This window comes from Galleria mellonella, unplaced genomic scaffold, assembly GCF_026898425.1.
Source record: "Galleria mellonella isolate WM207_F2 unplaced genomic scaffold, CSIRO_AGI_GalMel_v1 utg788, whole genome shotgun sequence".
Taxonomy (NCBI): domain Eukaryota; kingdom Metazoa; phylum Arthropoda; class Insecta; order Lepidoptera; family Pyralidae; genus Galleria; species Galleria mellonella.
Window position 1 is genome coordinate 82,384 of NW_026442154.1, and position 60,948 is coordinate 143,331.

At 30.9% G+C, this 60,948-nt stretch overlaps 5 protein-coding genes across 7 annotated transcripts in view; 3 read left to right on the top strand and 2 right to left on the bottom strand.

Annotated features, from left to right (window-relative positions):
• Positions 1-1,915, top strand: part of LOC113517889 (uncharacterized) — a 4,503-nt gene extending 2,588 nt beyond the window's left edge. The window contains exon 3 of one of the 3 annotated variants that reach the window (XR_008253651.1): positions 201-321. Coding sequence is in view for 1 of the 3 variants with exons in the window: in XM_026902631.3 (XP_026758432.2) it covers positions 201-361 (161 nt within the window). In the remaining 2 variants the exon portion in view is untranslated. Of the gene's footprint in view, positions 1-200 lie in introns of all 3 variants that reach the window. The other 2 variants (XM_026902631.3, XM_026902632.3) reach the window with 2 other exon arrangements.
• Positions 1,916-4,145: 2,230 nt separating this feature from the next.
• LOC113513905 (uncharacterized) lies at positions 4,146-12,147 on the top strand. Its single transcript, XM_052901680.1, has 4 exons — positions 4,146-4,850; positions 8,964-9,114; positions 9,551-10,108; positions 11,978-12,147. The coding sequence occupies exons 1-4, from the start codon at positions 4,451-4,453 to the stop codon at positions 12,108-12,110; spliced, it is 1,242 nt and encodes a 413-aa protein (XP_052757640.1). The 5' UTR covers positions 4,146-4,450; the 3' UTR covers positions 12,111-12,147.
• A 9,138-nt stretch (positions 12,148-21,285) lies between these two features.
• On the bottom strand, positions 21,286-37,221 carry LOC113519211 (PAN2-PAN3 deadenylation complex catalytic subunit PAN2). Its single transcript, XM_052901679.1, has 22 exons — positions 36,997-37,221; positions 35,793-35,953; positions 35,395-35,564; positions 34,907-35,027; positions 34,492-34,691; positions 33,650-33,878; positions 32,598-32,737; positions 31,889-32,041; positions 30,836-30,932; positions 30,669-30,767; positions 30,058-30,174; positions 29,584-29,665; positions 28,935-29,092; positions 28,344-28,602; positions 27,365-27,507; positions 25,945-26,147; positions 25,329-25,413; positions 24,999-25,090; positions 24,211-24,325; positions 23,604-23,806; positions 22,482-22,628; positions 21,286-21,708 (listed from the first exon to the last, which is right to left on the bottom strand). The coding sequence occupies exons 1-21, from the start codon at positions 37,046-37,048 to the stop codon at positions 22,511-22,513; spliced, it is 2,997 nt and encodes a 998-aa protein (XP_052757639.1). The 5' UTR covers positions 37,049-37,221; the 3' UTR covers positions 21,286-21,708; positions 22,482-22,510.
• A 1,722-nt stretch (positions 37,222-38,943) lies between these two features.
• On the bottom strand, positions 38,944-41,076 carry LOC113522362 (dynactin subunit 5). The gene is made up of 4 exons (XM_026908037.3): positions 40,912-41,076; positions 40,649-40,836; positions 39,930-40,041; positions 38,944-39,701 (listed from the first exon to the last, which is right to left on the bottom strand). The coding sequence occupies exons 1-4, from the start codon at positions 40,957-40,959 to the stop codon at positions 39,501-39,503; spliced, it is 549 nt and encodes a 182-aa protein (XP_026763838.2). The 5' UTR covers positions 40,960-41,076; the 3' UTR covers positions 38,944-39,500.
• A 1,314-nt stretch (positions 41,077-42,390) lies between these two features.
• On the top strand, positions 42,391-60,422 carry LOC113522060 (uncharacterized). The gene is made up of 11 exons (XM_052901677.1): positions 42,391-42,646; positions 43,020-43,194; positions 43,832-43,892; positions 44,704-44,830; positions 47,078-47,174; positions 48,033-48,158; positions 49,096-49,209; positions 52,167-52,246; positions 57,323-57,431; positions 58,404-58,542; positions 60,190-60,422. The coding sequence occupies exons 2-11, from the start codon at positions 43,155-43,157 to the stop codon at positions 60,341-60,343; spliced, it is 1,047 nt and encodes a 348-aa protein (XP_052757637.1). The 5' UTR covers positions 42,391-42,646; positions 43,020-43,154; the 3' UTR covers positions 60,344-60,422.
• The last annotated feature ends 526 nt before the right edge of the window (positions 60,423-60,948 follow it).

A 60,948-nucleotide genomic window follows, 5' to 3' on the forward strand; every position in this document is an offset into this window, starting at 1 on the left:
TATTCTAATCAAAACAAAGCAACATAATAACATACAAAAACAATAATTGAAGAGTTTTTAAAAAAAATATAATATTTTGTATCCGTATAAAATAATTATTTTTTTCGGGAAAAGAGTTTTATGCTTATAAAACATAGCCCAAGAGAAACAGTTTTAGGTATAAGTACCTAACCGAGTTCCAACGCCAAACTTTTTTCTAGGTGCACGACCGGTCCCCATGGTGCGACGTTCATCGTTTCCAGCATTACCACTCAACCCAGAAATACAAGCTCTGATGCTGGGGCACCGGCAGTCTTCTTTCGACAGCGATGACGAGGGCGACGGAAAGGGACGTCGAGTCAGGATCATTCGTAGATATTAAAACCAAATTTATTGATCTCACTGAGTTAATAAGATATTAGATTACTCTAATACAAGTTATAATCGCCTCAAATAATTTTTAGGTGATTACAACATATCACACTTTGAGTAAACGGCAATTAGCTCTAAGTTTACAAGTAGTTATCTTTACTTAGTATATCATTACTTCTACGGGACTATTTACAATTAAAATAAACACTAAATAAATTATATCTAGTTGGATTTTTATATTCTATTTTCTGTATTAGTAGACTAAATAAATATTTAATGTACATTTTACCATTGGTATTCAAAACATCATGTTGAACAACAATGTAAAAATTGTTTGCATAATTACAGGTTTAACCACCAAAATATTTAATATAAACAATTTTCATTATCCTTAATTAAAAAACCACAGATTCTGTGAAAATTTGGTAGTGTTAATTTACTTAAAACTACGTCACTCATTAGTACATTAAATTAATTAGCTAATATTTGTTGTAAATTGATCTTCAAAAGCTCGCATTAATTAATTAATTTCTGGGATAGGTCGTACATCCCACATTGTGGGGCTTTGTTAATGTGTACCTAATTTATTGTGTTATACTCGTATTGTAAACCTCAATAAGTCAATTTTTAAAGAGTGTTTATTATAAGGTATGTATTAATATGAAATACATTTTCTGTATTTTAGTATAGTTTGAGGAGTGCATAATCGAATTAAAGCTTTATTCTATCAAAATTCAATTCTAATAATAATTTATGTCTTTGATATTTCTGAAGAAAAAATAGATTATTTCATATTTTAAAATTATTAACTACAACATTACTTTTTCTTTTATCTTATACTTGGATTCTATAGTGAAAGGACAAATTTATATTGTGCCAGTTACAGGTGCAAGTGTCATCGAAAACTGCCTCGCATTGTTTATTTAGAATCAGTAATGACACAACAGTATTGTAGTGATTTCAAATTATTTAATACAGGTTTGTTGTCAATAACTGACCCAGTGTGAATCTAAACTACCTATATCTTAGATTTATACACATTTAAAAAGTCACAGATTACATTCCTTATTGCTTTTGGAGTATTTTTGTGTTAAATAATTTAATATTAAATACCTACCATTAAAATAGTATTGCATACCCACCATTCTAATTTATATTCTAGTCATTCTTTATTTAGTTTTTTTTTTTTTTAAGTATCTAATAATAATATTATATTACATTTTTATGTAGGTAATTTTATACCTAATCATGGTCTAGATAAAAATTAAAAGTCTGATCCAAATCTATTCTGTACTGACAATCTGTGTGATAAATTAGATATAAAATTAAATCCTTTTTATAGCACCTTTATTAGACCTCTCTGTAATATTAAAATCTGAATGTAATTGAATGATTCTTCAATAAATTGTTAAATAACATGTTTTTTATTTTTCTATTTGAACGTACAGTGTATGTATATTTTGGTAAAGAACATGAGTAAATGATAAATTTATTCTCAAATACAATATCTCGACTGTGAACTGAATAACAAAGGAAATGTTCGAGAAATACACATATGGAGTCTGGGATTAGTGTATTTATACTATATTTATATAGAAAACAAACAAATCGAAAACATATTCGTGTTTTACCCATTTTTCCTATAATTCTGTTTTATTTTCTGGTACAAAATTAATTTAAAATTTAACATTTGCAACATACAATATATTATCTCGTTTATATTTTGTTTAGACTTAATGGCGCGAAATGCCCTCGACCTAACCAAGCCCACGTGATTTTCTTTGGATCGAAGCCAACATACGTAGCGATTTCTTTACGATATTGATTTTTCGCTTCGGCCAATGCTCGGCATTAAAAATAAACACGTCATATCATAACTTATATGTATTTTTAATTTATTTTTTTCTTTATCGCAAAAATATATTAATATACAATTAGCATAATATATAATTAGCATAATTTGAAAGTAAAAAAATGTTATTGTACTAATAAAATTCGTATTTAAATTTTAATCTTTCATAAAGACATCTTACTAATATTAAAAACATTGAAATCTATAGATGTTTTTTTTGGGATGTTTATTGTTTAATAAATTATACTAAACGACTGAATGTTTTTATATGAAATGAAAGAGGATGCATAGTCTGAATAAGTGATAATTATATTTATACATAGGATACACAGACTCGAATTCCTATCAAATTTCACAAATTATCTGCAAATCATTATATATTATTTCATGAGCATTATTATTATTGTTAAAATAAAAACATTCACCAACATGGGTATTTCCATATTGACATTATTAGATAGACAAGCATTTAATTCAAATTAAAACCTTGGAATATATAAATAGAGAGATTATTTTGCAATATTTTGAGAAACTTTACAAAAAGAAAAGAACTCTCGTTTGATTATAATGATTTATTTGTGTTAAGATTGATGACAATTTTTTAAATAAATATAATTATATCTATCATTAAATACTTATAAAAATTCTCCTTTATAATATTAATTTTAATCATGATTATTTTTAATTTAATTAAAGATTTTTTTTTATTTTGTAACTGTTATCTAATCATAAAGAAAAACGGTGCTTACAATGAGGGGAAAATAGAGGAAAATTCGGAAATATTTTAATGGTAACGGATGTTGCCTTTTCACCAGAGAAAAAAGATTTAAGATTACAAAGGAGTGTCGTTACCCTTTTTAATCTCAACTGTTTTAAATTGTAATCTTCCTCTGGTAAAATAAAAATAATGTCTTTTTACCAGATTTTCAGCCCAAAGTGAGATAAACTTATATAGCAAAACCTTATATGCATATAATCTATTAGATGTAGCAACTTGGTATATTAATGTATTTCTAGTTCCAGGCGTAACCTTAGTAGCGACTAAGAAAAGATTTTGTTTGTTTCGTTTAAAATATATAAACCAATATTATGAAAAGGGATTATTTGTTTTTTTTTTTTGTATATTTGTTTGTAATAAATAACTTCAAAATTACTTAACCGATTTAAAAAAATATATCAACGAGTGATGTAGAATATATTGTATTCAAGAAAAATGTTGCGAAGTGAGGATAGACCGCTATTTAATTATAAACAAATAAACACATTTATTTCTGCAAAAAAAACACCAACTATAATCGTGAATACACATACATACATGCAAACACACACACACACACACACACACACACACACACACACACACACACACACACACACACACACACACACACACACACACACACACACACACACACACACACACACACACGCAAATACCGATAATCAAAAATATATTTTGTGGACTCGACTGTTTAAGAGGAAAGTTATTTGTAGGTTCACCCTTTTGGAGTGTGTACAATATTAAAAATTATATTTCTGTATTTTTAATTTATTAATTAAATAAGAACCAGGTTTTGTACAAGCAAAAATAATACGAATTTTATTATTATATTTTTTATCATAGGCCTGGCTTATGATGAAAAATAAATAATAGTGTACTAATAACCCCCAGTATATATTACAGGTTTAAACATATAAAGATGGGTATTGTTATTAAATCTTTAGTAAATACGATATAATAACGATATAATGAATAGTTGATGAATGAATGAATACTTTTCACTCAAGATGTAACAATGTAGGTCATGGGCGTCACAGTGTACTCATATATATACTGTGCCACTATTTATATATAGAAGTAACAATTATCACTTTTCATAGGGTGATCTGTCAATTTATTGTATATAGTAAGTCATATAAAAGAAAGCATATTCATGAAACATTGTAAAAAATTTAATGTATTTTTTATATAGTCGAAGACCTTGTCGTTTAAAAATAATCCATGGCTCGGTGACGATTGCTAGATGCAGTGATCGGTTGACGGGAACCGGGAGAGCTCGTGGCATTTTTTTATACTGTGTTGACTTGTTATAAAAATATTGGTTTGAATGTGATTATTGATAGCACTCTATAGAATTAGAAACATGTGTATGATTTTACATTAAATATTTACTTGTGTAAACTTGTTTTTACAATTATAACATTGAGACGAAATCATTTTGTGTTCTATAATAAGGGTGATAAAGCATGGATTACGACAATGAAAAGTTAGCGGCTACTGTACTCCACTGGAATTACAGAGGTTTTACGGAATTTCCCCTCCAACAGCTGAGAGGGGAGGAATCAGACGTCACTGATATATACCTAAAAGATAATTTAATATCTCGTCTGCCCACTGAAATATATAGATTGCAGAACTTGGAAAGTTTGTACTTGAGCGGTAATGACATAACTGAGTTGCCGCGCGAGATATCGATGTTACGGTGTCTCAAATGCTTGGATTTAAGCGGTAATCGATTGAAGCACATCCCTGATGAGATTGGAGATGTGAGGAATTTGAAGTTTTTGATATTGGACGAAAATGAGCTGATTGAATTGCCTCTGAGGCTTGCAGAGTTGCGTGCGTTGCAATACTTATCAGTTTGTGGTAAATATTATAAATAGGTATTTATAAACATTAAGAAATATTTAAATACACTGTCGGAAATGCCGACGTCGGCAATAAAGAAACAGGTATGTAGGTACTATTTATCTGGAAAAAAAAATTATCGTCGCGTTAAGTCCCGATAGTTTACACATATTTATGTTAATTTAAAATTAACATTTAAAGAAATTCAATATATACTTATTTTATATTTATTGAATGAATAAATGAATTAAAATATCACGCCTATAATTCATACTAGGAAAGTTAGAAGCATTTATCAATTTTAATCATCTGATGTTTATATCTATTAGTTTCGATTTTACTACCTATGCTCTCAGCCACTTCTATTATAATATAATTTCCCATAAAGCTAGGACATTCTATTATAATAATGATGTTTAATGAAACTTAAAATAGCGAAGAAGGCAACAGCCCACCTGATGGTAAGTGCTAAGTGTATTCAATAGACATAAACACCATCCAACCACCATGGACATCATAAATACACTATAAAGCTCGTGATACCCTTCATGCGTTGCTATGCCTGAAGACTTCGGTGTTATACTTTCGTAAATTATTATATACTGACCCAGGTACGATGTTATAATTACACGAATTTCAACAAAATTCATTCCATTCAGTTAGTATTTGTATGATGCACGCACCGTATGCATATCACGATACATATAGGAATAGTATTAGAGTTATTTATTAGCTTTCACTTGTACGAGTGCCAGGTATTGCGAGATAATATGGACAAGAACAGAGCCCTAATGGTAGACAGTGCCCACGTTATTATGCTGTTAATATTGGTCCGTGTGATTAAATATAGCAATACATACACACACACACACACACACACACACACACACACACACACACACACATTGTTTACTATTGAATGATTTCTTTCTATACAACTATATGAATAAAAACAAGTTTATGTGATAGAAGACTATTATACAGAGTTTCGCCTTGATGATGTTATTGGATCATCCTTATTGTCTTGTTACGTTATATTATTGTTGTGTAAATTACGAGGAAATATAATTTTGTGTAAGGTATTAAAATATATTTGTAATATATTTACAAATATATTACTTTGTACAAAATTCGACTGCTTGGGTACCCCTGTCCCATTCGTGTTTCAACCGTGAAGTAGTTGTGTTAGCATGGCTGTATTTCGGTTTAAAGTGTGGGATATGGCGTGAATTTACTAGATACAGAGGAATAGCACCTGAGTCCTCAGGAATAGCAACGTATGGGGGGTATCATGGGCGAAATAGTATACTCTGTTATGTCCATGGTACTGCTCATGTCTATAGGCGACGGTTGCCACTTTCCATCAGGTGGGCCGTCAGCTTGTTTGCCATTCTAAGTTGTATAAAAAAAACATTATTAAAGTCTTGCATAATCAGAATCTGATGCAGCTGGAACTTTATTATGTTCTGAAATTCATACAACTATTATTAAATGTAACGACCTCCTTGTCGTAATGATGGACATTGAATAAATGAATGGAAAGCCTTTATTGTTTCCTTCAAAGAATGATACAAATTATAAAGATTAACAATATGTATACAAATAAAATGATATATTTAATTACATAAGATAAAGAGGTAGCAATGGATGGCCTTATCGCTAAATAGCGGTCTCTTTCAGGCAACCTAGAGGAATAATTTAAATTGTATCTGATCAAGGCGTAACAGAAATATATAAAACTAAAAAAAGGGGGAAAACGGACTAAAGATAAATTTAAACGTAATATAAACAATATGAATTAAAATATATGGTGGGCAATGCTTTGTGTAAATGGAGTCCTGGCCATAGTTTCGATTGTAGGTCGAGCCAATTCATGAAACTATTTTTCCTGAACTAGCTTGGACTAAACTTTTCTAGTTTGGGTAATCTAGCTAATGTATCCTCAGATGTTCGTGCCCTGCTTCTTTGTTTCTTAATCTGACAACAAAACGATTGGTTTGATATTGTAATATTTATTATTATGAGATGCATTAATTACACTGTGCAAAAGAAGCTGCTACAATCGTCACATAGTTAATGTTTGTTAATTAATAAACGATTCGACGTTTCTCGATTAGGTTACTTTAGATTAAAAATAATTGAATTTAGAATGTCTTTACGCTCGGCAAAGAATATGGTATTTATTAAAATTACAAAATTACTATGAGGCCAAACGACAACTAGATTCGAACTCACGACTTACGTATTTTAATTTATGAATAGAAAATAAAAATTAACATCAGTAATTACAATAGCGACCGCACACGAGCTATTTAAAATGGTGCTTTTTCATACATTTCCTGATCCAGTTACAATTTTATAGCTCGTAAAGTAAGGAAGACAGTAGTTACCGTTCCGATAACAAACTGCCAGATAAATCAACGGTTGCTTCCCCATTGATTTCACTGACCCATTTGCAAGTTGCCTAACAGTATTTAGGTGTAATCATTAAAGTTAATGTTGGGTAATTTTGATAATAGTATCCAAAATAGATTTATTTATTTTAGAAAAAAAATTTTTATATCATGGTATCAAGATTTGTGAATACATTATTCAGAAATATCCCTAGTTTATTGTAAAACAGTATTACCTATTCTTGCTAATCTTTACTAATATTATATAAAAGTGAGTTTGTTTGTTACCTAGAAAGACCTTAATTGCTTCACTAATGAGTACCCGTGTGAAATTTTGGTATACACATACTATAGTCGCTATATTAAGTCCGCTAAATGTATATATTTTCGCACTATACATTAAAATATATATATATTGATAGAGAAGGACATATATATTCCTTAACCCGGTCAGTAAACGTACAGTTAGGATAAAGAAGCCGAGGGTAAAAACTAGTATGTCAACAACTAAAACCTATAAAAAATAAAATTGTGAATATCTATAATAAAAAATTTATTATTCTAATAGTTACATTTCTGCTTTTGACATTTATAGAGATCCATATTTTGAAAATTCAATTAATTTACACTTAAATTTCATAAAATTTGTTTATTAATTCATTCTTGTTTCATGCATCGTAACTATGTGAAACTATTTTCGGGTTTTAATTTGTTTGTAAGTAGGCATACACAGTTAATATAAACTATTGTTCTGTTGTTTACTAGATTTGATGGATATTATTGTGATTTATATTTTTCAATAAGCGCTTTATCCAGTTTTTTTGTATCACAATACATATTTAAAAGAGAATACTGATTCACTGACTGATTCCTATATTAATATACAACCGATAGCACTGAATCTAGAATCTTGATATTTTGCAGACAGATTTTTTTTTATATATCAACAATATAACCCATAAAGGACTACTATAAAACTTCCAAGTTCCACGCATAGGAAGTCCTGAACAATAACTAATTAACTTATATTATAAATAAATACCTACTGATTTGAGGTTTAAACCACTGAATGATTTGATATTTGTTAATAATATTCATAACTAATAAAGACATTATTTTTCAATTTCTTCATCCTACAGTTACAGAATAGGTACTGAAACATTTTTTTATTTAAGGGTAGGTATTTTGCTATATATTATATATATATATATATATATATATATATATATATATAACGGTATACGCTGACTAGTGAGGAATGATAGGTGAAAATGAAAGGATAGGTCAGTTATCCATCATAATGAATACACCTGGAATTCAGCACGATGGTTTCCTGTTTTCCACGGAATGGTTGATTGCTAGTAATGGGTTTTGTAGTCCACATTACGAACAATCTCAAAAAACTATATTGTTTTAGTTACTGTTTTTACTAAAATATGAAGATCTACTAATTTATATATGTTATTTCAAAGTCGATTTGAACCTGCATCTTTTACGTCATATTTTTATTTTATGCTAACATATTAGTTCTCTGTAATACACGTACAAATATTTCATAGGTATTTTATACTCACAATTTATACTATATCGTGAAAATACCTGTGGTTTTATAATATCTCTGTGCTTCTCGATAGATGTTGAATAGTTTTCTTATTATTAATTATATGAGTGTAAAATATATATGTATTAATATTGTATGTTTGAAATGTATATATATATTCTGAACTATATTTTACAGATAATAAACTTCAATGGCTGCCACAGAAACCAGTATTCAATTACCATCACTGTGAATTTAGATTTTGGAGGAATATCTATTTAAAATCTATACCTTATGCTTTGTGGTATCATATGTTCCGAGGCCAGCAGACTAGGAGTCTTAATATTGGGTAAGTAATCAAATATCAATTCATGAAAGCTATAACATAGTAAAATCGTAATTGTGAGTATTTAATCTCAAAATTAAATACAATTTAAACATTTAGCCTTTTTTAGCAGTTCTCATTAAAATTAACTGTATTCATTACTTTAATAAATAGTGCAGTAAAGTGTAAATAAATAAATACTTTGTAAAATAACAAAACGTTTTAAGTCGTCTATACTACTATTGTATTATTGAATATTATCTCTGCCTATACTAATGCTCTGAGTCCAGTTGTCTTAAATGAGCACGATAATAGGGAAACTCTAAATATTTTATTGTTTTTAAATACAAATGTATGTGAATGCAGTTTCATTGCTAACATTCTGTTTAAAGAATAAAAACAATTTCGATTTTACTCTGTAAATTACTTGTGCGTAAAAAAAACAATTATTAATTTACAGTTGCCTCAAAATACCCACTTGTGACAGTATATCTGAAAATAGTAGATGTCAATTAAGGTTATATCAAGATTCGAGACAATGGGAACTCTACGTTGATAGTCCACAATACAACGTCGTACTCAAAAGCAAAGCCCACTCTCCACCAAGCCTTTTGGAAATATGCAAGAGATTATTGTATGAAATAATAAGTGATACTGCCAAAAAGAAAACTAAATTAGCTGAAGAAAATATTAATAACTTATCTGGTAGACTTCATTACTATTATAATCTTGATTATATTGAAAATAATTTTGAAGAATTCAATATAAAAAATGATGACGTAAATAAAGATATAAATAGTAACAATCCCTCGTACTTATTAAAGGAAAGGCATGTTTTTAATAGAAGTAAAGGAAATATGAAAGATTACTATGTTCCAAAAGATATAGTCGAAGATTTTTTAAATTTTCTGCCAAAATTTATAAAAATAGAATTGATTAATGGACCCATATCAAGATGTGAATATATATCCTGTAAGCGGCCTGTGTTTGATTACGTATATTATGAATTTTGTTTCGGGTAAGTGTCATTATCTAAATCTTTTTAAAATACATTTAGTTTTACATAATGATTACTTTTTATAAGTAACCATGTGTTACAGTATATATAAAAGAATAGACTTCCGTTTGGTGTAAATCTTATCTAAAAGTATAAAGGGAAAAAAAGTTCCCAAAATTATCATACATATTTTTATCTGGCAACCCCAGATTGTGGCTAAATGAAAACAGGCAGCTCGAATGCATTGCATTATATTTCAGCTCATCTTTCACTGAAACTAAATCTTATATTAATACGGTAGGGAAAAAAATAAATCGTTTATAAAACCATGAATAAATGATTTTTGAATTTGAATTTGAATTTGAATTATACCTGAAAATATCAGCAGCAGGATCATAAGCTATAACTTAAAATCTATATCGGTACTCTAAATAATCATTAGAGTGTCCTGGTTCAGTACTATGTTACCTCGAGTAACAAGTCACAAACTTCGTGAGTTCATTTCTGACCGAAACAAAAGTATGTTTGTATGTCAATTTATATTTCCGACTAGCTCTCCGGTGATAATACTGATAACAAAATAAATTAATAAACCAATCGCCGTCACCGAGTAACAATGCCACGATTCTAATATGCTTAACAAAATATGGACACTTCAAACGTTACATTTATATAACAGTAACAGTAAACTAATATCTCTAGCTATCCCATTAAAGTACTATTTGAGAAAATATTAATCTCTTTTTTTATTATTGTATTGTAAGAATAAAATAAGTTTACTTCTAACTATAATCTCAATTATAGTAGCATAAGATATATGCTATACTGTGACCTTTGTGGCGAGTAAAACATTCTATTTGCTCATATTTCGTTCACTATACATTAATTTATTGGAATTCTGCGTAGTAAAAGAGCGTTCGCGGTTCTTAGTGATATTTACTATTACCACTAATTTAGTTGGAAACTCAGATCGATACACAATCTTTTGATATATTTTGTCAAATTCGATATCATGGTATTTACTGAGTTCTGATATATTTTAATTTTGTTAAAATAACAATAGTTCGTCTGATATTTATATTACGATAAGATATTTACACTATCAACTTTAAGGTGGGATGTGATGGGTGGCATTTAGGGTCTCCGAGTGCCAAGAAGTGCGCAAAGAGCCACGCATCACTGAAAGGTCACATCAAATTAGATGTTGATACTTTTGACTTAACAGGAATTTTTGCGGTCAGAGAAACTATCTTTATCGGGTCGCGCAGCAACCCCAGTGACCTTATTTTTTGATGTCCTTACTTTTTTTATTTTTGTTATTATAAGTTACTATTTTGATACTAGGTTGGTACTTTTATTTATTGCCTGAATAGGAAGACTGTATATATATATAGCGCTAGCGTCCTATTTTTTGGTCCAAGGTTTGCCCAAAGTTGCCAGGTAGACCAATGCCGGCCCTGGATATTTAATATTAAATATACAATCTACTTATTACATTATTAAATTAGATAAAGCATCGTAGCAAAAATTCTTAACAAGATACAGTGAGGTATTTTTAAATATAAATATTTTACTTGGTTCATACTAAATATCCAACGCTAATGGAAGCACTACAGTTAATGAAAGTACAGTTTTTATCTTGTAGCTTCTATAATATATATACAAATATTAAATTGCAATATTTTCTTTGGTCAAAATAAAAGAGAAAACACCCATGTGTAAAAAATAAAAAAATATTTCGTGTTTATTAAAAAAATTATCGTGCTTGTATGACTGACTTTAAATTTGAATGGTTTTGCCATGGCAGCAAAAGCTTGTTTTACTTATAATGTTAGATAAAAAAAATATTTTTACTTACCACTATTATTTACTTATCTTTATTATTTACAGCAAAATCATATTGATTGATAACACAGAAGATATAATACTGAGCGCGGCCTTTTGTTCCAAGTCGTGCGCAGACACGTGGAAAATTGGAAAAGTGGGCTTGATACCTTGGTCGTTACTAAGAAAAAAAAGCTAAAACCTTTAGCCGATCTTTACGCTTTGTTATTAATTTTATTTAAATTATATGGTTTCTTTTATAATCTTTTCTTTATTTAAAACGATTCCAAGTAGACGTTAAAAAATAATTGCTGTAAATTGAAGTTATAAGTATTACAGATTTATTGACAATTAATTGTATCCTGCGGTTTTGGTTTTGAATTTAGTATGTAAAGTACTCTATATGTTAATGTAAGACATGATCCATTTGTATACAAAATTTTATTCATATTAGACGTTTATACGTATTTGAGGAACAAAATTTCCATCAGGTATATAGTCGGTGTTTGTTATTCTACATTTTTTTTTGTTTCAGACGTTAACTGTCCACTGCTGGACATAAGCCTTTTCCATAAGGGGAGTTTTGTCAGTAGTTGCCACGCTTGGCAAGTAGGTTGGCAATCGCAGTTAGGCTGTTAAAGATGTTTTAAGAAGGACGCTGCTGCCCATCCCTCGCCCAACCTTAGTCCCTTCTTGCAACACCTATGGGAAAGGAAGGGGTGGCCCATTCTATGCCGGGGCACACACGGTAGAAGTATTCTACATACCTATAAAAAATATGTGTAAAAATGTACATAAAAAATATACACAGTTTCTCATTTACAATATTGACTAGAATTAGAATGAGATAAGACTACAGTGATGATGAAGTTAAATATACAATGTGTTCGTCATTACTTCTTTTAGTCCCAAGAATCTATCAAGAGATAACTAGGTAAAAGGGGGGGAAAGGGATTGTTAGTAATGGAGACTGAGAATCCCATTGTTAGCAATATACCCAACCAGGTCGACCTCCTCGTGGTTCCCCCTGGAAACTATCATGGTTAATTCCTGATCAATTCATCATGATGGGCTAACTGGCCTGTTTTCATTCTCATCTATTATCCTTCACTGGTGCTCCGCCAGCATATCCCGTTAGCGCAGGCGGCGTTGCTATAACATTTTCATCCATAAAAAAAAAAACTAGGTAAAAGGGTCTGGGATAAGGCACCATGGTCTGGTGCAAGTAAAGAAAAGCTCTAAATACTTTGTCATCGTCGTCATCATAATCTCAGCCATTATCTGTCCACTGTTGAACATAGGCCTCTCTCATATAATGTCATAATATTTAGTATTTAGAGGTATTGTTTCAATATTGTGTTTTAAATTAATTTCTTTATAACTTACTGAGCTTTAACCCGTGATTTCGTTCACGTGACCGGAATATTTTCACTATGACTGGGGTAAAAGCAGCATATGTCCTTTTCTATTACATACAGAAGCTACGTACATACCAAACTTCATAATGATTAGTGAATCCGTTAAAGCATTAAGAAGTAACAAACATAAAACGCACTTTCACATTTAGTAAGTATTAACATAAAAGTCCTAATCTTTTTAGTGATACCTACTTTTTAATAATTATTGATTTTACTTTTTCGTATTTCGGTATTTTAGTTTTAGACAGGTATTTTTTTATTTATGATGTAATTTTTAATAATAAGAATAAGATAGTACGTCCTTTTTATTTTGATTTTTTTAGTACTGTACATTCCCAATCGATAAACTATCATAAAAATATACCCAGTCTCATAATGAATGATAAACAGTCGATTATTAATTCTCGACTTATGAAAGAAAAAGGATCTAATAAGACAAAGGATTCGCCAAATTTTCAAGGTTACTTTCAAGGCTACCAGTGCCATTTGCCAGCAGATCAGCTCTCTGTCTACCATATAAAGCTGGAAATTCCACAAATTCTTTTTCGATTTGTCTATTGTAAGGGCTGAAGATATTCGTGCGCGGAATCTGTACAGGTAAGCAAGAATAATAGTAACTGTTTATTTTCTCCCTCATAGAACTAAATCACGCCTATTGCTTGGTTTCGAAAATCTGACAAAGATAAATATTCATCATATAAATTATTTTATTTATAGTTAGTTTGTATCGGTAATTTCGTCTGTATAATGAATTTCTAGATCTCTTATAAATAATCAATACATTGCAACAGGAACCAGCTAACTGATGTAGCAGTGATTTAGACCAACATTATAATAGGCATTGCGAAATATATTTATGGAATTGTAATATGTGTATATTGTTACATATCTAAATTGTTATGAAATGAGAACTTTGTAAATAAAAGGTATTAAAATGTAGAATTTCGGACGATCGGAAATGTAGAGAAAGATCAAAAACGAAGATGGATGGATGGATTGTGTGAAAGATGACATGGCCAGAGATGAAAACTGAAATGACTTTAAATTAATAAAAGAGAGTGTTTATGTTACCTTATTGTATACTATATTATCCAAAATGTTAATTTTTGATCTTGTCTATTATTTTTATGAACGTCTATATATATATATATATATATATATATATATATATTTAAAGTAGAATGCGCGCGTTATGTGAAAAAGTACCGCCATTTCAAATATTATCCTTTTTTGTTACACCCGTGAAGTAGATTGAGATTATGATCTTTGATTCAAATACAATGCTGGCAGTTCATTACAGCGAAAATTACCATGCTGACTCGGTAATTTTATGCAATTTAAAAAATAAATTTTACAAATGCATTTTAGACACTTTTCGATGATATTTTTTTTTTTATTCTTGCACGCACACCACGCGCACTTGGCACCCCTAGTGTTGTAGGCGTCCACAGGCTACAGTAACCGTTTACCATCAGATCGGATGTATACTTATTTGCCACTTTCGTAGTAAAAAAAAAAAAAACATGAATCAGGGCAAATTAATTACTTATTGCAACACAATTAATAGTTATTTTATCATTGCCATCTCATTGAATATTTTTTCAATAGATTTTATAAAGAAATCTCTTTTTTATATTTCATTACCCCATAACTCCATCAGTTATAAACCGATTTGAAAATTCTTTTTTATCTGTAAGGATATACTTACAAATTGGTCCCATAGAAATGTTACCAAAATCGATTTAGTAGTTTTTTTTTTTAAATCAAAATACCTGTTTTGGCCACAATTGAAGTCCATTTTTTTGTGCAACACAATTTTAAATTATTTATCAAACTATTCAGTTAAGTCTTAATAGTCATTTAGCCCATTATTTCTAATGTGGTGTAGTCGAAGCTTTATTTAAGAATCTATAGACTAAGTTTCATCAATTTATAATTAAAAGGTTAAATTCTAGCATAAAAATAATATACGAAATGTGCACTCTTCCATATAGCTTTTAATATAGTTAGTTATGAATATGTTATGGACCAAGTGATTAATTAGGCATTATACATAAGGGAAGGAAATATGAAAATAAATTATCTAGATCTATACATTACAAAATAATAAAAAAAATGTTTTATTATCATAATTTATATTTTTGACATTAAATTGAAATTTAAAGCACAAGTAACATAAAATTTACTAATAATTGGTAGGTATTAGAAAGGGGTTCTACACTTAGAATTTACTAGTTCATAGCAGCTGAAATTTCATAAAATCAAATAGGTATATATTTGTTAAATCTGAGTTTTACGTATACTTAGATTGTGAAACGGAAATAAACATAAGTAGTAACATATTTACTACATATAACAATTACTGTTTTTTTAATGGGTGATAATGGAATAGTAACCCCACCTGCGCTATCGGTATACACCAGCGGGGCACAAGTAAGGGTAAAGATGAAGCAGGTCAGTTAGCCCGTCGTGACGATTTCAACAAGAATTGTTCACGATGGTTTCCATGGGGAACCACGTGGAGGTCGACCTAATAGGCCATATTGCTAGTAATAGGGCAATCAAACTCCATTGCTAACAATCCCTTTCCCCTCACAATTACTGTTTTGATGGCCTTTTTGAGTAACAATTTTTTTTCTTTTTAACAAGATGTATTAGATTTACAGTCCCTTTTACAAACCAAATCAGGTCAGCGCATGTCACGCATCGCATTAATTTTCCCGCATCCCATCCAATGTGTCTATTCTACCTATATATTATCAAATTACGCAGCGATCACGTAACAATATTCATAATGACCAAACAATGTGATATAATTATTTATCTCTTGTCCCTATGTCGCTTGTCATTATCCATAATGCCCTGACATTATAAATAATGCCCTCATTTATCACTTGTTCTATTTTTATTTTATTTTATTTTATCTTTATTTGGTCTCCTAGCAATTGTTACACTGATAAGATTTAATATTAAAATTACTGTCTATTTATACTTAGTGTACAATCATTTTAAAGGAAACACACCAATAATATATGTATAACAATCTCTTGAAGTATTTGACATTGGTATAGTTTTTTAGATTCAGTAGATGATTGCTTCACATAAGTTTTTTAGCTATTTAAATTAACTGCAATGCTTTCCTATAGAAATCCCCTTCTGTATCGAAGTGAATATCCAAGTGTTGCTTGCAATCATTCAACAGCTTGCAAAGACGTGGTATAGTGGAGTTGGCACCAAGAACAGTTCTACGGAACGGCACGGACATTAGACTGATGTAACTACGGTGATAGTGTACGGGCAATCGAAAATTAAATTTGGCAAGAAGCTGAGAACAGTTATATAATATATATCACTAATATAAAATAAAGTGCAGTTAGCATGCTACATAAAAATTCAAATCTAAATCTTATTAATATGACAACAAATATACTCGTATGCTTTGAATATTTCTTCACAATATCTTGATTTATAGCTAAGGTAAGGTATATTAAAAAGACAATTAATATACCTTACCTTAGCTATAAATCAATGCTGAGTTTTTGCCCGTTCTCAGCTGAAATTAGCCGAGAAAGAGCACTCAGCTGTTGCTTTTTTTAAATAAAAGTTGAGTATACAACAATATTGTGAATATATGTGAATGCCCTTTACTTTCTTTTGTAGTTACTGATTTACTACTGTGCCCTAAAATTCATAATTGCTATATTTGGCACCAAAGCAACCGAAGCGAAATACTTAACAATGATTAAACAAGTGGAAATATACATGAACTAAAGAAAATCCCCACCGAGGATCAAGAAGAAAATTCTTAAATTCTATGTTATTCGGTTCCACTCGAATTTCTTTGTGGTATTAATCTCGTTGATATTATGTTTTTTTAATTTAATATTTTTACCCAATACTATTATATTTAAGCTCATAAATATTGTAAAAATTCATTATTCCTAGTCCTCTAGACAAGTGGCAAGCGAAGTCATCGATGGAATCGACATCGCCAGCGAGTTCGTGAGATAGAATGAGATAGCAACGTCGGATGTCTCATTCCAACTCACGGACTAGCTAGCGATGTCGATTCCATCGACGAATTCGCTTGCCACTTGTCTAGAGGACTAGGAATAATGAATTTTTACAATATTTATGAGCTTAAATATAACAGAACGATGATAATGTAAGTTTAGAAGTCTTTGTTGTACTTGAAGAATGTTTTTTCGTTAGAATACTTTCTGTTTCTATTGTATCATAGAAAATCTAATTCTTTTTTCTATGACTACGTAAATATTCACACAGTAGTCGTAGTTCTTAATTAAAGGTAAGCATGAAACTTAGTGGATTTTAGCTGACTATAAAAAAGGACAATAATATTAAATAATCTACAAGTGTTCAGATTTAGAAAACAGTAATAACAAATTATATATTATATTAATTTTTTTATAATAAGTAAAAAATTTTGCTTTATAAAACGTAAATTCTAACATTAATGATATAAGCTGTTATTTTTCGTTAAAAAAAAAGACAATAAAATAAAACAAACTTATTTCACTTGAATTCTTTTTATTTAACCGGCCACCATTACTCGTACAAATTTGTTATTATTAAATTTATTATTTACCGTATTTACAAATGAGAATCAATTGTTGTGACAATAGAACAACTATTCGCTGTACCTGCTTAAATATTATGCAAATAAAACAAACACATGAATAAGAAATTTCAATCATGTCTGACAAACAGTAAATAAACAGAAACGTATTTGTCGGCAACTGATCTGTAATCACAGAGAGCAAAAGTGTATTTCTTCATTATTTCCCATAAATACGGAATGCTACAGCTAATACAATAAATATTAACGTTACTAAGTATTCTTCTTTATATAAAAATCAATCTCACAAAATGTATACAACGAATAATTTATAACAAAACAGATGATCCATAAAAAATTGCTTCTGACCTTAACAGATTACAGCTACATCTATATCAGTTCAGTTTGACATACACTACCGCACAAAAATATTTGGCCACCTGCATTTTATTTAAGTTACAAATACTACATTTTAAAAAGATCATTTATTAGCTTTTATTATTTATATAAATAATAAAAGCTAATACCGCAAAATACTTATCTACAGTACAATCGTGAATAGCTTATTGTCATTTGGTGACTCCTGGTCATAAAACCATAATAGTGTTATTGTCGGAATCTCTTCGAAGTTAGTCTTTGAAGTCGCAATTTTGCTTTTAATTATTTAGAATAAATACAAGTAAAATATAGAATGACTACTACAAATATTTTTACATTATTTATCTCATGTCATTTGACCAGAAAACACGCTCTCCATAGCCGAGTACTTAGTCTATCAATATTTGAAATTTTTTTTACTTTTGAGTTTCTTTGAAGAAAATTGGTAATATAAGCTAAGGAATATTCCCACGAGATCAGGGGGGATAATAATCGGGCTTCATAAATCCTGTAAAAGTATTGATGAGATTTCAATACTACAGAAGATACCAAGACAAACTGTTGACTACATCGTTAAAAAGTTTGCGGCTGAAGGAACAATTTGCAACAAACGTTCAGGCAAAGCCACAACTTCGAGTGAAGATTTGAATAGAATTATTAATAGCATACGAAATAGACGATTAACTGCACCAGAAATAGCAGCACAGTTTAATGCGGATCGTGATAAACCAGTCAGTGTATCCACAATTAAAAGACGATTGTGACGTAGGACTGAAGGTATGCATAGCGGTCTTAAAAGCATTTTTTAAACATATTAAACAAAGAGACTCAATTAGGCAAGAGAACACAAGAATTAAACAATTGTAGATTGGGAAAAGATCCTCTAGATGGATGAATCAAAATTTGAAATTTTTGGTACTAAACGTTTTCGTAAAGCGGCAGTCAAACGAAAGTGTGAATGACGCTTGTACTGTGGCTTTACTAAAACACGGCGGAAGGTCTGTGATGGTTTGGAGCTATTTTGATGGCTCCGCCATTAGGGATCTTATGCGAATACAAGGAATCTTAAAAAAAAAGATTACAAAAAGATATTGGAGAGTAGTGCAGTGCCTTTTAACCCATTTAATTAGTGCCGAATTTATATTTCTACAGGGTAATGAACCAAAACACACGTGGAGACCACGCAAGGACTTTTTAAAAGGAAAAGATGAAGAAAGAATCTTTATTTTACAGAAATATGCGACTACACCCACACAGGGTGTAATCACATATTTCAACAACAACAAGTGTTGAAATTCAGGATATGACTTCCCTGACTTAAACCCCAGAACTATTGTGGGATCAGCTGGATAGACAGTGCGAAAACATTGTCCCACATCTCAGGAAGATTTGTGGAAAAAAAAACTTAAAGAAAAACGGCAGAACCAAGACAACATTAGTAGCTAGGTTGCTGATGCTTTGTGAGAGTGTCTATTAAAAATAAAGATGGACACATAGACGAGTCCAAAATTTTAAAATTATATTCTTGTTATGTCTAAAAATAGCTAATAATAAAAATGTTAAAATTATTATGAAATAGTTTTATTCAAACAGACTTTTACAAAATGTATTTTACTAGGTGGCCAAATACTTTTGGGCGGTAGTGTATACAAATTTAATAAATAAAATAGCCAATAAGTACATTCACGTTTAAAAAATCACACGATATGGACGTATCACAACTCACACAAACATTAATTGGCCTGTTGAATCGAGCGAAGCGTATATTGCGAATTTTTGGTACACTCCATTTACAAAGTGTAATAAATACCTTGCATCCTACTCTTTTATAATATCGAAACAATAGGAAATTGATTTGCTTAGCAATAAACAACTAGTTTAATAGTGACATATAATAATATCAGAGTAAGCCTTATTAACATATATGCCGATTATTGTCCACTGCTAAACCCCACAATAGAGTGACTATTGAGGGGTTTCTCTAGTAGTTGCCACGCTTGGAAATGTTTTAAGAGGGACGATACTTACAGAAAAGGAAGAGGGGTGGCCAATTATATATCAAGACCATACAACAAAATCTATGGGAATAAACCCTATTAATTGCAAATAAAAGTAATAACCAGATAAGAATTAGCGAGTATATTGAATAACATATTCATAAAATATATACATATTGGACAAAAGATACTAGAAAGCGAATGACGTATCCAAAAATACCACTGAAGTATGGCTTTATATGGAACATACGTGGACGCTTACTCAAAAAGATGATGATCGAATACAATGCACATATTTTTTTTTTATTACTGGTTTATAACTTATATATATATATATATATATATATATATATATATATATATATATATATATATATATATATATATATATATATATATATATATATATATATATATATATATATATATAATTTATAAATGATTTTGATATGTTGAATACGAAAATCTGCTTATGTCTAATGCACGCTTTAATTATTTTTTTAATTTTATAGAAATACATTAATGTATATATATAAATATAATATATGTAGCGTAATCCCCTTCCTTGAGCAGCAGCGTCCCTTTAAAAACATCACCAAAGCCTAATTGCGGTGCCAATCCGCCTGCCAAGGGTGGCAACTACTGGCGAAATCTCCTAATAGTCCCCTATTAGGCCTATAAGCCTATATTGGACAGTTATAACAGATGCAGTACAGTATACAGATGCAGTGGATAGTTAACGGCCGATATGATAATGATAATAGTGTTATTAAATCACGTAGTTGGATGCAGAGTACTTTTTACACTTAGCATTTAATTGTAAAACAAAATGAAAGAGTAGTTTTATAATGTTTTCTTTTTAAATATAACTCTAATAATATACGAAGTCGCATTTAGTGTTAAGCGTATTTTTAATCTAGACCAGACTTATTTCAACACGACTTCAAATAATAACAAATCGTTAAAATATTAGCAAAATTCTCTTAAAATAAAATACAATAGTAATTCACTTTTATTCACTTACTATTATTTATAGTAACATTTGGAAACCATCAGTATGTTCCGTTCGTACTATGTTTCAAACTTCGTTTACCTATCTACTCGTATGTATTCTGAAAATAAAAGACCCCGTTAATTTATTGCTTAATTAGTTTTTAAGTAATTTTAAGTATAGGGGTATATGTCAGCAAAAATACATTATAACTATTATTTCACTTTGCCGTAAACTTTGCTTTACATTACACACGATTCTTACTTATTTATCACAATTAAAATATGTTTGTTCAGTACATCTCAAGTGGTGTTGAGTTCATTCAAATTTCTAGAGTTCTGAGATAGAACTATTGTATTTAATTAATATATTCGTAGTGATCCTCGGTTGAAATCGAGTAATAAATTCCTGTTAATTCGTATGGGCCCATAGTCATTCTGTAAACAAAGTATATATATGATTATTAAACAAAATAAGGTTGAAAAGGTGCTTTTAGCAGAAATTATTAATAATAGCCTCAATACTTTTAATGTTTTAAAATACATCAACAATAGTAGATAATACATATTCACATACATTGTCAGAAAAGAGAACAGCAGCTCTATTCTTGAATTTAATGTCAGTATCAAACCAATTTATTGTCAATGACAATTTTGTATTGCACTCATTAAAAAATTAAGAATTAGAATTGCATCTACACACTGTACATTAATATGCATCTAACAGAACAATAGGGGGGGAAGGGGGAAGGGAATGTTAGCAATGGAGTTTGACAGCCCCATTGCTAGCAATATGCCTTATTAGGTCGACCTCCACGTGGTTCTCTCTGGAAACCATCGTGAACAATTCTTGTTGAATTCGTCACAATGAGGTAACTAACCTACTTCATCTTCACCTATCATCCTTCACTGGTGCCTCGCCGGTGTATACCAATAGCGCGGGTGGGGCTACCATTCCATTATCATCCATTAAAAAAAAAAAAAACAGAATAATAGGAATCGCTAGTATTGCAATTCGAGAGTACGAAAAGTCTCCAATTCCAAAATCAATCTATAAAAATTTATTTCAAGAGTAATCACCTATTGGTTTGTATTAATTTTTTTTTTAAAGAAAGATAAAATGTTAAAAAAATGGTATCCTAAGCCAAATCGTTACAATTACTAGTAATCGCTAAAATTACTACTAAATAAGTATATAATTTCCCACTCACCCATCACTATAAGGTCCATACGCTATCGGCTATGAGCTCGGCTCGGTTGGGACGTGCATAACGCTCGCTGTCGTGTAGAACAACACACAGGGACTCTTCCACCACGCGCTGAACTGTAGGACCTCATCAGAGCTCACTGGCACTATGCTGAAGACATAACCATTGTGATAATACTATTTATTTATTTAGATACTTTTCAACGTTCACTTTTAATATAGATATTAGCTAATAACAAAATGTACACAGGCGGACTTATATCTTAAAGGGATTTCTTCCAGTCAACAATAATCAGTCGATCATCACGTAATCATAATTATAATGCCACATAATCATTACAATAATACCACAATACAACGTAATATTACGACAATAATACGACAATAGTCTAAATAATTCCTTCATACCAGTCGTCCAACAGATACCATCTAGAGCGTAACGCGTCCCAAACTGTCATCTAACCATTTTGGACACCCAAGACGCCGGACCACTGTTCCAATAATTACACTGCAATAATACCATCAGCGGCATGAGAGTGAGAGAGAAGAAAAATATATGTATTTTTTTTTATACAACCCACTTGAAGGAAAATTGTAACCGTCACCTATAAACATGAACAGTACTATGGATATAACAGGGTATACTGTTTCGCCCACGATATATATCCATGTTATGATTCATGTGTTGCCATTTCTGTGGACTAAAATGTTATGCCTCTGTACCCTGTAAATTTACTGCCATATCCCACCCTTCAAACCGAAACACAGCCATGCAAATACAACTGCTTCATGGTTATAATATGAATGAGACAGAGATACTCAAGCAAATAGCTTTTGTACAGTCCCCCTCTGATAAATTGAGAACGTTCTGCATTTACCAACTCCTTATAATATTAAAATTTATAGTGTGATAAAATTAAATGCTATAACTATACCGATACAATAGTTGCTTGTATAGGATTTTGATAAAAAAATTATATAGTGATAACTTTGTACCTAGTCAACATATATACCTAACACTTCAATACAATCTACGAGTACAATGAAAAATATGAAAATCGCACGATGAAAATCACAGCGAGCATGACCAGTTTATGTCACTATTTAAATAAAATATCAACATTACCTCAAATCGTTGAACATATGCCACTGCGGCTCTACATCCTTCCCTGTTTGTATATACGCGACCAAGTTTTTAGGGTTGTCTTCGACGCAAACTACGGCCGCGGACAAGGTGTACTCCTCTTCTGACTGCGTGGTCACTTGCTTCTTTTTATGTTTGTCCGGTCTGTTGATGGGCGTGTGAGGTTCTGCGGGCGATTGGTCAACCTGTGGAATTAAATACCATACATATACTAAAAACAAATACCATGCACATATCGCACACATAGATCCAAAGGGAGTTAACTTAAAAATTGTGATACAATAAATACCATACCGGGGCTACCATACCATTTTCAGCCATCAAAAAAAAAAACTATCAGTAGAGAGTCTGTTAGACGCCATACTAACAATCCCTTCCTTCCCTCCCTTCATCACCATCATTAGAACAACAAAGGTGCCTGGAATAAAAGTGCATTGTGCTTGCATTTTTGTAAAGCAATAATTTGTGGCCCTATTTAGACCTCATCGAATTATCTAGCAAAAACTATTGTTCCAATATAGCAGTTAATTAAAAATAATAAAATATATAGTCATTACTTCTAGAAATAGAAAAATAAAATATTATATACCTTATCATTGATAATAACGTCACCATCAGACTGCAATCTAATTAGCAAATGTTGAGGCAATATACAGTGCGATTCCTGAGGGCTCTTGGATGAAGTCGCCTGGCTTGATGGCGGTCTAAAACATTTATTTTTTTATTAATATTTCACTTATCTATGTCAGATTACTCCGCAAGGGATTTAACGTGACTGTTAATAACTATAGGATGAAATTAAATCGTTAGCCATTCGTAAAATTTAGAACCTACACATGCTATAGAATATGATTGGGACAGAAATTTCGTAATACAAACATGCAGAAACGACCAATAAATTTTAACATGTCATGCTAATTTAAATAATAGCTGGAGACGCCGCGTTAGTATAGGAGGAACAACATTTTCTGTCAAATTTCGATCCATATTTCTTTGGTTTCAATTTCGCTGGTAGAAAAAGTCAGCTGAGCAAGTTTCTTTTACGTAATATGATATGCTTCTTATATAAAACACTAATGTATTTTCTGGCAATAAATTGTCTATTCTATTATAAATAATCCCTTAAAAGGATTCTAACGATTTCCATTTCACCTTTAGGAACTGATTTTAAATTCACTAACTCAAGAACCATACTACATTCTGGCAGTTTGATACCGCTTGCTTTTATTCGCTGTGTGTACTATTTTGTATCAGCCCTTAACTGTCCATTGCTGAACGAAGTCTCCCATATGGGGTTTTGCCATGTGTACTACGCCTCAAGTGAATCACCTCAGATGGTATACCGTTAATTCAACTATTTTTTTATCTAATACTAACCTATCAGGATGCTTGAATCTACAGCCTGGTCGCGCACAGTGTAAGCCATAGCGACATGGTTTACCGCTACCGCCTCGCTTAACCACTTCCGGCTGTCAATATACAAAATTGTTATGGTGAGAGCAAATAAAAGAATAAAATACCTTATTAAACCAAATTAGACTTTTTTATTGCCACTGAGGTGGCAAACAAGCATACGATATATAATTGGATTTAAAATTAAATTTATATTACCTTATTATAAATTTCAAAGTAAGTATACGAATACATGCTTTTACAAAGTAAAAACATCTAAAAAAACTCTGTATGATGAGTATCAAATATAGTTACCGTATCTTTTTGAGTTCCTTTTGACCAATATGCTTTTTCATGTGCTGTTACTCCTCCACAATTTATAGCTAAAATCGGCGGTAGTCTGTAAAATACATAGAGGTCTCACCTTAATAATTTTAATATCAAGATACTAAATGTAGGAAAAGAAAAACAATAGAACGTGCGCTCTATTTGCATAATTAAAATATATGTTTATTGTATTGTTTCTTGAATTAAATCTTTCAAAAGAATATTAAAAAATTAATACCAATACACTACTAATATAAAATAGTTTCATCTAAAATAAAAAATTGTTTATATGTAGCTAAAATAGCGCAAGCGGGGGTTAGCATTTTATTTACCTACTAAAAAGTCTATGCAGCCAATTGAAGCAATCGCTGTACTTGCATCGGGAGAGGAGAACTTGCAAGAAAAGAATGCAACAGGAAACGCCCAGCCATACGCGCATCTTCACGAACTGTGACCACCACCATCACCTACCTAACGAGGTCACCGTGCAGGGTTGTAAACGTGAAGCGACAGCAATGCTCGTACTAGGCGAGAAAGGTACAGCCGTTTGGCCAACGATAATTGCACTCCACGAACTATCATTACCACCATCAGTGCCACCTACCTGACGATTCGCCCGCGTAGGGTGGTGGGGGTGAAGCGACCACACTGCTCACACCAGGCAGGCGTGCTTCGGCGGGCGGCTAGCGACGCTCGCACCAGCTCCACGAACCCACCGCGGACCTCACCACTACTGCCAGCGCCGTCGCGTCCAGCCACAGTTGGGTACTGGAGCGCGCACGCTAACACCACCGACTCGCGTTCTTCCTTCAAATAGACATTTTTCAATAGAATCGTACAGCAATTATAGAGATAATGACGATGTGTGTATATAGGGATGTTTTGGCCGTGTGGTCCCGGCATAGAATAGGCCACTCCTTCCTTTCCTGTGGGTGTTGTAAGGGGCGCCTAAGGGAGGGCGAGGGATGGGCAGCAACGTCCATCTTAAAACATCTCTAAAGCTAAGTGGTTGCCAATCCGCTTGCCAATCGTGGCAATTACTGGTAAGGGCAATCAAAGGATATGATGATGATGATTACTCTATCACGCAAAACTACTGAATTGATTTGAATGAAATTTGCTACATGGACAGATTATATCTTGACTTAGGATATAAGATACTTTATATATTGATTTACGCGGGTAAAGAGATGAAATATAGCTAGTACACCTAATTTATAACTGGACGACAGGGGTTTAATGAATTCCCTTTATCCTGCTTTATTTGTATTCTTTCGACTATAGAAAGGAACATTATCAGCGAGTCAGCCCATATTAGACTGTAGTTTATTTTAAAAAAATTACATAAATTTTCATAACTTTAGCTTACGTCGCAAATATCTGTAAATTCTCAAAAACAACTTCAGAATTTTCAATGTTTCTGATTAATTATTTAAAAAAGCGCTCTAATAGCGAGCATATGATTAGTTATACATTCATTCATATTAGCTGTTAACTGCTCATTGTCGAACATAGACTTTTTGAGTACTTTTATGGCATCAAAATCCAAGTTTTAAGCGAAAACTTAATAATTATATTATCACATGATTAACGTTTTAGTTAGCTATCAGAGAACTTTTTAAATAATCAAGCAGATACATAAAATATTAAATTTACTTTTTTTTTTAAATTGTCAGATAATTACTACGTTGCTTTACTTCATTATGAATGCTCTAAATAGAATTTTCCATTAATAAAATTCTGTCAAGTATTTTCTGTATATTTTAAACCGACTTCAAAAAGGGGATTCTCAATTTGGATGTTTTTTTTTTAATGTGTTTGTTACCTCATAAATTTTTTTATCTGAAAGTATATAGTTACAGATTGATCCCATAGAAATTTCACCAAAATCAATGCAATGGTTTGGTTTTTAAAATGAAACAACTAGTTTTGCTACAATTGAAGTCAGTTTTTTTTTGTACAACATGTCTTCATAATGCATATTACATCTTTAGTTTTGTAAAGTCACGACAACGCTATCTTACCTCTTTGTTACACTTGAGACATCTGTTCAGTTGGTGTCGTCCTATGGCGAATAGTTGAGATATTTCAGATTCCTCCCGTTCTGACTGTTGATTGTTAGATAACTCGTGGTTTTCGTTGTTGTGCACTTGTTCCTCACTTGCACCTAATAAAGGACACTATTTGTAATTTGGTAATAAAAAATAAAGTTATATGCATCTTGGGAGCGATAGATAGAATTGACACTTCTTTATGATAAATTACATACGTTCTTCTGGACAACTTCTTCATAGTTACTTCCTACTTCCAGACTTCCATCCCACTACGATGCATTGTCAAATTAATTCTATCTCAATATTTTTATTTACACATCTGGAGAATTACATACCGACCCTAAAGGAGTTTCACTGCATTATCAGACATTTAAAACAATTCAGATCTTGCATACCTGTAAATACAGTTGGCCCAAAAACGACTGCATGCAAAATTAAAAATGCAATATCGTTATAAATAATAAAAATAATTATTACTTAGACCTCCTCATTATTAGATTATCATCATCATATGAGAACTATGGATTGTTAAAATATAAATTATTAAGAATTATCGCAATTAATTCTGAATTCGGTAAAATATCGCGTAACATATACATGAAAAATACAGCCACTTTTTTTAAATCGATTATAAATAGAAGTTATTTAGACTTTATATTGTTATATATAATAAGTTTATAATACTTTATAATGTCTCTACTATTACCAGGAAGCTTCTGTAAATCTTGGCAGAGCTTTTGTTATGTTAGCTACCTACTTAAAAGTAAACCAAGTAGTATTCCTTACTACGAGAGTACCTCTGGACATTGATATAGCAAAGGTTAGAACCCATTTTAATATAGTCCATACATATACTGTTAGATTGTTGAATGCCTAATATTTAATATACATATATCTGTTATTAGGCCAATATATTATAACTATATATATAAAATAAATGCACACAAACCGTCATCTCTGCCAAGTCCTTGCCAGGCTTCCTCCCTCTCACCATCTTGTTCGAACTCCGTGGAAGGGCCAAGAAACTCCAGCTCGGTATACTGATACTCGTCGTACTGTCCGTTGATATTCTGTGGCCTCATTTTGGTCGCATTGCTGAGTCGCGCCTTCGGTGGACTGTTCGCATTTTGCGCTAATAGTGCTTTCTCTTTTTTGCGTACCTCCAGCAATTCGTAGTGTATTTGGTGAAGTATAAAACGATTCCAGCTCTGTAAAAATTTCAATATAATTACTTCTTGGCGGTCTAGCGCGAACTTATTGTAATATCAACAATAATTAGACATGTTTTTTCTATCAATAAACGAAATATTTCTGATTATTCTGTAACATTGCCTTTAAAGAGTTAAATGTTTTAAAGCAACTTTGCATTTCTTATTTCTAATTTATATTGTATTTAGGCACAGCATTGAGAGTCCTAATTGTCTATCTCGCTCTAACATATACATTATTATATTTTCTCTCTTTTCATTCCTAATCTATATACTTTATCGTATGTTATCGATATTTATCGAGTGTTAATAAGTTATCTGGTAAGATTAACCTGTATTAGTGCCACTAAATCCACTCTTGAATCTGAGCCGCGGTCAGGTAATATCAATCCGAGAGCAGCCGCTTCTGGTATTGTGCGGAATGCACGAAGAAAATTGGTCGCTTGGCACGGAACACCACCTGAATTATCCAACATCCTGAACAGAAAACCTGTAAATAATAATACAATTAGATAATAAATGATTATTATTTATAAATACCATGTGAAATATTATGCAGCGCTATCTAGCCTCAACAATAGAGAGCTTTCATTATGGATGGAGATATAAATAGGTTTATTTTATAGGGTCAGCAACGCGCAGGTGACACGTCTAGTGTTGCAGGCGTCCATAGACTACAATGACCGTTTACCATCAGACGGGCTGTATGATTGTTTGCCACCTTGGTGGTATAAAAAATTAAATTAATACCCGTTATAAATCGAATATACCTAGACTAATACAAACAGACATATATATAAATACAAGAGAAACGAATCGGCAATCGTCGAAAAGTGAAGCAATTTGATAAACCGCTGCACTAACAAGGTAGTTGTCAAAAATAGTAATCAGAGGTATCTACAATCAGTCTTGCGTCTTCGTAAAAATGCATAGACAAACTTTACTCTTAAGAAAAGTTGAACCTATAACGATGAAACTCACCCAACTGACAGCTTAAACAGAACTCTTTACCACACGTGTGTGCAAGTAACGCGGCTTTTACAGGTGGCATGTAATATAGTACCTGCAATAAGAAACACAGTCACATCTACCTTGAAAGAAGCCAATTGAGGAAAATTAAATTTCTTTTTTATGCAACTTAGAATGACAAACAAGCTGACAGCCTACCTAATGGAAAGTGGTAACTATCGCCTATAGACATGAGCAATACCATGGACATAACTGTTTCGCCCATGATACCTCCTATGCGTTGTCATTCCTGAGGACTCAGGTGTTATCCCTCTGTACCCTGTAAATTCCCTACCATATTCCACCCTTCAAACCGAAACAGCCATGCAAACACAACTGGTTCACAGTAGAAATACGAATGGGACAGAGGTGCCCAATACAATACTAAATCGTCCAGTATATAATACGAATAATTCATATTAATACACATGCGTAGTAAATTTTTACCTGGAGCATAGAATTACAATAGGAATTGGGTATCGTGGACTCCAGGCTGGGGAATCCAGTTTTATTGTACTCCTCCAAATCTTCGTTTGACCCGTGCTTGTTGTACCGTAAGTCCATCTAGAAATGTATTTCAAATGTAACATACTTAGTAATTTTACAAATGTGAAAGTAAGTTTGTTAATTTATTATCTTATTAATTTATAATAGTTGTTTTGGAAATTTTAATTTACTTTTAACTTTTTGAAAACATAATATTCTTTTTTGGAACCATATTGAAGAATATTGATACTACTTTTAAAGAATTAAATTATGTTAATTAACATTTTTTTTATACAACTTAGAATGAAAGTGGTAACCGTCGCCTATAGACATGAGCAGTACCATGGACATAACAGAGTATACTGTTTCGCCTATGATACCCCCCATGTGTTGGCATTCCTGAGGACTCAAATGTCATTCCTTTGTTCCCAGTAAATTCACGCCATATCCCACCCTTCAAACCGAAAACAGCCATGCAAACACAACTGCTTCACGGTTGAAACACGAATGGGACAGAGGTACCCAAGCAATCGACTTTTGTACAAAGTATCCCTAACATACTGTATTATTACCTTTTGGTAGTGTTTGGGCACCGGTTGATTTGTGAGCTTGTTGTCAACTTGCTGTTTAGCTGTGTTCAAATCCTCTAGCGTATCTTCAATGTATGGTACCTATAAATAAATAGACCCGTCAAATGTATATATTAGAAACATATTCGTCATAGTTAAATTCTTACTACCTGATTTCTTTTAAACGTTCCAGGGTTTGGTGCGTACCCGATAGGGCCTTGCATTTTCATTGTTTTCAGTACTTCTGGATCTATCGGCTTTGTTTTCCTAAAAGAAAATATCCATTTCTATATAATGAACGCTATACAGAGTGTAATCGCCTGCCATGTGTGGCAACTACTTGCAAACCCTCCTAATGGGGGAGGCCTATGGACAATTAGCGACTGATATGTTGATGATGATATTACAGACTGTAACCAATTGTAATTTCAAATTGTGCAGGTTTTAGAAACAACTATGATATATATTGAGTATTGAACATGTATTTTTTTTTAATGGGTGAAAATGGAATGGTATTCCCGTCTGTGCTATCGGTAAACCCTGGTGGGGCACCAATGAATTGGCCCAATGAATTTAACAACAATTAACCACGATGGTTTCCAAGGAGAACCACATGGAGGTTGACCTAATAAGATATATTTCTAGCAGTGAGATTACTAGACCCTATTACTAATAATCCATGTCTTCCATAATTTTTGGGGTCTCTGTCAATAGTCTGTCAGGTCGAGTTCCAAGCGGTTCCTCCTGGAAACCATCTTAGTTAATTCTTTATAGATTCGCCACTATGTCGCCAATCTCTTTTCATCTTCACCTATCATCTCCCACTGCCCCAACAGCATATGTCAATAGTGTAGGCGGGGTTACCATTTCATTACCATCCATAAAAAAAAAAACACTGTTTTTATTATGTTTGCTAAGAAACTTGGTGCAGCCATTTGAATTTGCCAACTTTTGTACTAGTCTATTGTAAATCGTTCCCGTAGTTGCTTCTTCAACATACACAGATATAAAAAGAAAGTTGAAAAGTTATTAATATTACCGACATAAGCGTAATTAGAAGGGGGCCGGGTGGGCCGTGCCCACCTTGGAATTGTCCGATGCCCATCGCAGAATAAAAATCGAACTTTAGGCAACAAGCCTTAGAGGCCTTAGAGTACATTATGCGCCTTTTTAAAGAGACCAAACCCCACCAGATAAATAATCTTAAACATGCCAATAATTACCGATAAACTTTCTTGAAGAACTCCTCTGGCAGCACATTAAACCACTTGTCGCCAGTCGTCAACGGAGGCAAAGGCACTGATGAGAACTGGAATGTAGTATCGCTGAAACCAACGTACGGCAAACCGGCTACTTGGTCCGCAAATTCTGTTTCTCTGCAAATGAAAAGAAATATAAATGTTAGTATAAAATATTAATAATATAACTTAAAAAGTAATTTAAGATGTATTCTAAAAAAAAACAGATTTCAATTTTGGAAAAAAACTAGTTATTTTGATTTAAAAACTTAAACTATTGAATATTTTCTTATAAAATTTCTACGACACCAATAAGAAAGTAAAAAAATCTCCAAATCAGTATAACTGATGGAATTATGAGATAACAAAAAAAATACAACCAAATCAAGAATCTCCTCCTTGTTTGAAATCAGTTAAAAATGCAATTGCATGAGAATGAAAATATAATAACTCATGGCCTTAGTAATATTCGTGCCTATAGGCAACGGTTACCACTTATCTGAGATGGGCCATCAGCATGCTTACTACTCTAAGTATTTACGTATTCATTCATTAGTATATGTATGTGTACAAGGCGGACTTCAAGCATTCTTTCCCAGTCAACAAGTACAAGTAATAATTGATATACATACATACTGAAATATTATAAAAAAATATTATATTATTATAAAAAAGTATTATATTCAAAACTAACCTGGAAAAATTATTAAAGACAGGCTCATGGTTGTGTTGTGGCGAGAACAAATGTATATGTCCTGATTGGTCGCCAAAGACTAAGGCTTGGCTAGTTGATGACACATCCATCACACTGCATAAGGAATTTTGAGTTTCCACCTGAAATAAAACAAAAATAAAACTTTGCTATATATGTACCGTACTGTCAAAGATCTTGCAATTACGTGAAACTTCGACGCATCTTGTCCTTCCGAGGTACAATCGAATGTCACTTACTTAATAAAAATACATGACAGAATGAAAATAATTAATATTGGGTTCCACAAAAAAACAATCCAACTTCAATAGTGGCAAAACAAAATCTTTTGATTTAAAATCTAAACTACTGAACCGAAGTGCCCTGAAAGTGAGGAGATACGACAAACGGCGTCTTTTTTGCGGGAACGCGCAGACTTGTGTCTTTTTGGGGTTAAATTGGACAAGATTTTTTGGAGTGAAGTTTCGATTTCAGACACAAGTCTATTCCGGCACTCATCGTATAAGTGTTCAATATAATGTAATAATCCAATGTATAAGTGTTCTTATGAAATAAAAAAGGAATTTTCTAAATCTGTTTACAATTGACGGAGTTATGAGATAAAACACATAAAATAAATACACCATTTTAAGAACCTAATTCTTTTTGAAGTCGGTTTAAAAAATAGTATTACCAATTACATGTAATAGAAGAATGTGTGGAGGATAAAATAAAAATCGAAAGCGAAGACACCATTGCGGTTTGTTAACGAAACAGTAGATATATTTTGATAATGTGTAAAGTAAGAAATAATGCTATTTAATTCAGCCTGCTTTTTGTATCATATATAGGTATTTTTGGAAATAAGGTCAATAAATTAATATATTTATTTTATGTCGAAATTCAATCAATACAAAAATACTCTCTAAATACAATTAGTAACAGTATATTAATTTTTTTTTTTTTTGTTTCTACTATTGGACATCAGCAGACTATTATGGTTTTGATTTACATTTTCATTAGATTCCATTATAATAACTACAGTTAGAACTTACTTGAAATACAGATTGTGCCTCGTCAGGCGCATTCACGTGCAGCAATGCCACGTGACCGTCACTAGACAAAGCAACTGCCCTCCCAGAGAAAGCCGGCAGGAAATGGAGCAAGAACGGTGGAGACGCTGTCTGAATAGACCATGCGGACTCTGTGCCAGTGTTGCTGCCACGGAGACAGCGGACGTCCCATACTATTATGTACGATTCAGCTACTGCCACACCACCGACTCTAGAATAAAAACAATGTATCGGCAACGTTCATATTGCTACAAGGAATTTGCTTATAAACTAGCCTGAACTTTGCCAAACAGGCATTTCGTTTATTTGTGCGTTCTACCACTAGTATAACGGGTTGTGTTCTGAAGATTTTGTTTGAAATGCCCACAGACACCTCTTCTCATTATTGTCTTTTATCATTTCCCACCATCTTGTCCACCATTTGTCATATGGTGACTCAGGACCGTTCTTTATGGCAGTCTATATGGAAGGCTTCTGTCCAGCAGTGGATGGCTAATGGCTGAAATAATAATATGACACCTCTAGTGTTGAGGCGTCCATATGTGTTATACAAAAAAAAAATAATAAATTGTATGATTACCCTACATTAACTTAAATTAGAACAAAATAAAAGACTATAATGTAATTAGTGACTAAAACTAGTTTTACGACATAAATTTCATCAAGTTTTATGTTTTAACCATATATATATATATACGGTATATATATATATACGGTATATACATATATAAATGTGAAATAATACATGATTGCATGAAACTTGTTTCAAAAAGATAATCAAGCTTTCATTTAGAAATGATAAAATTATTTATGTTAATACTTACGATTGTGTGAAACCGCACGTTATAAGTAAGTCGCCTTGCATGTCCAGATCCGATAGGCAAGCAGTGTGGGCCCTGAAGATATGCTCAGCAGCACCAGGTGTCCGAATGTCACGCAGAGCGACCATACCATTGGCGCTGCCGCATGCAACTAACGATCCTCCCCCACTACGGAGTACAGCGCAGCCTTCTTCTTGAATGGGCTGTGGAAATTAAAACATTGCATAATCCCTAATCACCTAAATGTAATGAACACTCAAAAAAAAAATCTTAAAGATGTTTGTGTCACAATATGACTTTTAACACCTACATTAAAAATATGTGCATGTATCCATGGTATTGTCAATTATCTTACCTGCAAATGCAGAAACAACCAACAGTATATTATTATAATTTTTTGATAATTCAATCAACTTACAATAATATTCTCTGCCATTTTATTAAGATCTAAATCAAGCAATTTGTTTTGATGTCCACCCATTAAGAGCTTAGTAGGACTGACTTGAAACAGGCACTGCATGTCTACCATATTATTTGATCTGAAAATTGCAATATAAAATTACAAATCTAAACAAATTGGAAGCCTGGACATGATTATGTACATTATAACAATCTTCCCTTAACTTCCCAAGACAAGCATAGAACAAATTATGAAAGTGGAGAAAGCAAAGAATTTGTGTAAGAATTAACTTTTATGACTTGGTACAACTACAACCTGAACAAAACTTCACTCCCTATAATAGACAAAACCATTTAGACAGATAAATTGTTTATCAATTATTTTTATTTAATAATGACAAATTTACGACATGTTTGACAAATTTTGTATTCAAATTTTTATAAATTTGAATACAAAGTTTGTCATACAAAAAAATATAGTGTGATTAAAAGAATCATGCAAATTACCTAAAAGTGTGCTTTGGGATGCCTCTACGTATTTGATGTCGAAGTGTGGTTTTTGTCAGAGCATAAATTCCTTGCTCAACAGTTATAATATCTCTCACTTCCTCTGACTCATGTATTTGAAAAGATGTGTACTTTTGCATATTTGAGCCATAGTATGACGTTACATGACCCTATAAAAACTATAAATCTATTATACCTATTTATTATATGTAGTTATAATTTTCAAGCCAGAGTGACATATACAAGTCTCTTAATAAAATTTTATTTTTATCGACAAATGATGATTATGTTCAATTAGCATTAAGCTAAGAAAACAAAGCAAAAAATGCCATTCTCTTCTGATCTCTTATATCTAAATAGAAATTATTATTTAATTTTTATAAAAGAGAAATTCTTACACCCTGATTTCCCATCCATATCAACTCTTCAAATTTGTCAAAAACTACAGCAGACACTCCAAATCTGTCCCCACCATCCACCAGTACACTACTACGGACTTCATACTCAGCTTCTTGTGTAGGCAGCAAGTATTGCGGCGAAAACTCAGCAGCATATGGATCTGAAAATAATTTAATATCCAGTTACTTTAAGGTTTTTGCAAAGTAGGTAGCACACACTTGGCACATTAGCTATTGAAGACATCTATAGACTACAGTAACAATTCACCATAAAATGTACTGTATGCATACTTGACACAAAAACAAAAGTGTGTTTATACCATGATTAAACTACAAATAGACATGATGGAAATATCAAACAATATATAAAATTAATTAACAATTAACCGTATGATCCCCGCATAAAATAGGCCACCTCTTCCTTTCCTATGGGTGTTGTAAGCGGCAACTAAGAGAACTTAATGGTAAAGGGATGGGCAGCAGTATCTCTCTTAAAACATTTCTAAAGGCCTAACTGTAATTGCCAACCCGCCTGCCAAGCTTGGCAAAACTCCCCTTATGTAGAAGACTTATGTCTAGCAGTAGACAGTTAATGGCTGAAATGATGATCTAAAATTTATTTATTAGAATAACCAACAGCTTTCCAACCAGAAATTATAATAGTGTAGATGTGATAAAGTCAGACATATAAACAATTTTAATGCATATTTAATTATACCAGAAATAAAACAAAAAATATATATTACAGTAATTAAGTACAAAAGATGGTCATATCACTAAAGCAATCTTTCCTAAACAACTTTTGGATAGAGATGAAAAATATGCATTAATTCTACAAGTAAAGACCACATATGCATGTGAGCTAAAAGTGTTGGCAAATTATAATAAAATGCAAATTTTAACTTATTGTTTTCAATTTTAATTTAGTAAATGCAAATCATGCTTTATTAAAAGTATCGAAGTTTAACTTAGATTTACAATTATTAGTCAAAAAGTAGAGTCTTATATGCACGCATGCATGCATATTATTTTGTTTTATTAAGTATATTATACACAGGAAAGTCGAAACAATTGTTTTCCTAGTAAATAGGTTTGCAATTATATGGGATAATTATTAATTTTGCTGTTAAGGAAAATATGTAATTTACTAGAAAATTTTAGCATAATAATGTGTAAAAAATTAATAAATAAAGAATTATTTTACCAGGTAAAAGATGCTCTGCTGGCATACATAGTTCCGAATAATGATACTCCATAATTTGAAGAATTTAACACAATGCTTTCTACAACATTTACAATAACTATTTGTATCTTAAGTCATTAAATTAAGATCTACTTTTTAATAAATAACACATAAAAACAAAATTTGTGGAGAAAAAGCTTTCACAATTTTGATTGAATCGTCCTTCCTGTATTATATATATATTTTTTTGTTTTGTGTGCCAGGTCTGAGTCACTGTTAATAAAAAAGGTTTGTAAGACTTTATGTAACCAATTTGAAATAAATTTGATAATTTTACACTTTAAATTAATATATCATTTATAATACCTGTCGTTACAAGTATTTTAAACAGAAAAATTAATATAAGTAGTTGTACAAAACTATATTATATTCATTTACTATAGTAAAGCTTTTGTATTTACGCTTGTTGTTGGTTGCATAGATTTATTTTCCAATGTCATCAACATAAAAATAACGCTAACTAGTAACATAGTGATTACTCTATGCTTTGACTTGACACTTGCCAAATCCAAACTCAAAATTGGTCACTGACTTTCTTACATCTTTCTTAAATTGTATCTAATTTTGTAGTTTACAGAGACTATCCTTTATCTATGCTTCTTGTAATTTTTTTTTAATTCTATGTATTTCTTATAGTTAAAAATAGTGATGAACGTTATATATAAGTTCATTCATATGTAATAATTCATCTGAGAAACTTATCTACCTACCTTAAAATTATATAAATAAAAAATATTAATACAGATATAACTATTAATTTTATTAAAGTCGTTATCATGCTATCAGCTTATTTTTAATTAAATCAATTATTCTTACTACTTACAGTTTAATTTGTGATTTACAATATATCGATAATTTCTTTAATGAAAATCTTACAGCCCACTTGAAAAACTAGTACAATCGCCTATAGATACAAGTAGAAAAATATCAAAGAATACATAATGAAGCTCATGGTACGCTTCTGCTCATGCATTGTAAAAATAAAGATAAAAATACACAGAAAAAGATATCATTTTATATCTCCGCATCCTATAATTTTACTGTCATATACTAAACCAGCCATGAACAGCTGCTTCGCGATAGAAATATGGTAAGATGTTAAAAAAACAGTTATTGTATAATACTAATTTGTGAGATTTTTTGACATTGTAGAGAAAAAGTAAAACACCCTTTCATTCATTCTCTATATTGTAATACTTGTTGTATTACAAAAATAACAATAAAGACAGGTAGACAACACTATGTAGTGGCGGAAAGGGATTGTTAATAATGGGATCTAATTGCCCCCGTTCTTAGCAATATACCCTATCAGGTCGACTTCCACGCGGTTCCCCTTGGAAACTATCGTGATTAATATTGAATGGAACTCAGTTGATCACAATGGGTCAATTGACTCACATTAGGGGTAGAGATTTTTTTATTTTTAGCAATATACCCTGTCAGGTCAACCTCCATCTGGTCCCCCTGGAAACCATCACGCTGAATTTCATGTGTATTCATCATGATGGGCTAACTGACCTGCCTTTTTATCTTTATTATTTTACCTTTAGCGTAAATGGGGTTACCATTCTATTACCATCCATTAAAAAAAACTGACTTGTGTTTATCCTCAAGTATCATTTCTTACTAGTGCCCCACTAATATATACTGATAGCGTAGGCGGGATCATTATTTCATTATCACACATTAAAAAAAGAAACACCATTTAGTGCTACAGTATAAATACACTGTCTAGATGTATTAAAGTTCAATAAACAAACAGTATTGGGTATTGATATTTTGTATTATTTGAATAATACTATCATTATAAAAATTATGTTACTGCCACTAATCTGTAATGTACCAACTTAGAAGCTATTAATAACTAACAATGATTTAATACAACACAGCATAAATAAAATACAAAAAGAAAAACAGTATTTTTAATTTATACAATTATGAATACTGATATAATAATTATAATAAATAATATGATAGTGCAATAACAGATGGAAATTATTAGCATGTATATTGTATGTATATGTATATTGTATGTAACTTTAGATCTTGGATAGTGAATCATGTTTTGATGTTCCATAATCTAAAATTTCAAGGTTTTAAAATTTAATAATGGAAATGTCATCATCCTCTTCTGCTCATCATTTTCACAATTCAATATGTTGTGGCTTATTGATAATGTTCCATATAATCTTTTCCTATAATTATTTTTTTATATTTAAATATTTTCAAAGTAGCAATCTTTATTTATTATTTAACATGTGATATAAATTAACCATAATAATATTACAAACAATAATAAATTTACAAAGATGTTATGAGATTTATTATTCAATCATGATTAAACAGCTGAACAGCTTGGAACAAAATTTGGTATTTATACCACATTGTGGATTAGTAAAAAAGATTGTCATCATAATTCTTCAACCAAAAGTCACATGTTATGGCTAGTATTTAATTTTGTTAAACTAATTCACTGTAGTGGGTAGAAAATGCTGATAATAACTCTTAGTGAACTCAGACATTAGATCTGGCATAGCTTCTGGTAGTGTTGTGATAAGCCGTGCTGGACTGCCAGAGTATCTTGCAAATGAGGGCACAACAGTCTCAGCGGGGAGGACAGAGTTGTCTTCAATCATACAACAGTCTTTGAGCACACATCTTCTACCCTGAAAGTAATAAGCAAATATTTTGAATACAAAGACTATCTGATTAAGCGCTTACATATATGCTGTGATTCAGTATGTCAGGAGAGATATGGCATCAGTTACTAAGTAGATGGTAGAATCTACAGCAACATGTAATGGCATTTAATATTACAAGTATTCATGAGAGGGATATATACTAATATATACTAATTTCACTAAGCATCATAGCTCAGTTATCAAATTACTTACAATGACAACATTTTTTCCAATGTAAACATATGAGCCGACAACAGCAGCATTCACAACTGTATTCTCACCAACAAATACATGATCACCCATTTGCAATGGGAAGAAAGCAACACTGAAAGAAAAAAATTAATTAGCTATGTTCATTATTATGTTTTATTGAAAAATAATTTCAAATTATTTATTTAAATCAAATAAAATTTTCATAATTTATTTTTAAAATTCAAACTGCAAAAGCATGATGTGTGGTGCATCCAGTTATTTGATGAAGAATCCTTCTCTATAAGAATATATTAGCCAAATGGGATTCATTGCATTTTTTTCTTTTCTTGCATTGATTTCATGCTTTGTTCCGCTAAATATTTTTTTATGACACACTGACATTATATTGAGATATAAAATTCAGTAGTGAACCACTCAGTTTTATATCTCAATATATCTATACGACTACAAAGACGAAAGATTTGCTTTTTTGTTTATAATGGATAAACTGAATTTATAAAGAAAAACATTTTTATCTATAAAAAGCACTTGAAATCAGCAAGTAAAATATTAATTTAAAAAAAATTTAGATACCTTAATGTAAATACTAATTTATCTTTCTATCTAATTGTGCGAAACCAAAGAGGATTTCCAGTATATTCTTACTCTAGCACCACAAGGACAACCTACACACATTTAATTATAAAACATATAGAAATGTATTAATAATAGTTCTGTACCCTTTGCTGAATTTCTTGAAAGGTGGCCGTATAACAGATCCTTTGCTAATGATACAAAATCGTCCTGTTTTTACATTTGCCAAGTCACCTCTTATGATAGCATCACTTTGTACAATGACTTTACCGTGTAATATAATATTCTGCGATCCACATAGAACTGTCTGTCTACTCACTTTATTTCCTGAAGCCTGCAAATCAAATTTTAATTTGTATTGTGAAATGTTATTTTTACTCGAATTAATATGATGACGAAAGTATCTTACAGTTTCTACGTATTCGGATTTATTATAATAAGTATCTTGAAGTTCCATTTTAAAAGAAATTATATGTTATAACAAAATTTTAGTTAATAAAATTCAAATAAATTTACTGAAACACGGAAAGTAAATAAGAATGTAAGTCAAGTGTACAGAAAAAATCAACTGTCATCTGTGTGATGAACTCATCTCTGCATCTGCACAGACTACATAGAAAAATATCTGTCATTCAATCAAATCATTCACTTTGACCACAGAATCAGTAATCACAACGTTATTAAAGATTACATTGATGAGACTGTAAAACTATGCAACAACCTAGAAGTATAAATACCAAAATTAATACAGTATACTGAATGGACATTTAAATCTTATATAACTATTTATATTTTATCTCTGTCCAATATATTGGTATCAAACAAAAAAATATTGTCAAAAACGTAACTACTTGTCGTGACGACATAAATTTTTTTTTCTTCTTTAGTGGCATTCACCCCGATATTAGGATATATCTGTGCCTCTAGTGAGAAAGGATATAACTCAAGTTATAGCCTTTTTTCTTTTTTAGGCTACTTTAATAAGCAAATTTTTCTCTTTCGAATGGTATAAGAATCGTAACGATATCTTTAAAAACAATAGAGATAGTAAACATGTAAAATGCTACAATTAACAAAATATTTTTGGTAAAAAAGTTATAATTAGAAATAAAACTACAATATTTTACAAAAAATATTTTTGTAAAATGAATCAGTTCGATTTGAACCCTTTTCATTTAATAGCGATTATTTTTTTATAGCGTAAAATACACAACATTGTTTTTCTTCAATACTTCAATAAAATCGTTTTAATTTAGATTTTAATATTTTTGTTAAGTGTGATTAGGTATTAGAATTATTTTTATAACTATAGCAAAAATACAATTTATAAGAAAGAGGAGAAAAAATTACTATAAATGCAATCATTGACTTGTTCAATTAGCAAATAATAAAAGCAGCAGAATTTTTTTTCTTTATTTAAAATAGTTTTTTGGCTCTCCTGAAAAGTGACCATTTTGAATTGAACCCTTTCTCACTAGAGGCACAGATATTAGCAAGAACAAAATGGGGTAACGACAGTAATAATAAAAATACTTAACTCAAGCGAATTTAGAAAGGATAAGGATTAGGTCTAGAATATTTATAGGATATATATTTATGATCTAGGATGTTTATGGATATGAAGGATATAACTTGTGCGTATGTGAATATACTTATAGATTTAGGATTTTATGTCAAACAATTATGTAAAATGTTCTGGCGAATATAATATAATACTTTTATTCTTATTAATGACTTAATATGTATATTACACTACTTATATTTCAAATTTATTGAACGTTTGAACTGGTTGTATAGATTTTATACAAATATTTTTCAATTGACGTGACGCTGTTATATTTGACAGACACTCTTAGATCAAGAATATTATTTGCGAATCCAGCTTTTTTTCTTAATTAGTGGGAAAACATATAATGTTTCAAGTTGAATGCAAACGGTGAAAAATATATTTGATATTTATAAAGATGAACACGATATTTGGAGGCAATTTTTACTCAAATAGCAAGCATCATAAAATTTTAGCATTGAAGACGTTTGTATCTTACTTTTAATAAATATACATTCAAGAAAGACGTATGAAGATATTATATTGGACAATTTGTATTATTATTGCAATGAGTAGCTATTATCGGGAATCATTTTTGGTAATTTTCGAATATTTAATTATAATTACCTAAAAGCAAGTGATCATTAGTATTGCTTCTATTGAACAATTTATGAACTAAATTTACTATTATAAATTATTTTTATTTTTGGCGCAGACCTCAAAGTGCGTTTTTTAAGCTTTAAATATAATAAAAGTTCATTTAACATAACGTATTTAATTAAAGATTTAACCTATCCAGCGACTAGAAATCACTATATTATGTAATTATTATTCTTTTTTAAATTAGCAATTGTATGTGAGCGTTTTACTCAGTTTGAGAAATAATTATAATTTCATAGTAGCTTTTATAATAATTATTCTTGTTATCTCATTGGCTAAGTAGTAAATAAAAAAAAATGCGTGCTTCTTAGGAGCTACCATTTCCATAAAGCAGGAAAACATAAAAAAAAATTGAATATTGGCGGGAAATTATAGCAAGTTTTGAGAGTTAAAAAATTGTTTACAAATATTGGTACAAACAATAACTTGTTCATAAATTATAGATAATGGACAGATTTGTAACACGAGAGCCAAGAGTTGGAACAGGTAGGTCATAAAAAATCAACGATCAAATCATTGGATTATAAACTCTTTTACGAATTATTAGATAATTAAACTAGATATAAACTCTTAGTTTTATGAGATAAATTACTTAATAATACTATTTTAATATGTTTTACTAGGGATTTATGTTCGCGAGTAGTATTTACCATAATAGAACTAAGATATTTTACTGTAGTAATAGAAAAATATCCTATAGGTAATAAGCCAAATTCTAATTTGTATTCTCAGCTTAGTATATATTATTACACTAGTAGTTTTTGCAAGAACATACAGTAATCTTTCATTTAAATAAAAATGAATCACTAAATGTATTGCTGTACGCAAAATTCGAGAACGGCTATACAAATTCGGCGTATTTTTTTTTCAAATATTAGTTGAATTCAGATGAAAGTTATTATGAGGGGGTAAAATGGAAAAAGTGCTAGTTTTTCTTTTTTTCATACAAACTGTTTCTAGCTACCTATTCTTAAATCAGTCGTCATAAATTTGGTTTACACATAGGTACTATTTGGGATAGAGAAAGTTAAATCTTTTCTTTTTAACTACTATTTATCTCGGTCAATCAACATATTCCAAAAAGTTAAGTTAAAAACTTAAAAAACCTTATTTACATTTTTAGAGTATCCACAAGGAAATCAGCATGTTTACTATTCTGGAAATCCAGGAGAAAGTGATATTTAGTAAGTTTGTAATTTACTTACTTATGAGTTTATTTTGATTACAAACTTATATAGCTGTAGGTAACATTATACTATGTAATTTTTTCCTATAACTTCTCGTTCATATCATTCAACCAGTAACTATTTTAATACAAATTGTTATTGCTCTGCTATTAGTATAGATATTTAAGCAATATAAAATCAAAACAGATAAGAATACATTTTTATAGGTATTTATTTACTCCATAGAACATCTAAGACATTATTTTCGCAAGGAGGAAGTTCTAAATTCAACTGGCTTAGTTTTTTTCATCTCAGAGATCAAAAAAATAAACCCACTGTTAAGCGACATCCTAAGGAAGGAGGTTATCAATTCGTCTGATATTTTTTTTTTAATATGTTTATGTTGTTGTATGTTCATTAACGTAACCCATTACTTAAAACTCACTAGTTTTAAGTAATAGGTTAGTGTTAAGTACACTTACTCATTAATCAAAAACTAAACAAATTACAATTCTTTAAAAAAAAAACAATAAAAGTATATGTACCAACGGCCCTATACAGTACAGTATGTACATATCTACTTATTAATATATAGTGCCGTCAGTATAAATAAATATATATAATCGGTATATTTTTTTTCTAGGAAAAAAGGTAATCTATTAATGAATACTAACATTAGTTTTAAGGAATTGTTTACATTAATTAATATACTGTATAATATTATGAATAGATATATTTTGTGATTACGTTGCCAATTCCAAATTAAGTTTTCATAATTACTATATTCATTTTATATCTGTTTATTATTAAGTATTTAATTCAATTTCAGCCCCTCTGAACTTTACTATGGTGGCTTATACGGCTCTGAATTTCAAAATGTACAGCGAGTAAATCCATCGTTTGTAAGAGCCGCGCCATATGTTAATTCAACATCTTTTGTACCTCCAAATTTGACAGTAAGTTAAATTATGTTTCTATTGGGCTTTGCCGTGTGTTCCTGGCACAGAATGGGCCATCCCTGCCTTTTCCGTAGGTGTCCTACGAGGCAACTAAGAAAATTTACTGGTCGATGGACAGCAGTGTCCCTCGTAAAACATCACCTAAGCTTAACTGCGGTTGCCAACCCGTCTACCAAGTGTGGCAACTACTGACAAAACCTTTCTTTATGAGGGAGGCCTATGTTCAGCAGTGGACAGTTAAGGGCTGATATGATGATGATGATGATGATTACAAATGGACACTTGTAAAAATGGAAATTATATACCACTGTGAAATGTGACGGTAAGTAGAGTTGATAAGACTGAATTTTTTTATCTATTCGTATTGAATATGGACAGAAACAAAATTTTTTTTCATGCTTCATTGCTAAAAACCATATAAAAAAAATCAAATATTCTGAGAATCTCAAACCACTTTCATATGCTTGAACGCCTTATTCATACTCAATTGACAAAATTTTTTATGAAAACAACCTATTGAACCCTTATCAGTCTGGCTACCGACCCGGTCATAGCACAGTAACAGCACTAGTCAAGTTTACTGATGATATTCGATCGGGTATGGCCGCCATCCATAGCTAGATTTTAGTAATGCGTTCAATACCGTCGACTTTGATACAACACGCTCTCTTCATCTCCGCCTGTAGTTGAAATTGACTACTTGTTTGGAGGCGTGTTGTCGGCGATACTTTTAAGCGTCTTGTCTCTTCTCCTTTTTTCAGTTCTTATTGACTCAATATCTGACCAACTAACTTCTCTCTACCATCTATATGAATATATGCTTTTATCTTAAACATATAAGTGATTGGAGTAAGGCTTTTGAAGATTTCAATGTCGTTCTATTCGGAAATACTCGCTGAGAGTTGCTTCCATATTTAGATATCGATACTGAGAATCTGTCAATAGTTTCGGATCTGTATGCTCACTTCGTAGAGTAATTTCCTTCCTACTGCTACCAAAATGGCTATCCCAATCTCTTTTACTTATTCTTGATGTGTTTACGGAAGGCTTAACAAAAGCGTCTTCAAAATGTTTTTATCAGATTTATTTTCGGTCTTAGAAAATATGAACTACAGTAAATGGGAATACTCATATTCTTTCACTGCTCCACAATGCCCTTTTCAACTCTTCTTCCCCTCACTATCTGAAGGAACGGTTTGAATTCTTGCATACCGTCAATTCTTTTAATCTTAGGTCTTCTGAGGGCCTTCAGCTGAAGATTCCGGTACATTTCTTTAATTTTTATGACAAATCATTTACGGTGCAAGCTGTACGGCTTTGGAATGCTTTACCAGTTTCCTTACGAAAAAAAAAAAAGCAAAACTGAAGAACTATTATTTTTATCTTCTTAATATGTTTATATGTCTAGCATACTTATTACTTGCATACTTTTCGTGAACAGTTTATATATTTTATATGTATTTGTGTAGGCGTTTATGTCCATGTATGTATATGTATATATGTGTATATATATATATATATATATATATATATATATATATATATATATATATATATATATATGTATGTATATATATGCTATGTGTGTGTAGATGTGTGTATGTATCAATAATTTAGAACTAACAAAATTTTTCATCGTGCCTCCCACCAAACTGAAATGTCTGGAAGAGATCGCTCTTAGCGATAATATGTTTTCTCATTGTGATTATTTCTTGTAATTATTTATATTTATAATAAGTTTACTATTGTAATTTTGGAGGAAACAATAAAGAGTATCTATCTATCTATCTATCTAAAGAGCATGCGGCTCACCTGATAGTAAGTGATTGCCGCCATCCATAGCATCCACAACATCAAAGAAATTGCAGGCGTGTTGTCAGCCTTTTAAGAGGGAATATATGCTTTTATTGAAGGTTTCAATGTCGTGTCTATTCGGAAATACTGCTGAGAGTTGCTTCCATATTTAGATATCGATACTGATAATCTCAATACTTTTAGAGATGGTAGATGTGTTTAGGAATTGCGGTAAATGGGGATTTGATAAAAAAAAAATATTAATAAAAATCGATTATTTTTGTTTTTTGTCTTTGGATATAAATATTTACATAATTAATTATGTATGTATAAGCTACTTAGATGTGTGTAGAATAATCTAATCAGTATAATGAAATGTCAACATATTCTTACATAATTTAATGATTTTAAAAATAGAAAAAAGTAATTCTGTTTTTTTTTTTATTCTAGCATCTCCAAGGACAAGGACAAGGTCAAGTTATTTCTGGAATTGATCCTCGATATTTAGCACCGTATTCAGATGGCAATGCGAATTTCATCGCCACCGGTACGTAACCACTTATTTTTTAAAGTGAGTTCTGCAGAACCGAGTGGTTTCATAAAAAAGTCAAAAGAGTTCTACATTAGTGATAATTTATAGATACGTTTAAATGAGAAATCTTAAAAATTCTCAACAGACAATCCGTTTCCAAATGGTACATCCTATCCTACTGTTACTATTGCAATATTAATTATTCCCTCTACGTATCCTACTACCTACTATTGTAAACGCGAAAATTTGTGAGTATATATGATGTCTTTTATGCAAAAACTGAGCGGATTTGAATAAAATTTGGTACATAGATAAAGTATATCCTTACATAGCACTTAGGATGCCTTACGTACTGATTCACGGGGGCGAAGCTGTAGGATACTGCCTATCTATATCGTTTATCGTCTGACCTATTTGTATAAACGGACATAGTACCAGTGAGTGATGATAGGCAAAAATAAAGTCAGATTAATTGGCCCTCCGTAATGAATTCACCAGAAATTAACCACGATGGTTAAGGGCGACTGCACGGAGGTCGATCTGACTTGTTTACCCGGCCTTAGGTATAAGTTTAGGAATCGCTGGCCTATGCTATTTTTTTATATATATAGTTATCATCGATAAGCTGTCCATTTAAAATATGATAATGGGAAATGGGAAAAAATGATAATTAAAGTTATTGGCTTGGAATTTTGTTAAAACTATATATTATCCATTAACTACATTCACTGCGCTATAACAGATATTACATTTATTGTGTAAATCTATTAGCGAAAATAATTTGTGAGCTTAGACTATTTCTATACCTATGTGTTCGCGTATTCCTCGTTTACAATAATAATTAAATAAAATAAACAGTTTATTTGTTATTAGGTTTAATGCAACAAGAAAGGTCGGCTATGCCTATTAACTCGCCTTTTGGGCGTGATTATCAAAATCGCAATTTGCTCGCGCCGGAACGAAATAAGGCTAAAATGTTTCAACCGCAAATGTCTAAAGGTAGGTACGAACTACGCTTTTATTAAACCATAATGTGCTTAATAGTGTAACCTATTTGGGTTATTTATTTTTGTTCATCTACTTCGAAAGGGGACCTCCTTATTTAGACTATTTTTTTTTACTTTATCATATTTTCGCTAATGATACTTAGGTATGACTATGTGATTTTTTGTTTGTACGTACTCTTATGTTATGCTACATCTTCCCTAATTCAAAATAGATTTTAATACATATATTTTTCTAATCTTATCGATTACAAAAATTTATGTATTAAAATTGATTTTGTTAATTAATGGTTAATTATGTCAAGATAAATATTTTTGGGAACAAAATTTTAACTATTTATCGTAAGTTTTATGAAACTCTTGGTCCTGTCTCTGCGTTACTTTTGTAACCTAAACGACCTCGAAAACGTTGACATAAATGTAGTTACTACAGTAGTTGCTACTTGTTATATTGAAATTTAAAAAATGTAATAATTTTCATGATTTCATAAAAGATGCTCGATTTAGTCATGATAGAACATTCCAGTTCCTCCATGGTAATTTAGGTACATCCATTTATTTTCATATTTTTTTTAATGGATGATTATGATATGGTACCCCGTTTGCGGTAACGGTATACGCTGGCGGGGCACCAGTGAGGTATGCTAGGTGAAGATGAAAAGGCAGGTCAGTTAGCTCATCGTGATTAATATATCTGGAATTCAGCACGACCGTTTCCAGGGGGGACCAGGTGAAGGTCGACCTGATAGGGTATATCGTTGACAATGGGACCGCTAGCATGCTCGCATTACTAATAATCCCTCCCCCCTCTATTTTCATATTGTACCTATATACATAACAACTATTACTTTGATATGTATATTCTATCATACGACATTTATATTCTAATTAATTCTTAATTAACTCTTATTAAAATAATGATTGCAATCCAGAAAATCTACAAAGGACAGAAGTACCACCTAACAAGGATTTTGCGATTACTGAAACCAAAACACCTAGACGAGATTTCCAAGTTCAGCAAACTACACCACAAACACCTACAAACGGTAAATGAGAACATTTAAATAGGTATACACTTTATACAATAGCGCTCATGACTATTATACATGTAGTATAATATAGTGATGAACTGAGTAAGTGACGTATCACATTTACAACAAATTGTGTTTGTAATGAAAAAGGCTTTAAAATAAAGTTCCTAATGAATGTGACTGTGACAAACTCAGTTTGTCACGCATTGAACGTGTAACTAAATAAGTTTGTGCTGGCGTTTATAACGAACGTATTGTGATAATTTTTTTTATACTTCAAGAGTGGTAAATAAGTATACGGTTCGTCTTATTGTAAACAATTATTGTAACTTATGGCCTATTTATTATAGGATATGCGTGTAGTCTCGAAAAGCAGGTAAGTGGGTGCTTGAGTCTCTTCAAATGTATGTATGTAAAGATTTATTTAAAAGACTATTTGTAAAATAAGCTCAGACAACCTCTTCATTGCAATTAATTTAAAATTGTTTGATCATTATTATCGTACTAGCCATTAACTGTTTACTGCTGAACAGAGACCTCCTATTGGAGGGTTTTGCCAATAGTTGTCACTCTTGGCAGTCGGATTGGCAACTCGTTGGCAAATGTAGACAAAATCGTTTAGTCTACGATAAAGATGGGTGAATTCAATAGGTCATTAGATTGTATTAATTATTTCAGTAAGTAAATACTTCGAAATGTTTAACGTACGACTACAACTATTCATCCGCGTAATATTCGTTATTAAATGAATTTTTAATATTTAGATATGAATTTTATATTAATTTTTAAATTTCTTACATAAATATAGACTTTTCTAAATTCTGTAATACTTTGTATCGAAAACAGAGTAACACCTTCCAAACTTGTATAAACTCGGGTTAAACCTAGCGGTGTGGTAGTTCCATAGATACGTGCGCGAAGCTAAAGCTCCTTAACTCGCCCTAACAAGCTCATTACTCCGTATTTTCGAGAGAACTAAGTTCTAAAGACAAACTTTGTGATACTTGGTTGAATCCGCTCTCGAGTCGCGCCCCAATGGGTTATGAGTTCAAAAAGTCGCCGCTATCATCGTGTAAGGACGTGATTTAATTAAAGGAGTACATTTACTAACCGAACGGATTTACATCTTTGTTTCTGTTGCTATAAAGTTTTCAGTAAATAGAATTCTCGGTTCCGATGTTCAAAATGAAGTTTGAGTCTTTTATAAATACAGTGAGTTGTTACAAGTTTGTCGTCATGTTGAAATTTATTTACTACAGTTTCTATATAGGTCTCCAGGCTAGCCAAATGTATTTTATATACTTAAGCAATAAACGAAGGAAATATCTTATATATCTGTAAGGGATGGTATTATTACAGTTGACAAACTGTAAAAAATAAATTATTAATAATATTTATTGGTAATTATGATTATTTTGTGGTAGAAGGATTTTTGAAAATCGAGAAGATTTAGTTGATTTTCACAAATCACTACAGCAATCAACGGACGAAATATGTAGTGGACACATTAAAAATTTTTAGTGTAGGCGTTTTTACAATATAAAGAAAATACGGAAATTTAATTAATTTAAATGAATAAAAAATAATATTAGACTCCTGTATTTTTTTTTCAACAGACTCGAGATATTTATAGTGATAATTATGAGTAAATTTTTTTTGTATGAAGCTAAAATTTGATGTTAATTTAAATTTCTAATGAATATAGTTTAAGTAGACTCACTCTTTGTTGAGTTTATTTTCGGCAAAATGTGTGAAAGTTAATAACAATTTCAATTTGATATTAATATTATTTGTAGATTTAAAAGAGCTCGTAAACAATTCTATTTGAATAAAGAGGACTTTTATTTTATTCTTATGTTAAGAAATATTTTAAATTTAAGCCTTATGTGTAATACTCTTAAAATATCTATTTAACTGGAGGCAGATCATTGGGTTCAAAGATTACATAATTGTATTAACAGAGTTTTCAATCGATTCAATGAATTCATAGACCTGTATTAAATTTCCATTTTGACGTCTACTTATTTGTCTCTTCTTATACATGCGATATTTCTTTTTTTTTTAATATATAATTTTAGTAGATTCAATGATGGATGCAAAGGGAATCTAGATACATATTTATTATTTAAAATTTTAGTTTATTTGTAAAGTAGTAAAAGAATAAATCTAACTATGGACATCACAGCGTATTCTATAATGTTTATATACGAAGATTTTCAGTTATGACTATATTTATTTTTTTCGAAATTTATTCAACTATTCCAACATGATTGCCTCCAAACTTTCAAATTATATATATGTATGTTTATATAAAGTGAAACAGTTGTGTTTGTATGGCTGTGTTTCGGTTTAAAGGGTGGGATATGGCGTGAATTTACAGGTTACAGAGGAATAATACCTGAGTCCTCAGGAATGGCAACGCATGGGGGGTATCATGGGCGAAACAGTATACTCTGTTATGTACATGGTACTGCTTATGTCTATAGGCGACGGTTACCACTTTCCATCAGATGGGCCGTCAGCTTGTTTGCTATTCTAAATTGTATAAAAAAAATATTTATCCTATTCAAAATTCTTATATAGAATCTGTTTCGGTGTCTCTGGGTCACTTTATATATATGGAATCTTTCAAAGCTAGTGTGCTAGAGTAAATAAGCATTATTTGCGTTTATGTGTTACATCTTAGACACATCTTAACACACACACACACACTTAACTATATGAGTACATATATATATATATATATATATATATATATATATATATATATATATATATATATATATATATATATATATATATATAATGTACTCGTATGTACACATAAGTTTTGATTGATATAGTTTTAGTATCTTGTAATTACTCATATAAATGTCAGCGCTACATAAAAAAGCCGCAAAGCTTATGATTTCACTTGATGAGTCCTAAATAAATAATGTAATATGTGTTAAATAAATAATTAATTTTTTCAGCGTCGTCAAAGGTAGAAAATTTAGGAACCTCCAAACACGAGCATCAAATTGTACTCATGAGTCGTTCTGATAAACTTAAAGTAAGTAAACTTATTAAACTAGAGTTAACTCACTAATTTAGTTTTGCGCTTACTTCATTCTGCGATGCTACTCGGTAATCAGACTAATTAAACTACCACTAATTTATTAAGAATATTTGTACTAAAGTCTCTCAACATTTGCATTATCCTTTAAACATAAAGCTTTTTCAGTTTTATTAAATGAATATTTTAAAAATTGCTCGTGAGCAAACTAAAAGATTTTTTTTATTTTGCTATTACTCTTAGTTATATTATGAATATATACAAATAATGTACGTGGTTAAAAAATTATGTTTGGTACATTTATAGTATACAACTTGATCAATGAAATGTAAAGAATTCTTGTACTTGAACAGTTTATTAAATGAGTGGAAAACTGTGAATCAAAATTATTGAAAATTCATCCCCTAAGTGCATTAACTAGGGCGTCCATTTAAATAAGTTTGTAAGGAAGTTACCAGTGAGAACTCTCATCGCGTACACTTTATAAAAACGTTTGAATAACCGCCTATAGAGCCAGTAAAGAACTCACGTAATACATTATGAAGCTGCGGCATAAAAGGGCTGGGATGTATAGAAAAAAAAAAAAACAACAACGCTTGCCTGTGGGATATTAATAAAATTTATGGTCCATTTTATTTGTATTTGCCTCACGTGCAATGAAAAATTATGTTTTACAGTCCCGATAAACCAAAACATGCAGTTAAAAGTTTGATATATGTACCTACTTCAAATAACAAGAGATGTTGCTGTATTTTCTTACTCATTTTCTTCTTTACTACATATCCAGCTTAGTATTGGATTAGCTTTCTTAGTTTTTCCTTCGTTATTTGACCTTTTTTCGATGTAGTCTTCTGTACACTACATTAAAATCAGAAAAGAGCTCTGATCTTACACGTTTTCCTCCACATTTCACACTGTCCCTTGGCACTGCATCCTCTCATCTTTTCCTCAAGGATAGATTTGTATTTTGGATTTTATTATACTAATAGTAGTTGGATTAAACTTGGACTTCCGCTAAATAACATCTATTTCAGTAAATTTTTTTATCCAATAAAAAAGGTTCTATGTTGTTAAAAAAATATTATGAATAGAGGAATTTTTTCTATTATACTTCTTAAATCAGTAGATTCAGGAGAGTATTTTAGCGTATATATGTATTAGCAGTTAAATAACGCAGTAGTAGCGTAACAGTCACACATGTGTTGATTTTTCCGGTCCAACTGTTCTGTTAAATCGCGAAACTAAGTGAGCCCCTGTAATATCCGTTTGTGCATTTAATCGTCTGCCTGTCTGGTGATAACAAACATTCCGTGACCATAGCGGATGTAATGGTGTCGAAATAGGGGAAATCACAGACATAGAAAGAGAACTTCAATCTAATATGAAAGCAATACAGTTACATTTTATCTAATTATTGTGATATTATAAAAACTGATAGCCTTTTTGCACCTAAATGGTTACACTTCAGGTTTTACTAGTCTCTTACAAATTCTCAAATTGATCATACAAATTTTATTATATCTATATCTAGTATTCATTGCTCTTTGTACTGTTCATGTCGTTAGGCGACGATTACCACTTTCTAGAGGGCCGTCAGTTTATTTGCTATTTTTATTTATATAAATAAATTTTACATTCATTCAAAACACTACTAATATGATGCTATAGAAAAAGAATAAAACTTGACATTTTATTTCTATGTGTCATTCTAGTTGTAGTATATATAGTTGTATTATCTATTTAAATAGATTCTGTAGGGAAAACTATGGATAGACATAGACAAGGAAAAACAATTGAAAAACATTTAACGTAGCAGATTTACTACGAATACTACGATTGATTTTTATATTGTTTTCCCGATAACCGGATTCCGTTAAATATTTACTAAAATAACCGTTATTCTGATCTTTTTTGTACGAAAAATATTTTTAACAATTTGACAAACGGGATTGAGTAGGACAGATTTTATTAGTATTTTGTATGATATTTAATGTAAAAGGTAAAACAACTTAGAATATTCATGAAAGTGAAGAACTTCCTTCAAGATATACATTTGAGTCACGTGACTGATTCTGTACTCGTATAAATGTTTCAAAAATTAAATTCAAATTTTGACTTTGGTTCCTGGTCCGAAAAATACTTATTGCTTCTAAAAACATTGCGTTTCGACTACCTTATATCGTTATATTCATCACAGACTTATCCCGTTATACCCTTTACTATATATGTTATTAACAAATTAAGTATATACATATGTATGTGTGTGTATGTTTGTATGAAATACATCCCACCTAAGTTCATTAATGTAAGAAACTACGACTTTATAAGCATAACCATCGAAAATTACCTTAGTATATTATCCGGTTTGTTAATCAAATAATATTATAACTTCATACAATAAAAACAGAAAAGAATTCCTCCAATAAAAGTAACTGCTAGCACTTTCCTCTTTGTCATTTTCAAAAGTAATGGCTAGTGATTTAGTCGAAGTAAATAAAGTCCGTTGAAGGAAGAACTCCGGTACGTCCGTTAGATGCAATATCCGTTGCTTTGTCTCCGATTTTTTGCTTATTACAACCAAGATTTATGATTTCACGATTAGTGACTTTTTTGCATTTATAAAAAATATGATCTAGGAAGGGAATGTTGACTATATACAAGCTATATTTCTTTATTAACATTTTACTACTGAGTACAAGTTCATTCATAACAGGAGTATATAGTCTACTACTATCACGCATGTTAGGCGTTTTATTATTGGGGTTTATAAAGTTTTTCTGCCTTTTTACTAGTATTTTTTATTCAGTGAGTTTAAGTTTTTCGGTAAACGTTTGACTCTAGCAATGGTTATGCGTAGATAAAATTTTTTTATATAGTTGCTAGAATCATATTTTTTGGGTGTATGTGTGTCAAAATTTTGATGGTGACGTACAGTTTAAGGATCAAGACTAAAACGAGTAACTTGCGAGCTTCTATGAATAGAAATTAAATTGGTCTTTTAAATTAGACTATCCGACATTCAATTATTCCAGTTCACGACAATGGCAGACAGGCGTGATGGAAATGTATTCAAAATAAATTAATGTAAAATAAAATCAAAAATAAAAAGTAATTGACTTTAATTTTAACAAAATAAATGTAGAAACATTTTTAAAGTAATTATAACCCAGTCAAAAAAGAAATAAAAACACTAAATCGAGAACTTCCTTTTTCAACTTAATGAAAAATATTTCTAATAAAAACAGAAATAAAAAATCACTTCGTGTAGCGTCGACAGACAAGTGCGGCTGCGAGACATTTTCAAGTCTTTATTCCGTATCTGTGAACTTCTTAAGTTCATGTTTACACCTCATTGGATTTTCTTTGGAGTGAAATATCGTGACTAATGTACCTTTACCAATATAATTAACTCAGATATTGTATAAATTACATGGTATTTTTAAATAAATATTATTCAATATGTATATGTTAACATTAGGCACACGCATAAGAGAGCAGATGTATTAATGTTCAACTTTACAAGATGAATAAATATTGAAAATGAAATAAACAAGTCTAGTGGTAGGTTAAAATATGAGTATATACCAGATTACAAGTTCGCGTTCTAAGAATACAATATGAAAATCACATAAAATACGATAATGTAGTTTTTGTGTGGTATTAGAGAAAACATTCAGACTAAAATTCTAAAAACTGTTGTCTTGACTTCTATTGATCTTATAAGAACCCTCATAACAATTCTTTTAAAATATATTTAAATACAGATTTAAATAAATATCTATATACTCGTAGATTAAATTTATGATTTAGATTAAGCCCGTTTTGTGTGTGTACATTCACTTTTCAGTACAAAGTAGTAAAAAAATAATAATAGAAGGAATTAATGAAAAACAGTGAAATAAGCAAAACATGAGTGTTCGCGATGTTAAGCCCCAGATACTCGTATAATAGTTACTACGTCAAACCCCAGACAATAGACCCAAAAAAAATACGATACCTCGTTGGATCACAAAGGAATGCCTTGTACAGAGATATCTGCATATTTAGATACCAGTTTCATTTATTTCTACTACTAGGCAGCTATACTTATTGCTTGTATTCTAGTTTAAAAGGTGATATTCTTATGGTACTGAAATTACGGGATAGTAGAACCATAAGAATAATTTTTATGCTTAACTAGCTGTGTCTATATATAAAGTTTCCTATGTATTATGTTAGGATATAACCTACATTTATGTTAAAATTCATTTAAATCTGTTCAGCAGGGCAACATTAACAATTAAATATCTTTACAACCTTTTAGTAATTATTTATAATAATTATATTTATATTATATTATATAATTAGCTTTTGCCGGTTATTTTGTACTCTTGAATTTTAGAAGTAGGAAAATTAAACTAAAAATTTAACTGAAAAAAATACTTGTAAATAGCTCTTAAAGTAAATTTATATCACTTTTTAAGTTACACCTTCAGTTATACGACTGTGAGAACCGCATACAACTTTATGCAGTAGTTTTTGCGTGATATCGGAACAAACATTCAGACAGAAGAAAATTCTAAAAAATATTGTTTTAGCTTCTATTCTTCTTATTAAGACTTCTCATATCGGTTTTTCTTATATATCTCTAATGTACATACATCATCTACTCATAGTGACAATTTTATTATACTAGTAAGATACTAACATGATATAGTATAACTCAAAATCTTTATGCTTCAATCATCTGCAACGTTTATTCTTTATTGAGAAGTAAGAAAGATAATTAAGTGCTAAGGGACTATTTTTTTTCATGCAACTAAGAATGGCAAACAAGCTGATGGCCCACCTGATGGAAAGTGGTAACCGTCGCCGATAGACATGAGCAGATATAATATAATTTATTATTATATATATAAAATATATTATTATACTTGTATATTACTTATTATTTCTCATTTATTTATTTTTTTTAACTCGCATGAGTAGCGCATGGTATATCTATCATTCTTATATAATTGCATTGTCTTATTTTATAATCGCCTTTACTTCGATATTAATTAGAAAATAATCAGGAATAAATTATGTACACAGGCATTATACAAAAGTGGAACACGAGTGTTCTCCGGTCCGGTGGAAAAGATTCTCAAATGGCACAAGTCATTACAAGATATCGGCGTATTAGTGCTTTATGAGATCGTTGGTAAGTGACTTTGTTACAGAAGACAGTTTATAAAGAGCGTTCATACCGAAGATTTGCAACGTGTGACATTATTTATTTATTTATTATATAACATTTTGTCAACTATTACAGCTATCATAAATTTACAAGATAAGGCCTTAAACAAATATATTTCACATAATGTATGACTAATGAATGCACCAAAAACAAAGCTCCGTAGTTATCTTGTTATCTCTTGATTAAAAAAACAGTTGAACAATTTTTAAGTTTCAGATTGTTTACTTTATAAGTGCTCTGATTACAAACTAAAATGTTAATCATACAATAAGAATCAATATTAGGATATCACTCAAAATTTATATTTTGATGGCAAAAAGGACCAATTTAAAAAATTCCAATTAATAAAGTAACTGTATAATTTTTAAAGATAGATTTATGTACAATTTATTTTACGATTATTTAAGTTTGATATCAGTGCACTTTTTACATAATCAATGAGAATGTTTGAAAATTGTTTTAATGTTTTTAAAAAATATATGTACCTATTTCGTCAAGTTAAAGTATGAATGTACTTAAGGTACCCAGTATAAATAATATATATACCTATGTCTGCAATTAAGGTGTTCTGTTTCTTTATAATTAGAAGGACATTTCTTTGTACTACAATATGAGACTTTTCATAAAAACTGCTTACAATACACCTGTAAAATATTTCCTTTGATGTCAATAAAACTAATAAATGTATGCGACTACATCAAAATGTGCTGTAGTTCATTAGGTGATTTCAAACACAAATTGTTCCCTTTCATTTTATTAAACATAAATTGAAACCTTTAAGCAATTAAAATGTGATTACCAAAGATGAGTGTATGTGAGATTTAAGTTTATTTATGGTGTATACCTGTATGTTAGCATGTAGTTCAAATCATTTTCGTGAATGTTATTTAGTTTTTTTTTTTTTTTTAATATTTAAAAGATAAACACTGATTTCAGCAAAATGTGTGAGTGTGAGAGCTGGCGAATTGTGTGCCAAGAATTTAGTGGTGAGAGACGAAAACGGTCCAGCTATGCAGGTCGTTTATTACGAGGTTGACTTTTTACTGCCTGAACTGAAACCGCCTTGTACTATTAGGTGAGTCATAACATTATAATCACACTTTAGAGTTATTAATGACAAGCTATTTCTCATAACTTTGTCAACATTACCGAAATATGTTCAATAAACTGGATAAATAGTGGCCTATAATCGAAATATGGCAAATTCGTTCTTTCATTTAGATCTTAGCGACAAAAATTAAAACATCTTTACAAATTTTTAAGTTTATAATACATATGTTAATAAGATATTAATTATAACTCATGTGAAAATACTACTACCAATTAGTTCTTGTGATGAATTGAGTAAATTTATTTGAAATAAAAATTTTATATTATGCTAAAATTTTTATAATATTATATATGAATTTTATTTTATATAACAATTTTTGGTTAAACTAGCTAATAATTTATATTAGTACATCAATAACCATATTAGCAATCGTTTTATAAAAACTGCTATTTTATTGGAAATTCTACATTCAGTCTACCAGTCTACTATGAAGGTATTATTATAACATGTAACTTGCAAAGAGACCCATAAAACAGACATTTTAGGTAAAGTAAAACATGTAAGCAGACCTGAATAAAGTAATAAATATCGCATTACACGATAAAATTTAATGAGGCATAACATAAAAGCTATTTATATTGGGGACAGTATCCTTAAATAGTTTCTAAGGGATACGTACGTTACACTATCAAATTTATAAGATCATAGCTCTAATACTATTTTAAGTACAATAGCGGACAAAACAGATGGACCAATTTTGTAATGGGGTGAAAATGGAATGATAACTCCGTCCGGACTATCAATATTCGCTGGCAGGGTACCTGTGAGTAATGATAGGTGACAATGAGGTCAGGTCAGTCGATTTATTGTGACAAATTCACTAGAAATTGATTACGATGGTTTTCAAGGTGGAACGAATGGAGATAGAGCAGCAATGAGGCCGTTAAGGTTTAAAAGGCATTGTTAGGGACTAGTAATTCCATTACTAGCAATATGCTTTATCAGATTGACATGTTCGCGTTTACCTCTGGAAAAAATCTTGGTGAATTCATTACGATAGTTTAATTGGTATAAGTTCATCCTTACCCACCTTTTCTTACTAGTACACTACCATCATTTTTTTTATACCACTGAGGTAGCAAACAAGCATATGGCCCACTGACCACCTGATGGTAAGCGGTTATAAAACGCCTGCAGTACCAGAGGTATTACGCATCATAAACCGATAATATAAGCGGGATTACTATACTATTATTATTCTTAAAGAAGTCTCTGTTACTGACTTGTTTGTCACCTTTGTGGTATTAAAAATTCCTTTCACCCATATTGTTATGATAATATATATCAGGGATATAGGCAAAATGATGGCAGGCAAATTTAGGTTCCGAGCATTCACTGATCACCATGATTTGATGACGTAATTAGGAAAGCAATGTAGGACGACCCCCACTAGATGAAGTGACGACCTCAAATGCATTGCAGGGAGACAGTGGATACTAGTGGTCCAGGACAGTTTCTAATGTCAGTCTATGCAGGAGGCCTATATTTAACAGTATAGATATTGGCTGTGATGATGATGATGATGATGATTAGCAAAGCAAAATGTATACGTAAATTTATAAGGACAATTTTAATTTTCCGCGATGATAAGGGCCCATTGACAATTTGCAGGGTTATAGGTAGAATGATGGCAGGCACATCTAGATTTCAAGCGTTCAACGTGCGCCCAGCTACCGGGGACGACGTCGCTACGTTGCCGCGTCGTACCGCTGTCGCTGTTCACCACGTCGCTAAACTATGTAAAGATTACGGTACGAATGTTTAGTATGGTTCACAGTTAATATTAAATACGATATGTTCTGTAATAAATTTCAAATTACATTTTACTTGACATTACATTGTGTTTAAATAATAAATAATAAAATAAATTTACTTTTTTTTAATAGAAAATCATGTTGTTATGGGTATTTTCAGTCAAAATATTTAAAAAAAGGAGGTTCTCACATCGGTTATATTATTTATTTATCTTGGTTACTTCATAATTCCATTAGTTCTAAACCTATTTGGATTTTTTTTTTTATCTGAAAGGATACCGATTGGTCTTATAAGAAATTTTATCAAAGTTCGATTATTGACATTACTGGATGCTTAAAATTTAGTGCAATGTTTGGTTGGTCTCCGATTGTGTATCTATCTAATTATTTCCTGTATATTAATGGCATACTGCAAATAAAATCTATATTTAAATTTGACTATTATGATATTTAAAATTTTCTTGTATAATATTTGTTCATATCGCCTATTTTATAATTCATTCTTGGGATTGAAGACACATCCGTGGGAAATTCCACCTAAATCATTCAATAGATCAGATACGACCAAGTTAATTCACCTCAAATCGAAACTCCGTATGTCTAGGGAAATCTGCTA

Coding starts and splice junctions, on each gene's coding strand:
- LOC113522362 (XM_026908037.3), bottom strand. CDS start 40,959: ATGGAACTTCAAGATACTTATTATAATAAATCCGAATACGTAGAAACT. Junction 40,042..40,648: donor TTCAAGAAATTCAGCAAAGG/GTACAGAACTAT, acceptor TTTTTCTTTCAG/TGTTGCTTTCTTCCCATTGC. Junction 39,702..39,929: donor TTGGAAAAAATGTTGTCATT/GTAAGTAATTTG, acceptor TATTACTTTCAG/GGTAGAAGATGTGTGCTCAA.
- LOC113519211 (XM_052901679.1), bottom strand. CDS start 37,048: ATGGAGTATCATTATTCGGAACTATGTATGCCAGCAGAGCATCTTTTA. Junction 34,692..34,906: donor AAATGGCAGAGAATATTATT/GTAAGTTGATTG, acceptor TAATTTCCACAG/CCCATTCAAGAAGAAGGCTG. Junction 29,093..29,583: donor CTGTTTAAGCTGTCAGTTGG/GTGAGTTTCATC, acceptor TATTATTTACAG/GTTTTCTGTTCAGGATGTTG.
- LOC113513905 (XM_052901680.1), top strand. CDS start 4,451: ATGGATTACGACAATGAAAAGTTAGCGGCTACTGTACTCCACTGGAAT. Junction 4,851..8,963: donor GCAATACTTATCAGTTTGTG/GTAAATATTATA, acceptor TATATTTTACAG/ATAATAAACTTCAATGGCTG. Junction 9,115..9,550: donor ACTAGGAGTCTTAATATTGG/GTAAGTAATCAA, acceptor ATTAATTTACAG/TTGCCTCAAAATACCCACTT.
- LOC113522060 (XM_052901677.1), top strand. CDS start 43,155: ATGGACAGATTTGTAACACGAGAGCCAAGAGTTGGAACAG. Junction 44,831..47,077: donor TTGTACCTCCAAATTTGACA/GTAAGTTAAATT, acceptor TTTTTATTCTAG/CATCTCCAAGGACAAGGACA. Junction 47,175..48,032: donor TGCGAATTTCATCGCCACCG/GTACGTAACCAC, acceptor ATTTGTTATTAG/GTTTAATGCAACAAGAAAGG.